The sequence below is a fragment of the Nuphar pumila genome, chromosome 4 (assembly GCF_984573655.1).
Source record: "Nuphar pumila chromosome 4, dmNupPumi1.hap1.1, whole genome shotgun sequence".
Classification (NCBI taxonomy): domain Eukaryota; kingdom Viridiplantae; phylum Streptophyta; class Magnoliopsida; order Nymphaeales; family Nymphaeaceae; genus Nuphar; species Nuphar pumila.
The window spans coordinates 130,614,673-130,686,761 of record NC_143252.1 but is presented as its reverse complement, the minus strand read 5'-3'; the positions used below and the strand labels follow the sequence as shown (position 1 = coordinate 130,686,761).

Below are 72,089 nucleotides of genomic sequence, written 5' to 3'. Positions count from 1 at the left end.
TTGGTATCAGCCTATACATCTGAATCCGGTGGCCTAGCGATTCAGGACCGATACCGATACGTTCTACCTTTTTTCCTGAAATTGATTTCATGATTTGCAGCAATTAGAAACACGCTTTATTTGTGAGATGGATATTAACGTGCCACCAATTTTAAAAGCGCGATTAGATAAATTTTTATTGTTTATATTTTAGAATTTACTTGTTTATAGATTTTAACGTGATTATTGATTAATTATGATTTGTGATTTTGACGATTAATCGTGATTTGGTAAGGAGTTTGTCAAAGTTGACTAGTTTTTCTTTGGTGACACAAGCTTAATAGTTTTCATTTCGTTATTCATCAATCAAATAAAATAAAACACAAACAGAGCACTGACTGAAATGTTTATCACAGTTAGTTGAAGAGACACAGCTACAAGTAGGGCTGGTAAACGAATAGAGAAGCTCTTGAGTCGGCTCGTCACGAACTCGTTCATGATTTGGCGAGCCAAGCCACGAGCAGCTCGTTTAGCTTAAACGAGTTCAGCATGAACACAAGGTGTTGAGCTCGGCTCAGCTCGTATGGATAAATATATATTTTTTATGTAATATAAAAAAAGAAGAATGAATAAAATATATATGCTAAAGAAGGATGAATGAAAAATATATACATAAAATTATAGACTATTAAGTATAATTTATAAAAAGTTATATATATTTTCAAGTGTAATATATAAAAATATACATATTATGTATAAATAACATGAAATATTTTTACATGAGCCAGCTCATGTTTGGCTCGTCTTATTCAGGTGTGAGCCGAGCTCAGCTCGGTTAAATACAAACATGAGCCGAGCCACAAGCTCAAACCACTACTAAACAAGTCAAGCCCGAACATGCCCTGTTTGGTTGGTTCTGCTGTTTACCAGCCCTAGCTACAAGTCATGGTAGGCGACGAGTTTGGCTACCGTGAGTATAAGGAATAAACTTTATTTGAGAGATGGGGTCAAATGGACATGGATTTGCAAAAAAAAATCTATTGAATTTTGAAATTTGTAATTACTCCTTTGGGTGGTCGTAGTTGACAATTGAAATTTTGAGCCTTCTTTCTTGTTTCTATAAACCAATGTTGTCAGTACAGGCGCGTATACATATCGTATCCGGCAAAGAATCGAGATGCTTCACCCTTGAATCTGCTATTTTTTAATAAATATAAAAATAAAATTATTTTTTATTATTTTAACATGTGTCACATTTTGATTGACACACAATATTTTTAGCCGATTCGAATGATTCACTTGAGTATCGGTATTGACCTATTCACCTGAATCATTGGCCAAACGATACAGGGCCGATACGGATACCCCGATACAGACAACATTGCCATGAACTACTTTCTCTATGTCATTCTCTCAAACAGCCACCAACATATATAGTAGTTTGAACAAATTTCAATCAGAATAGTAAATCTTCCATGGGTCTGCAATTGCATTTTTGCAATGTTAGAATACCTTGGTTAAGCTGGCTTGTTTCCTTAGTTGGATTGCCAAAGGCGTAATAACTGGAGATTTCCTGCACTGAAAGTTCTAGGAATTTGCACATGAGAAGAGGGTCTTCATTGATCCCTAAGATCCGACCAACCTCCCTCTATGTTTTGCATACTTCATGAAATATCATGCATAATAACGAACATGGTGCTCAATACATATCCCTAATTAAGTGGAAATTAATAGTCTAATTTGCTTCATGTCAGTAGCCGTCAAGAAGAATGCCCTCCCCTCTAGATGATTCATGGTGAATGGCCAAAGGCGTCGCCATTTGATCTATGAAATCGTTGAAAAAAATAATTGGCGATGGATTTAGCCGTAACCAATAGTAACGGTGACGATCAAAGCAGTCACCAAAAGTTTTTAAAACATTTTAAAAAGTGTATTGGCGAGGGCTGAAGCCGTCGTCCTGTTTGTTAACGAGGGACGACCTCATGTTTGTGAAAGATGTCAATGTAGCAAGACCAGAATTGATTGTTTAAAATTGATTAAATTCTTTTTTTTAAATGAAAATTTGATGAAATTCTTAAGCTGCATAGAAAGACTGAGCAATTTACTAATTAACGTCCTTTTGAGTTTAAATATTTGCTAGTTATCTTAATTGTGCATATATCAAAAATTTCCCTAGCACATTAAAATACCTTGAAAAAAAAAAGACAACAATTTTCAACTTATCTAAGCGTCCAATTACTTCAAATAATCATGTTGACAAATAATGTGTTCATACATTCAAAGGGCCTCTTAGAACACTTAGGTTGTATAGTAGGCGTTCAATCTCATACCCATAGACCCATAGCGTTCATCTTATCAGTGATAAACAATCGTTGAACTGTCTAGCCCGAGTCAATCAACTTAGGAAAATTAGTTCATCCATTTATATAGAAACTCTTTTTTGGGGGTAATCCAAGGGAAAAGCTCGACTCCCCACCCCCACCCCCACCCCCAACACAGATTATGCATTGGCTGGCCATAGGTTGGTAAAACCCTTGAAGTCTTCCTACCCATCGGAATGTGCATTCAGCTTTGACCTTGTGACAAGGTTTGCCACATTGTGGTTTTCGAACTTCTGACGTCTGGTGAACTTGGTGACATTATTCACAAGTCACCCCTACCAGATAAGTGTAGCCTTGTGGGCTTACTTAGCTACAAGTCTGGTAAATATGCTGTTAAAATTTACCTTTTATGTAAGTCTTGATCGCTTATATCGTTATTATTTGAGTGATAAGCTCTTCAACCAATAATTGGCAATCCAGGCCAGCATATTTTTCATCTTTCTAAATAAAGTACTGTGAGAGAGTGCATAGAAGTTCCTTCAACTTAAAAAAAGACTTTCTTATGTAATCATCCAGCACCACAATGTGGACTTTGTAAGTTGAGCTTTCAAAGGCTTGAACAAGAGCGCAAAAGAAAGAAGAAAGAACATTACGTATTAGTCATAAGCTTGGCCCGAACCGGACTGACCTGTAGCCCGGCTCGGCCCATATTTGATATATATATATATATATATATATATATATAACATAAAATATATTATATATAATATCATATACAATATACATTATATTATATTATATTATATATATAATAGGCCCTGGCTGAGCCGGCCCATTGCCCACTCCTACCCAGCTTCGACCTTGCAGCAAGGGATGCAACATGTGGGTTTCAAACTTGTGATCTGGTCAATTTGGTGACATTCACAAGTGGAGCCTACCAGGTGATCGGAACCCTTGTGGGGGTATTAGTAATTAGTTCTTGAAAAAGAAAAGCTTCTTGGAAGTCAGCAAATTAAAGATGTTTTTGAGCCAAAATAAACGGGAAAAAAGGGAAAATTTTGAAATAAAAGAAGCCTATAGCCTAACGACAACTAAAACTCGCCACTTTTGCATCAAAATTTTAATTTCTATTGTTTTGTTAGCCACCTTGCATCAATGTCATGTTACATTTATCACTACAGTCATTTATCATGCCTCATTGCATAATCATTTGGAATTGTTAAAAAAATTTGGTGTATGTGCAGCCTCACAAATCTAGCAAGATCAACCAAATTGTCCCATTACCTGGCCAATTAAAAACCTACAAATGAAATAGAATCCTTAAAGATCTTCAAAACATTCTGTTATATAATTCAAGAAAGCAAGGTCAAATGAGATAGCTGGATGGTTGGGTGACTAATTCTAATGACTGTTTTCAATGAGATATCGACAATAGTTCATCGCCGAGCTTTTCATAATCATCGATAGTGTTTTTTTTTTAAGCACATGTTTAGCAGCTAAAACAGTTATTTTTATAAAATGTTGATATGAGTTAATTATTTTATGAAAGAATTGCATGATTTTCAAGTTATCTTTCCATGTTCAATAGCCTATTATATTTTTTTCATTCATGAAATCATTTGTGTGTGAGTGTTCGCTTCTCTAACTAGTTTCTTAACAATTTGTAGGTCTTTATTCTCCAGTTTGGTTATTTATGTATTGTGTATCTTGTATTGTTAACATGATTAGGGAACACAATTTATTTGTTTGTTTGTTTTTGTTTCTTGAATGATTCGAGTTTCAGCATCGTTAATAGACTATTCTGTTTGTTTTTTATAATGCTTTTTAAATAACCTATGTCATATTTTTGTTGCCCACCTCTTTACATATATTCCCTGTTTTATTATTTAGGAAATTCTAATTTTGTTTGTTATAATATGATGATTGAGAAGAGTGTCTCGAAGGAACCCACTTCCACATCACCCTCTAGTGTTGAAATACAATAAAAAATGCCAAAGAAGAAAAATTATGACATAGGTGATGCATCCTATTATGAAGTATGAGGTAGGGTTGACACGTGGGTAGAGCGAGCTTGCACTATGGTCAAAAGCATGGGTGTCTGACATTTTTCATAGAAAATATAGTGTGACTAGTCAAAAACCCAAAAAATTATGCTCAAACAAGAAGGAACAGCTAACGCCTTCAATGTTGGTCAAACAGGAGCTAACACCTGCACAAAAGGTAGAGGAGTTTTCGGCCACAATCATATCTCCTCTCCTGGAAGCTTCTAAGTTGGGGGAGGAACACTTAGTGGTAAAGAAGTTTGATCCATTGGCTCATTATGAGGTTGTTGTTAACCTCAAAGCCTGAATAGAAAATGCTAAAGATGTGGCCACCTACAGTGGTAGTGGCGAGATGAAGATGGACAATGTGTAGAATAGAGGGAAAGGATCTTGTCCAAGGTCAGAGGAGGTACATTAATAAGATGACGATGTGAACACTAAGGTTGAGGTTAATTTAGAGAGTCCTCAGGAGCTGGAGGTGAGTGAGGGTCTTTTGGCTGGATTGGATGCTCAAGCAAAGGTTGAGGATGAGGATGTGGTGGATGTAATGAAGTGGATTGAATCTGATACACATGCAAGAACACACTTTCAATCAAGTAAAAAATACTTGATTGAATCACGAAACCACCCACACAAGGGTCTACAAACTTGTTATTGTATAGAAGCACTCAAGAATGAGTTAGAAATACAAGGCCACAAGAGGCCAATTTATAATACAATGGAGCCAATGGGGTGTAGCTCAATATGGTTGTTGGGGCTGCACTTAACAATCATAAATATAGTTGTTGGGGCAGCTCCAACAGCTATATGGAGTTGTCCCATCATAAATATAGTTGTTAGGGCAGCTCCAACAACTATATGGAGTTGTCCCATCAAATCTGAAAAAGAAAAAAAGGTAAAAAAAGAAAAAGACAAAAATAAATACATGAAATAAAATGCAGAAATGTCAGCCCCTAATGAGCTGACACCTATTACAGAGAAAAGACTGAAATACTTCTAATGGGTATTTCAGTTAACAATAAACACATATATGCATATACATGTACATATATATACACGTATATGTATATCTTAACAGTGGAGAGTGCACAGAAAGATGTTTCTCAAGGGGATGTAGAGGGATTAAAGAAGTATCCTCAGGGGTCCAAGGTTGATGTCCAAGTAGATGAGCGTTTGGACATAGGAGTCCAAGAAAGAGGTCATAGTGAAAAACAAGGTTTGGTGCTCGTGGACAGGTACTTTGCACATGAGTGTTATTTTATATATACATATTTATAAGAGGTTTGCAATCATTGTCAATTTGATATTCAATTATTGATTAAATTATGAAATATATGTGTGTATATGTGTGAATCATGTTTTTAAGATAATTAGTTTGATTGGTGTTAATATTAATTTGATGTATATATTTGCAGTATATTTATAGCATAACTAATTTCAATATATGCATTCATTAATTTGATTTATTCTAGCAAAATGAATTGTGACTACATGATCCACAACAAGAAGATTCAGAGGATCCAACAAGTTGTATGCAACAGTTCTACTTTCAAGCCCACAAGTGGTTTCTAAAACTAACAGAGGAAGCGAAGGATAAGTTGGATCAGATGCATTTTTGAAATTTCTTAGAGGCTACACCATGAAACATTGGTCACAGTCTCCTAAAGGCCATCGTGTAGTTTTAGAATTCGACAACCAACACATTTCAGTTCAGAGATATTGAGATGACCACCACGTTAGACGACATAGCGTAAATCACTAGATTTAAGTATCATGGGGAGACAGTGAGTGCACATCAATGAAAAGATTTTCAGTATACTTTAGGTGTTTATCTTAAAATGAATGATGATGTGTTCGAAGGATAAATGTTCAAGTTATCATGGTTGAGGAAGTACTATTATCTCAATAGGGGGAGGATAATGAAGGAGAAGTTATTGTGTGTTAGAGGGAAGGGCGGTCCTAGGGTGACAAGGAGGTAAAATCATTCTTATTGTACTTCTTTGGCAAATGCTTATTCATTGACATTGGTGAGAAGTCGATCCATAAATCATATATTGAACTGTTACAAGACCTAGATTGTGTCGATGAATACATGGGAATCAGCCTCACTTGTACACCTATATGCAAATTTGAGTGAGATGAAGCTTGAAAGAAAAAACATTGTTGGTAAGGTGGTTGTGTTGGAGGTATTTATTTGTTCATTATACATAAACTTTTTGAGTTATTTAACATTAATATATTTTATTGTTTATTAATACATATTAATCCTTACAGGTGTGAATATGAGAACACATATTCATTGAAAGGCCCCTCAGACATGACTAACTCACTTAATTTTTATGTGCTACAATGTGGAGTCTATCATACAACAAAGATGAGGGGAATGATTGAAGAACGTTAGGTAAGTATTTATTGCATGCACTGACCATGGCACATGTAAGTATTCTTGAAATAATTTCTTATGTTTTTATAAGTAATGTGATATAGGACTAACCATGAATAAAATTTTATTTTATAGGTAAAGTGGTGCCCCTACAAAGATATAGAGGAAGAGGAGAATCAGGACATAGTTGTGCAAGTGAAGGACATCGTCAAAAGTGATATTTGGTTGTACAACATAAATAAAGTTGAACGTCAAATGGCCAGTCGAGTGGTTCAATTTTTCAGCAACCACCTATCACCCTCACATAATTAGCAGACCCATGTCGCTGACAATGAAGGATCAGACGAAAGATTACTCTACAATATTCCTCTTTGAACTGAAAGTCTGGCACAATGAAAATAAAGACATCTACTTGTCATCCATAGTATGTGCCTAGGATGACTAGAAAGTAGCAGTTAACAACCAGTCCCTTTTTAAAGAGGAGCATTGAGGAGGAGGAGGAGGAACTTGGGGCGAAGAATCCAAAGCTCAAAAGGACTCCAAGAGGAGCAGATATAGAGTTGGCTCCTAAATTGACTAAAAACCACATGTTGAAAGAGCTACTTCAAGTAAAGGGGTCCATTATATGGGCTCAAGCTGACCTTATCGCTAATAAGGGTAACGTTATCGAGGAGCTACGAGAGTGCTTGATGCATCCACAATGGTGACTTTCGTTTTTATTATTTTGTAAATCATTGTAATGAAGTAAACAATGTTTTGCAAATATTTGTAAATGAAGTTGTAATTGATTTTGTGTTTAATAGGTGAAATGTATACAAAGTTGAATTATATATACATGTGTGATTATAACAACTTAACATTGAATTGTGAATAAATGTATACAGCTTTGTATTTGAATGCCTATAATAGGTGAATTGTGTATTTGTTATATATACAAAGTTTGCATAAACAAATCTGCAAACTTTCTATAACTGAAACATATCAAAACATTGCAAATATTCTACTAAATTTCATCAAATTTACAGAACGAATATTTAAAGTAAATTTATAAAAGCATTTAATCAAAATTAGATACAATATTTGACAATTCTATCAAATTTATATCTAATGTTTGACAATAATAATCAACATAAACTTCTTAGAATTGTCTACAACTCTGTCTCTAATATCATGTCATATGACACTTCAGCGTCTGATATTACCTCATCCTTTGCCTTTTGTTTGGCCTTTAGACCTTTTGTATTTTGCTGAGGACTTTTTGACTCTTTATCTTCTAATTAACCTTTTGTTTGACACCCTCTAAAGTTTTTTTCTCCCTCATGCATTTATAGAATTTGATTATATGGTTCATATAGTTTGTTGTTTCATTATAAAAAAAATTATTAGCAAATAACTAACTATAGCTTAGTGTTTCAACCATGATATATAAAAACACATTAGATTTTGAATTGGATTCCTCAAATAGGTTGTTTCAAGTTTAAAATTGGGCAAAATTAACTTGCGATGTGATTGTGATCAACAATATAGCATTTTTGACATTTTACCAAAAGGGTCTCACCCCCCTCTTTCTTTGTTTTTTCGCAAAAACAAAAAATCAGTGAAGCGACTGGAGTCTGGGAAAGTCACTTGTGTGATGCACTTGCTAGACCGATCACAGATGGACAGTGTGACTCTACTTTTATTTTCTTTTTGTTTCATTTAGTTGTTATTGCACTCTGAATATTTTATTTATGCAATTGTCTCTAGACTTAATATTCTTCATTTCAATAAAGGTTTGGTTTAGTGTGGATGATATTTGTAAGCTCTGTTGTGGTTGGTTGTTTTATCCAATTAGGAGTAAAACTGTAAAGGTCCCGGGTTTCTGGGAAGGTTTCTGCAATGGTCTTAAAAAAAATCTGCATTTTCAAGGAGTATGAGTTGGGGTCGTTACATGGGGAGAGCTCAAACTCTCAGGCGAAAACTAAATCTCAGTCAGGAGGCTCTTCTATAAAGTGTTTCTTCTGCAAGAAGAAGGGGCATAAGAAGATGAATTATTTGAAGTATAAGAAGTGACTCGAAAACAAAGGTAATGAGTCATTTATTTCTTATGAGTGCAATTTAATTCATGTGCATAGTTGGTGGATTGATTTTGGTGCCACGGTACACATTGCCAACTCTTTGCAGGCATTTATGAATAAGAGGAAACCAACAGAGCTTGAAATAAGCATCTTTTCAAGAAATAAGATACATTCGCATGTCAAGAACGTTGGGACCTGCATAATTGTGTTGGAGTATGGATTCATATTGGATTTGATCGATACATTCTATGTTTCATCCTATAGTCAAAACTTGATTTCAATTTCAAAACTTGATAAGTTTAGCTTTATATTTAAATTTGAAAATTTCAAGCTTATTATTGTGAAAAATTCAATGAATATAGGTTTTACATATATGTGTGATGGTTTGTATCGATTAAGAACCAAATTCCAAATTCGAAAATCTCACTTCATTGAAAACACAATGATTGATAATAAACGTTACCTAAAGGATGATCAATCCTATCTGCTTTGGCATCGAAGGTTAGGACATATCTCGTTAGAAAGATTCCAAAGACTCATGAAAGAGAGCATCCTTGGATCCCTTGATTTAACGAATATAGAGCCATGTGTTGACTGCATAAAGGTTAAGCAGTCTAACACGTATAAAAATAATGTCGAACGTAGTAATGAAAAGTCAGAGATAATGCATACGAATGTTATACGGGCGAAAAGTATTTTGTGACTTTTATAGATGATTACTCACGGTATATGTATCTCTAATTATTATTTGAAAAATCAGAAGTCTTTTAGGTATTAAGGACTTCAAAAAAGTAGAGAAATAAATCGGTGAAGTTATTAAGGTTGTCAGGTCTGATAGAGGTGGTGAATATTATGGCCGTTTCACTGAGATGGGATAAAAGAAAGGGCCATTAGCGCAATTTCTAAGAGAGAAAAGCATTGTACCTTAATATACCATATCTGGTAGTGCTTACCAGAATGGTGTAGCTAAAAAGAGAAACCGTATGCTTAAAGAAATGGTTTGAGCGATGTTGAATCACTCAAACGTTCTTTTGACTTTGTGGGGTGAAGCTCTTAAGACAACAGTACATATTTTTAATAAGGTTTCTACGAAAGTTATTTAGAAGATTCCTTACAAGTTATGGACAGGTAGAAAACCTTTTTTGTCATATATACGCATATGAGAATGTCCGACAGAAGCTAAATTGTATAACCCATATATAAAAGACTTTGATCCTAGGATGACTAGTGGATTTTTCATTGGTTATCCAGAAAGGTTAAAGAGCCTTAGGTTTTATTGTTCATCTCATACACCACAGATAGTGGAAATAGATAAAGTGAGATTTCTTAAAAGTGGTTCTGTTGGAATAGATGCATATCAAAATATTAATTTTGAGAAAATACAGGATTCAGGTTTCACACCTGCTAAGGATAAAGACTTGATTCTTCCTATTATTGTCCCTTTAGATAATGTAAGAGAAAGTCTGGTCAATGAACATCAATCTCAACTAGATTCGGTTGTTGATGAGGATATACAACAATAACAGGATACATAGGCTCATTTTGAAACACATGTAGCAACTGTATGGAGGTCCATGAGAATCAGTTAATCTGTTATCCATCCGGACTATGTGTTATATTTGCAAGAGTCTAATGATTTCATAGACATTGATGAAGATCTCTTCACATTTGCAGAAGTCATTGAAAGTGAAAGATCAACACATTGAATCAATGTCATGAAAGAAGAACTTGACTCTATGGCAAAGAACAGTATGTGAGATCTTATACCTTGACCTGATGGAGTCAGACTTGTTAGTTGTGAATGGGTTTATAAGACCAAAACAGACTCTAAAAGTCATATGGAGAGGTACAAGGCTAGGCTTGTTGCAAAAGGTTTCACACAGATAGAGGGCATTGATTATAATGAGACTTTTTCTCCTATCTCAACTAAAGAATCGTTGAGAATAATCATGTCTCTTGTAGCTCATTTTGATTTAGAGCTATATCAGATGGATGTGAAAACTTTCTTTCTAAATGAGGATCTGGATGAGGAAGTATACATGCAACAACCTCCTAGTTTCAGTATAGATAACTCAAATAATTTAGTTTGTAAATTGAAGAAGTCAATTTATGGACTTAAACAGGCCTCTCGACAGTGGTATAAAAAGTTTAATCAGGTAATTATGAGCTTTGGATTCACTGAAAACATTGTTGATCAGTGCATTTACATAAAAATTAGTGGAAGTTCATAATTTTAGTTTTATATGTTGATGATATTCTTCTTGCGACTAATTATTTGAGTCTATTATATGAAACAAAAGATTTTTTCTCCTCTCATTTCGATATAAAGGACATGGGTGAGGCCACATATGTTCTTGGAATTGAAATTCATCATGACAGAACTAAGAGTATCATTGGCCTCTCTCAGAAATCCTATATCCTTAAGGTTCTTAAAAGATATGGGATGGAGAATTGTTCTCCTAATTCGGCACCTATAGTGAAAGGGGATAAATTGACCCTAAAGGATTATCCTCAAGATGATATTGTGAAGGCTCAGATGGCAACTGTCCCATATGCTTTGGCAATTGAGATTGTGTTGTATGCACAGACCTACACTCGACCTGATATAACATTTATTTTGGGAATGCTTGGTAGATATCAGTCGAATCCAGGCATTAGGCACAGGAAGGCAACGAAGAAGGTCATACACTATTTATAAGGAATGAAATACTATATATTGACCTACATAAAAGCTGACCACCTAGAGGTCGTTGGATATTCTGATACGAACTTAGGAGGGTGTATTGACAGTAGAAAATCCACTACTAGATACATTTTTCTACTAGCGGGTGTTGTTCTCTTATGAAGAAGTGGAAAGCAGTCTACCACTGCTACTTATACCATGAAGGCAAAATTTATTGCTTTATACGAGACTTCGTCACAGGTTATTTGGATAAGACATTTTATTATAGGTCTTGATATTGTGAACTATATTGAGAGACCACTAAAGATCTTTTGTGATAATGAAGCAGATGTGTCCTTTTCAAATAATAACAAGAGCTCAACCTTGTGTCGACATATAGAGTTAAAATACTTTGTTGTTAAAAAAATGACTGAGAATCATCTGGTATGTATTGATACAATTGGAACGAAGAAAATGACTGTGGATCTCCTTACTAAAGGGTTATCATCGGGATTGTATTATCAACATGTAAAAGGGATGGGTTTTTTTTTATTTCTTCTGATGTATGACAATACATTATGTGATCATATTTGTGTATATAAATTTGATTCTCGATAGCTTTGTATATTATTGATTTTGTATAAAAGATCTCTCATATGGGTTAGAGAGAATAACAGAATAACAATATTTAAAAGATCAATAGAATAGATAAGAGACCAACCTATTCAAAAATGTAAATTCAACATGCTAAAGCACTGAAGGTGAATTATAGTGTAGTACATGAAAATATGATATTTCATAAAGGAGTGTTCATCTTCATGACTCATGATTCATTCTTGTGATAAAGGGTAGCATGTGAACCCATATAAAGAATTAAATCGAGAAAATGTTATAAACTTCAATTTAGTACACTTTTGGTGTCAATTGGTCAAGTGAAAAAATGTTGAACATAACGGATTTAGGTCCAACCCATTGGGTAACCCGTTTTGACACCATTAGTGGGCCACTTAGTGGGCCACATAATGAGGAGTTACATAAATGTGAAAAACCCACACTCACGTAAATGCTTCTTTCCCCCATTATATAAGGGAGATAGGCTGTCATGAAAATGATGAAATTCATAGCTATTAGCCTACCCCCATATACCACATATGGTTTACATGGTACAGGGTTATGCTCACCGTCGACCTTAGGCTTGGGCTCATTGTGGGTTCATAACCCAATGTTGCACTCGCACGCCATGACGTCTTCAGGTATGCTTCTGTGTTTATTTATGCAGATACGCCAACAGATTTATGAAAACAGCCCTTGTTGTGTACCTCACAGCTTTCTTACACATGTATGGGCACCTGGGCAATACTACTTTCTATTGGTGTTGCCATATCCCTAAACCTGTACCTATATGTGCATGCAGCTTGTTTTGGGCCCCCATTGATCGTGAGTGAATGACATGATTATCGAATTTGGAAGCCAGCATGGGATTCCAATACATAAAACAGGATCCACTCCCACACTTCACCATTCCTACCTTGAGGACAAGGTTCGCGGAATCATGGTGGAACTATTGTACCCCGTAAGGATTCACCCACGTGTCTCTTAGGCGCGCCCACACTTAGCTTGTCTCAACGCTCATATCGTCAAATTTGAAGAGAAATGAAGGAAGTTATTGCATAGGTTGGGCTAGGTTATAAATTTCACGTTTTGGGTTGTAGGCGATTAGAAGAAAAATATCTAAATTATACGGGACATGGTGGAGAATAAAGGTAGGGAAAGGGGTTGACTTATGGTATTTAAGGATATTATGGAAAACAGAGGGTATCATGGAAACGTCACTTAGGTGGAAAAGAAGGTGTTTTAAAGTGAAATAGGAACAAGCCAATTTAGTATTTTATTTCTTACCTTTTGAGATTCACCAACAGGGCAACTCTCTTCCTATATAAGGATTTATGAGAGCCCATGGAGATCATGTTATGAAATTAAGGAAGTCCTTTAAAATAGGTCTCTCTCTCTCTCTCTCTCTCTCTCTCTCTCTCTCTGGGAGCAAACCTCCCATTGGGCATTACAAGGGGTGTCGTAAGGGTTGCAAGGCTGCCCTAAGTCTACCGGATCCTTGTCTTGCACATAGAGTGTGTCGTAGTCAGCCCTTGGCCTACTGCAGCTCGTATTCGTATTGGGCATTCTGATCTGCACTATTGTCACGTAGGAAGCCATCACCCTGCGTATTAGACCACCCAAGCATTGATTCGAGGGTGCAACAACCCCTTGCAGGGGTGCCTTTGCTCCTGCGTGTTCTCATTCGCTGTGTTCAGCTATACTGTCTTTGCACACATCACGCATCCTACGAATCTTTAAGGTTGCGAGCTGATATGGGCCCCTACAGTCATATATTACCAGGTTCTTCATCTCCATCAGCTTTGCGCTTGCTGGGTTCAAGTGCTGGCATTGGTGGTCCAGACGACACTGCAGTCAGCATCCAGCAGCGCGAGGTCGTCACTTGTAGGTGGGTGGCCTTGCCATTCACTGGCTGGTCCTTGTTCACCATCCACACCACTGCCCAGTCGATCAACCCCATTAACCAGATGGCAAACTCAAAGCTGGTCTCACCCACATGGTAGAACCCGATCGCGAACGTCCTGTTCTCCAAGACGAGGAAATTGTCGGAATACCTCTCCACAGAGAGGGAGTCACCTTGGTTCAACACTTGTGTCCGCTGAGACGAGGACCACCAAGATCAACAAGCGAGCCACCTTCTTCCCATGAGGACTCAGGAGGGAGGTAGATTCTCACCCTCTATATGCGCACAGACCAAGTTGAGTCCTCCAAGCTTGGGCACGACAAACCTGTAGCTCTTGGGTGTGATTGACCCACCTGTCTCTCTCTCATACACACTCAGGAAGACATTATTTTCACTCTTATTCTCATACTACACAAATAAGCAAAAAAAAAATTGAAAAAATCGTCATATCAAACCTTCTTCTAAGCAAACTTTTTTTTCCTATAGCAATTTTATTACTTTCAAATGTGCCCTTAAAGAGTATTTAAATGGAGATTATAAGGCTTTGTGATTGTTGGGCGGTTTTAATGACATTGACCAAAGGTAGGTGACCGTTCAAAGCCATTTTCGTTCAACTTTTAAGACGTTCCATTTTTTGCCATTTCGCATAAAATGTTGTTAGCCTTCTCAAGTTTATAAAAACCCTTCATTTTTTTCTTCTGTTTGGATACCCAGATTTTCTGATTCTCCGACAGTTTTATTTTCTATTCTTTTGCTCTAGTTTGGCTTGTAACTTTGTGTGTGTGAGGTCACCTGTTCTTGCAAAGCAGCCACTCATGGGGGCTATTGAAGTTCTAAAAATACGAACGTGCCTCTAGACTTGAGATCTCAGTTTTTTCAAAATCTTGATTTTGCTACTATGTATTTGAACAAGAGGAAGATAGTTTATTCAATGAAGCATGAACATGCACCACAAATGAACAATACGCTGGCGTAGTAGACGAGACGGGCTGGTTGAGCAAGAATAGTAAAGGCTAAGAAGTCAGAAGCAATAGTTGGTCGGATAATGCCGAATGAATGAAAATCTTACAGTCGCCAAGATTGTAGGCACTCATCAATTTCAACTGTGGGGACTACATACTCTTTAACATATATGCTTCCAGGGGGGAGGTGGGAAAGAATGTCCGAGCAAAGTCGCTGGTTTGAGTTCAATAAAGCATGGAAATTTCATGAAACTTCATGACAGGTCTTCACACCCAAGCAAGCTATTGGATAGGATCCGTTTATCCTTTCAAATCCATAGATCCCTAAGAAGAAGAATGGCATGAAATATTACATCAAAACTACAAATCTTCTAAACTATTTAACACATGAAAAATCACAGTGAATATTCGCATCCTGAGTGCAGTCCATGCTAAGATCTGGCCGAGCATCAATCACAGTCTAATCAACAAGAGCTGCTGTTGTAAGACAACATTCTTATACAGATTTATGGAAGCTCTACACGTTCAACTCATTGCCTGACTTTTAGTGTCTATTATGCGTACAGATATGTTTAAAATGAGATGCAGTGAATTAAGGATACAAGTAACAAGGTCATGGTCACAAATCAACGAAAGAACATAATGTAAAACATATATAAATGGTTAACAAAGTGACAAATAGGCTAGGCTTTTTTCTTTAAGTTTCTTTGATTAAGGCTTTGAATCAAATATCTTTAATTAAGGCTATTGATATTTAATTTAATTAGGAGTTTTCTTTGATTTGATTATAATTTTTTTCTTTGATCATGCCTCTGAATCAAATTTCTTTAATTAAGACTTCTTATAGTTAATTTGATTAAGGCCTTTCTTGAATTTAATTGGCGTTGTTTTTTTATTAGGGTTAGAATTAGAGTTTTTTATATTTAAGTTTAAGATTTATTTATGATTTATTTTCTCATAGTTCAGGGTTTTTAGTTTATTTATAATTTATTTTCTTGTATTTTAAGGTTTTATGATTTACTTATGATTTTTGTATTTGTATATAAACAAATATAAATTCTTATTTTTCTCAAATTACCTAAAATTTAAACATTTTGTTGTACTTGGATTCAGTTTGAGATCCATATTCATGGCCAAAATCCACAAATTTTAATAAACTTTCATAATAAAATCCAATATGACATCGATTAAAGCATTTAAATAACAAAAAAATATCAATTCTTATTTTCTTCTCAAATTACTCAAATTTTAGACATTTTTTATTTTTAGATCCAATCTGAGATTCATATCCGGAGCTAAAATCCATAATAAACATGTTAAAACACTCATATGGTGAGGCGGATCAAGTCGTACAATCCAAATTTACCCTTGTGTTCAAGCTGTCAGCACAGCGTAAAAATCAAACGCCGGACGCAAAGAATATAACTGTTTGTCCAGTCAAAACAGACACGGGACCTAGTATTGTTACAAAATGCAATCTTGCACAAGCAATCAAACACCCTAAAAGAAAACCTAACCTGATACACCCTCCATGCAAATTGAATTTAGCAAAATCAAGGTTTCGAAAGAAGACAAACATCAAATCGTTTTGAACCACTCAGCACAGAATGGTGGAGCTCCTAATCGGTCTCTCCACTTAGTTGCTCCTAGCATACTCGGCAAATAGCTAGAATAAAATGCAAATAAATCAATAGTGTGAATTCTTCCTTTCTCATCTCCACGATTCTTGATGCAGCTATATCAGTAAAAGGCTTGTCAACAATTTTGAGATGCCAAACAGGAAGCTGGTTAAACAAAAGTTGGACAAAAGGAGGGAGTGTCCTAATATTCCTATTCTATATGGAAGGGGGGTATGTCCTTTTCCTTCCATCCTTGTGCTAGTTACCTTCCCAACTTCAATTGTCAGAAAGTTCCAGTATCCTAAGAATGTGATTTTTCATAGAAAATAACTAATGTGAATTTTTTTATTTCATTAAAAAGATGTACACAATAGAATATAAAATATTACTCTTCATAAACACTGATCAGAACATCCTACCATGGATGACCCCTTTATTCTCGCTTGAGACAGCCAAAAAAGAGAGCAGTGATACAGATCTATAACTGCTCCGCAGCAATTCACTTACAATCACCATGTATGTTGACACAGAGTGCAGCACATCATAGTTGAGCTCAATCAACAGATCATGTGCCAACATACATAAGCAGACGTGACAGATCATGTTGCCATGTAACCTATCAACAGATTCTGGACTCTGTACATTAATTAGACGGCCTTAAATATCCTAACATGAGGGAACAGACAACGTGGAGGATACCTTTAGGAGGTTGAAGCTGGATGACACTCGAACAGTAGTATCTTGGTTGATCCACCCATCTATACAAGGCTTCTGGAGCACCTTCAAGACAAGGCCGAAAGCTCTTCAAGCAGCATTTATGCGGGTGACAGCTCGAAACATGGTTCTACAACCTGCAATCCATGATCCACATAGGGATGATATTCACAAAATTATAACAAAGGCTGCAGAAAAATGTCTCAATAAAATATAAAAATTACCATGATCAAGGTGATTTGACACCATTTTCCACTTTTGGCTTCCTTCTGCACCTGTTAACTACTTATGAGTTTCCCCGAGTTACACAACAGAACACAAGCCTTCAGGAAACATTAGCTGATGACCCTGTAATCCTCTTGAAATGCCTCTTTCCCCCACATTTTCAGATGAAGAAACTACTCATGTTGCTGGAATCTTCATAAGTGAACACTGGATGCTCTGAGTAGTTGAGATCTTGGATTCCAGAATGGCATGTCACAATCTCACTGTAAATCTCTCTGCCAGGTCAAAGCAGGACACCGCCCTAAAATACCATGTTGCCAGGCCTCATGAGATCTATTTGATGATTGATCCAGACCTCCAAATAAATCTCACCCAGGTTGCTTTGGATTTAGGGAACCACCATTTCTGGAGATTGATGTGTTAGGTCCTTCATCATCATTCGACTGTGTTCCAGTTTTCGCCTCAGAAAACATGTCCATGTGCCTCTGCCTTAATCCTGCTGTTCTCAGAACCCTTGTATTAGTGGATGTTCTACCCGATAGAGGAGCATAATTAGAAGCCTTTGGATTCAAGAACTCCTTTGGTAAGGAGTCCATGTCCATAAAACATTTTCGCTCCTTGGCATTAGCAATTAGTGCAGCCCAGTCATCAGATTGTATTAGAGCATTGGCATTGCCCATAACCTGTTCAATGAGCATGACAGTGAGAGGTTGTTTATATGCAAACCGAATATAAATGCTCCAAAAGTACAAAAGGATATAAAATGTGCAAGTCAAAACCAAACATACCCAAAGTGCTCTTCGTGCACGGGTAAGAGCAACGTTCATGCGCCTAATATTAGAAACAAAACCTACTCCATGGTTTGAAGCACGTACACAAGACATAATAATGACATCTCGCTCCTGTCCTTGAAATGCATCAACTGTGTTGATATACAGATCCTTCCCTTCTTCCGATTTCAAGACCTCTTCAAACTCACGCTGAAGACACTTCAGCTGCAGCTTGTACGGTGTTATTATGCCAACAGATACCTTGCCACAACCTAGGGATTTCAATGTCTTCAGAAGATGCTCATACAATTTGAAGGCAAATTGTGCTTCATGAATATTCTGGTATGAAACAGATCCGCCCCGGTGGGATTCTCTTCCATGGGTGATGTCATAGAACACATAAGGCTTGAGTAAAGGATCCTTGTAGTACATCTCATCAGCCATATTTATAACACTATCACTGTCAGTCAAACGGCCCTGGTAAAAATAACTGGATGGGAAGTCACGTATTTGAGGATGCATCCTGTACTGCACAGACAACAACATTGTCGGGCAACCTGCTTGCTGGAATCTTTCGAAGAGACTTCTGCTGTACAACAAAGTCCCTGCAGCCTTGCTAATGACAGTAGCAGGAAGTTGTTGGGGATCTCCAACAAGAACACATCTAGCAGCGCCAAGAGAAAGAGGTGGAAGGACAGCTACTTCACTTGCCTGTGCTGCCTCATCAATAACAACCATATCAAATCCATGAGTAAGGCGAGAGAATAACTTGCGTCCACTACTAGAAACTGTTGTGAAGACAATCTCAGCTTCATTTGCAAAACTTGCTTCAAGACTCGAACGAGCATCCTCCAAATTAAAGCCACTGCCAGCACGAAACCTTTCTTCTAGAATAAGAAGGCGAGACATCTCAACCAATACCTTGTCCCTTCCCTCCACAACTGCCGCAAGATTTTGTAATAATGTATCACGATTATGATCACGTGCAACAAGAACATCAGGATCAACACCTACAGATCCTTGAGAACGACCAGCTGCAGCAGCAACATTAAGTTCCCTTTGGAGACAAGATATCTGCTGTGAGAATTGTGCTTCACGAACTTTTAATTGATGCATCCAACCAATAATTTCCTCACGTCCCTTAACCAAAAGTTGTTCAGTTCTTCGCTCCACAGATACAGCCTGTGCAGCACGTGTCTGTGAATCAACACCTACTCGAGCAACATCTGGTCGATAGACTTTCATTTCACCATCAATGAATCCACGATCCAGCACACGTGCCAGCAACTCATCTGTTGCAGCATTTGAAGGAGCACAAACAAGCATGCGAGGCTTTGGACAAAGCTTGGGCAAGGTACGGATAAGGTTCTGATCCATATTCCGCAACACTTCATCAATGGATCCTGAAGAAACACTCGCAGAACTGCTTTCATTAGCTTGCTTGTAGCTTTCAGGTGCAAGTTTCTTAAGTAAAGCAGTGTAATAGTGCTGATATTGAACAAGATGGATAACATTTAGCATTCCCCATACAGTGTGTGTCTTTCCTGTTCCTGGAGGCCCTTGGACCAAAGTAAAAGGCCAAGGTTCCTGCTTTTTGTTCATTCCACCACTGCTCGTACCAGCAGCTGTATGCATTGCAGCCCACTGAATAGCCGCCAATTGTGGCACATTAAAGGTCCGGTGTAAATAGTCCACAAAATTTGGTGTAAAGCATTCAGGCATTGCTGGTGTTTGCTCCTCATATTTTGGAAAATATTCTGGACTAGGCTTGAGAATTGCATTTTGCATCTGCATGGAAAAACATATATATGTGATCTCAATGTGTTCCTTGTGAAGACCAATCAAGTTTATATATCATGTTTAATGTCATCTCAGTACATACCTGAGAATTGAGACGGCGAAATGCATGAAGTGCCACATATTCCCGTTGAGTTGTCGCAAGAGAACCCAACACTGTCAGATACCAAGTACTCTTTGTTACAAATCTCCTTACGACCTGATCATCGTCCACCTTGCTGAAAATGCCAGCAAAATATTGTTAAGAACTCGAGAGTGGTCAGAATCTTTTAGAAGGTAATATATTTACAAGTCAAATTGAGACTTCACTGTGAGTCACAATCCAATTTGACCCTGGCAACTCGTTGAGTTGAGGTGTTGGACTTGCACCAACTCAGAAATATGGCAACTGAAGGCCAAGTCAAAGCAAGTCATTGTGTCAAGCCCCGTGCAATGTTACAAAGTAAGATAACTTAAACAAACCAAAGCACGGCAAAAGTACACAGCCAATTGCCATCTCACATCTCAGGCCAACTTGCAAGGTTCATACAATGCCACAAATCTTGTAATCAGGATTTTTTCATCAAGGAAATATCTCATGATTAAGTAAAATTATACGTTTCAGGAAAATCTTGGAAAAAAATTTAGCCCATATAAGATTTACAAAATTTATTCTTTAATATAAAAATGTCAATATCGCAATACATTGATGTCATTCTTAAAATAGATAACATTTTGGAATATTATGAAAGATGATGATAAATCGTGACATTTTCAAGATATTGCAGATATTTGTAAATATGGACTCATCATAAGATAAACCCCAATGTTGTAAGTATTGTAGCATATCGTCCGATACACCACGACACATATCATATCTATGGGGTATCAACATTGTAAGTATCGTATTGTAACCCGTATCAGTTGGGCCCAAAATAAGATAGGTATTGTATAGTATAGTATCGTAAAAAAATCATAAATTTAAAAAAAAATAAAAAAAGATCATAAAAATAGCAAAAATTCTAAATAATCATAACGCAGGAAACAATAATGAAATGCACAAAATGCAACCATAAAATCTCACAAGAAAAATGCAAAATATTAAATATCTTGCAATTAAGAACATGTCACAAGACTCATACTTGCATATTACATAAACAAAAATATTATGGCAATAGTTGCACTCGTTACTTGAGTGCCCCATTGTCATGGTGAATCATCTGATGCCATCTTTGTTAGAGTGTGGAGCCTGATTTCTACCCTGATATAAATTTTTTGAGAGTAGCTTTGTAATTTTACTTATAATAAAGATTTTTAACTTAACCCATTCTTTTATTGGAAAAATGATGGAAATGCAGTTTTTTTTACCTTAACCCACTTCTTTGGGTGAAAAAACAGTGAAAATGCACTCTTACTTGACGAACTCATGAAAGCTCTCTCCCCGGCGCAAAGATCGGCCCCCAAAATGATCTCACGACTCCTAGGATGTGTGGGAAGCTCTCCAGTAAGTCCTATACAAACGAAGGTTTCGACCCTCAAAAGCTCTTTAACCCAAAAACATAAAAAGCACGGTTATGCTCATTTTTAAATCTTGCATGTACTATATCGTACGATACGGGCCGTATTGTACAATACGGTATGATACGATGTTGTATCATATGATACATGTGATACATCTATGATACACACCCATATCGAAATACGAGAGTGCATCGTATCCATCTCTTGCATCGATATGTACCGTATCGTACGATACAGACAACATTGGGGCTATGTAACACAAACTCTTCTAACAAGACACCGCACCCATGTCACACTCGCACCCATGCGGGTGAGACACTTAGACACAGCGTCCTTTGTGTCAGGTGAAGACAACCACACTAAGGTCAATTTCTGTCCAAAAGTAGATTCGGTTAACCCTAACTAAGTCCAATTTTATCTACATAAATGCACACACATACACATAGTGTTAACTTAAAACTGTAAAAATTTATATGTATACCCTCCCCGCCCCCCTACACACAAGTTTTTTTCAAGTGCCATATCACAACATCCACACCCGCACCTATGTGACATAGCTATGGGGTGTTCCATTACGAATCACACTCGTATCGGTGTGTATGTTACAATGCACCCCTACATCTTAAGATACGGTATAAATGCGTCTTTTAGAGACGAATAGAGGTAATCAACTTTCTTTCTATTCTTCACTTTTGTTTAATCGTCTATTCTTTCATCTGTTCCTTTTCCTGATTTCATCACTTTTTCCTTCTTTCGAACTGATTCTTTTCATCTATTTCATTCTTTTCCTTTTCATGATCACCAAAATCACTTTGTTTTTAGACTCTTTGAAAAATTCTTTCCAACTTCCTTATTCAATAGGAAATATTATTTTTCCTTACCCTAAGTTTCTCTTCATGCTTTTCCTTCACCAAACAACCCTTTCATGATCCCATATTCAGAACCAGTCATTGCTGGGTGACCTTGGTATCATGTTATCATCGACAACAGAATCTTTCTCAATAATTGCACCGATATAGATTGGGGTTTCAGTATCGGCTGATTTATTGACCCTTAACACCATGGCCTAGAAAAGAAAAAACATGTGATTATTTTTTCTTTATTGACTATCAGTTGATTATTTTCTTTTGTTTTAGGGATGGTTTCTTCCTCTACCATCTTTTCCCTTTCATAAAGTCAATCTCAAAATGACCTCCTTCAATTACATCACATGAAAGAGAGTGCTTTTTACCTTATATAAGGCATATGAAATTAGCATATCACAGAGACAGTACTATGAGTGCACCTTCTGAACATATCACGACTCAAGAGACAGATCCAGACAACAATAAATACAAAGTCATTATTCAGAATCCTGCCTATGATGATTGGTTGTCTAAGGACAAGGTCCTCTTGGTTGGCATCTATGTCACATGGGTGCGGGTGCGGAGGTGCGGCACTTTCAAAAATCTTGGGTGCGGGGGTGCGGCAAAAAAAAAAAAAAAAATATATATATATATATATATATATAAAGACCAAAAGTTGGACATAAATGACCCTGGGTGTGGTCAACACACTCAGGGTCAGGTTGACTGCACCTAGTTGGCCGAGTCCCTGTGACATAGGTTGGCATAATTCTACACTTTCAGAGGATATATTAGTCCGAGCCTTTGATCTTTCCACTGTGCAAGAACTCTGGTGAATTGAAGAATTCTTATGCTCAGCACACGTAGTCTGATGCAGTTTACACATCATTTGTGACTTCAGTTTATGCTAAGCCTCTTTATCCTTCTTCCTCTGACTTACATTCTATGTTATTGCAAATCATGAATCATTGTTTCCAAGAATTATCTGACTTACATCCTCTGTCATTGGTTAGCATGAATCATTGTTTCCAAGTACGAGCAGTGGCAGCAATAGATGTAGTGTGTTCGTCATACTGTCTTACTTGCAGCCAATAACAATAGCATTCAAGGAGTAGCATGGAAAACGCCAAGCTGGTCATTTTAATAACTTTCAACAATCAAGGACACAGCCATTGTAAATTTGAAGGCTATGGTGGCTACATGTATAGTGTGGTTGTACACTTGTTTGATGAAATATTTCAAACACAAGTAATAAAAGAAACAGGCATTTAAAGGGAAGTGCTAAAATTGTCGGTTTCAGGACTTAACTAGAGTTAGGTGAACAAAAAAGTAACACAGGCGGTTGTATGACAAATACTAGAAAAGGAGGCACTTATCTTAAATACTTAAAAGCCTGAGGCGGCTAAACACAAATTCATAGATTAGGTGCTTAAGAGAAAACATACTTTGCATCAAAGATAGTTGGTAACACCAATGAATCTGAAATTTCTAAAATCTGATGGTAAGTAGAAACAAATTATGGTATATCAATAGATGGCAAAATCATGTATGCACACATAGGCAACTACTTGCAGGTTGCCTTACAGGTATCACCACTTTACCTATTAGAATCATAAATGTCTCCAACATAAAAATGAAGAATAGCTCCCATAGGATCGCGGGTATCAATTGGTGAATATCGCCTAACAGTACCAGCTACTCGTCCAGTTACTTCAGATTTCAAGTCATCTTCACATGCACCATTATTGTTATTTTTCTTGGATCTAACTGTTCAGATGCAACACAAAAGAAAATCAGGAAACACTCATAGATTGAAGTGTGGCATCACAGAAAAGGATGATAATCCAATACCTGTCCCAGGCCTGGGAGAAGAAAGAACAGCTACATCACCCTCTTTAAAAGTCCATTTGCATTCATGTGCTGGAAGAACTGTTACATCGTACCATCCTGTACCCCACAATTAGAAAATGTTATTTAAACCTTTTATGAAGAAGAAATGAATTGAATGTCTTTGACAATATGCAGCAACTCGGTTCCAGAAAACCTGATCTACAAGCAACTCTGCAGTTAGATTCTCAGCTGCAAGTTATTTCCCTCACCATGTTTCAAATAAATATAGTATAGTGGATGCAAATGTCATCTCAGAAAATGCATTAGCTAGCAAAAACAGCTAAAAGATCCAAAAAAAGCAATCTTCAATTTGTTGATACATCAACCAGAGTGTCTCCTAACAACAAACACACAACAATCAGGTTGACACATCATTTGTTCATAGACAAATAACTGAAAACCATGCATAACTATAAAGTTCATGAACTTGATAAAACTATACAATAAATTGTGTAATATATGTCAGATTTGTATATTGACATCAATTTGTTAGTAATCATTGTGTGCAGCTACTGAGACCAATTTCACAAGCCATACAAAATCACTGTCCCTGAAAAGCAATCTTCAAAAAGAGCAATTACCTTTCATGGATAACTAGTTCTTGTTTTATTTTCACATATCAACCTAAATGAATAAGCAAGATACATGAAGTAGGAAAATGAAATTAATTTCAATTTTTGCAAAATAACTACATCCACCACAGGTCTGAGACATAATGACGTATCATATGCTTCATGAAGACGTGCCAAAGATCTGTAAGGCATCAAGTCTTGGGAGACAGCAACTCACACTGTTCCAACAAGCTCATACCAAAAAAACTGGTTTTGAGGAACAATCTCAAACACTGTTATTTACCAAGTAGATCTGTAAGGCATCAAGTCTTGGGAGACAGCAACTCACACTGTTCCAACAAGCTCATATAAAAAAAAAACTGGTTTTGAGGAATAATCTCAAACACTGTTATTTACCAAGTGTTTCTCATGCGTGAGAATATACTCCTGATGCACCTTCAGACTGTGTATGTGCATGTCTAACAGCAACGTTTACAGAAAGCAATTCACAAAAGAATATAAGCAACAAGCCTTCACTAAGAATAAGAAGAAGAAGAAGAAACTGAATTTAGATTTTGTCAGTTACTAAATTATAGATAATTCATGATAACAGCTACATATAGGTTTTTCAATTTTTACTTCTTCTATGCAAGCATAGCTCTGGACCACGATCCCCTGCTCAAGAGGCTACAACTCAGGCCATTTACGGCAATAACATTTAACTCATACAAAAGAAGAGCTTAGGCGATCTAAGATATGCATTTAATATAATAACAAAACCCAAGTCACACGGACTCGGCTAAAAGGTCGACGCACCCGAGTCGCCCGTACCAGACACGGGTGCAGCTTCGAACATGGGGCGGACACGGTCAACGAAGTGTCAGACTCGGTCAATGCACTGGGGACGAGTCCGTCCACATTTTGGACTCTGTCAACTTTGACCAAGTCTATTTTTGTCCATTTATTAAAATTAATTTTGGACTCGGTCAACTTTGACCGAGCCTATTTTTGTCCATTTATGATTGTTATATATATATATATATATTTATTGTTATTATTGTTATATATATTTTGTCAACTTTGACAGGTCAACTTATTGCTTTAAAATTTACAATCTTATTATTGTTATATATATATATATATATATATATATATATTTAAATATATATATATAGCCATGTCCCCGTGTCCAAAAATTTTGAAATTGCTCCGTACCCGCACCATGTGACATAGAACAAAACTAATCCAAAATGATCCAATAAAAAATCTAGTGCAATTAAAGTAAATACTACTAAATAACACTTCATTCACAAATTACAGACATAACACAGGTGATAAAACAACGGCTATGGAACACCAAACGGATGTGATTTAAGCTGCTAATTTAGGAAAGCACAGCAGTAACTTCAAAGTAAATAGTTGAGGCAAGATATGCCATCATAAGCTGTCAAAGTTAAATTACAAATATAATGCCTACATTGGTAACACCTAGGTGAATGAAGAACAAGCTTCGTATAATTAAGCCAACAAAAACACGGGGAATAAAAAAAATGGACAATCTAGGAAACATGAGTAATTGAACACCCAAAGATTCTTAATTTTTTCACATCAAACAAACAGATTTTGAGCAAGATAATTTCAAATCCAATAATAGCCGCCTTTTGTATAAACATAAACCTATTTTGATATATATTGAAGATGCTAACTTACAAGGTCCTCTCTTAGAAAAATCATTAATTGTGTTACAGATCTATTCAACCATCAATTTAATTTATTTCAATCAACTAATAAATCAAAAGCATGTTTAATCATGGTATTAAATGTGCAGATCTATTATTGAATTCATATATCAATCAAACAATAGGCTAATGTTCACTTGAGCCAGCCGATGGAAACATTTATATATGTTAGAATTTCTGCATTATCAGCCTTACCCCGATAAAATAGATCTAAGGACGAAATAAAAAGTTCAAGTGATATGTTTGATCGCATACAATGTCCATGTTTTATAGTAGATGTTCACAAAGTTCACCAACTTTTAATACTGACAAGGTCTTAACACAATCCGACAACAGTATTAATACTGAATAGCATCAATGTGGCATTGCTGTTAAATTTATGAAATATGCAAGGACAAATAAAGAAGGTTCCAACTATTGGAAAAATACAACTGTTAATAGTTGTAGCTACAATTTTTCTACGTTTGCAAAAATGCCTTTCATGGTGCTGATAGCAATGCATTCAAAACAAACCACTATCACGCACTTTGTAGCTACAATTTTTCTACGTTTGCAAAAATGCCTTTCATGGTGCGGATAGCAATGCATTCAAAACAAACCACTATCATGCAATCACAGAAGTTCTAAAGGGCAGTTGAAGTTGATGAACTTATTAACGCACGCTATAAACCATGACCACTAACATCCACTTATTACCCAAAAAATCCATTGCTGGGGGTTAACAAGGTCATTAAAGAAGCCTACTAGTATATTCATAACTGCGATCACAGCCCACTTATTCAATTTTTCATACCTTCAAATATATAAAGTTTGATGTAACGTGAAATCAATACACCTGATCTTGAAACAAGAATAACATGCTATTTCTTGATGTTTATAAAAAAATGCTAGTTGGATCTCTATGGTATTGGCAATCATTTTAAACATTTTAATAAGTCAACACAAAATTCAGGGACATTAGATTCAGTTTAAGTTATGACTAATGAGAGATACCTCTTTCTCGCCTATCCACAACTTTTACACGAACCATTATGTGTGCATCTCTTGAAACTGTTTCAGTTAACTCCTCCCAAGTACTGTAAAGTTGAGCACGACACTCCTCGAAAAGTAAAGGCTCAAATACTCTGACATACTCCTCCACGGATTCAAACTGTCCTGGAACACACTGGAGCTCTGTCTCCGCTGGTATATAAAATATTGATCACATCAGTATAAATCCAGTCTTTTCCAAACAAATCACAAGATAAAACAAAAGAAGACTTGTAGTTCAATATGTTGCAACCTAATTCAAAGAACTGCATTCACTTGCTGAAGGTCTTCTTCGTGAAGCGTGTCAAAGACATGTTTCAAATATAGCAGGTATGTATCAAGTGAATATGCTATGTTAGTGAAGCACATAAGCAAGAGATACTTGCACATAAGACTCACATCAGAGTGGCGTAGCCAAGACAACATCATTTATAGAAAAGCAATCTCTCAAGTTGCAAATATGCATTCTGATCCGCATAGAATATATTGTGAACATATCAAGGTTGTCAAACTAGGAAGCGGAAGCGGGAAACGACACGGGAAGCGGAAGTGAGAAGTGAGACATTTTATTATAGGAAGGGGGAAGCCAAGTATCAATTTGAAAGCGAAATACGAATAAAAAATTAAGCAATATGGTAACTGAATAGGAATCGAACACTAAACAAATAAAAACTAAAATAAAATTGATCATTCTTATGTTACATGATTTTTAAGTAAAAGAGTTAAATTTTTGTTAAAATCTAACAATGATGGTTACCAATTTAGAGAAAGTACATGGGAAGTGAGTGGAAGCATGAGAGAAAATACATGAAAAACATGAAAAGAAATGTGAGAAAAGTATACAGGAAGCATAGACCATGTGTGTGGGAAGCATAGAAGAAGCGTGGGGTAATCGAGATTCCCATGAGGTTTCGGAAGCGAGGAGTATCGCACTTTCGAAGCGAGAGTTTTCGGGAAGCACGCTTCCCACCTACCTAAGAAGCTTCCGGTAACTTTGGTACATATTCATCCTTGGTAGAAAATGAACAGTTTTAAATACACAACTAACTGGCGATGTGCTCCACAAATATCCATGGGTGACAGGTGGGTCTATGAACACCATGTTGTTAAGTTGTAACATATATATATAGTATTTATGATGTAATAGGAAACACCCATTAGGGGTATTTCAGTCTTTTCATAGTATTGTAATAGGCTGTACCCAATAGGGGCACAATGGTCATCTTGTAATTTTTCCTTTCATTTTTATAATTTAGTAAATAGGTTTTGGGTTGAGGGCATTTAAGTCAAAGATCCATAGAAGCGTCGGAACCTCCCCAACGGCTCTATTTATGGCCGTTGAGGAGGTCCCAATGTCCCTATGTGTGGCTTATTTTGTGTATAAATAGGGGTGTTCCCCCTCTTGTATTGTTAATGTTTTCCTAAGAATTCTAATTCCTTTGTGAGTTTTATTATGAATGAAATATTATTATTTTAATATTGTTGTTCTTCCTCTTGTGCCTTAATGCATGGTATTGCCCATAGTGGCTGTATTGCCTATGTTGGCACTTTGTATTGTTCCTTAGTGGACTTGTGCATGTGTAATTTTTGTTTGTCATTGAAAGCTCTTTGAGGCTCTTGTTTTGTTTTTCTGCATATTTCATTACATGGTATCAGAGCCAAGAAAATTTTCTTGGTATTTTGCCTTTTCAGATCTTGAGATTTTTGGGTGAGAGTCCGTGCTTCGTGAAGGAATAGTGATTGATGTATGGCTCGAATTCAAGGGATATCTTGACCGGTATGTATCTTAAAGCTTTATATATATAATTATCTTTTGAAGTTGTCTATCTCATGCTTTATGCATGAGAAAAACACTTGTTTTTCTTATATGTGAAAAATTATTTGTTATTTCTTAAAACCCTTCTTGTGAAATTTCTGTTGTTTTTGTTTATTAGTAAATGATTGGTTTTTTCTTGAAATCCCTTGGGTATATGGGGTTATGTGTTAAAATTTGTGTCTCTTTTAAACTTGTTAGATTAAAATTGCATTTGTATTTGTGTTAATTTATTAAAATGCTTTCATAAGGATTTTGTGAAATAATATTTACGCATGTGAATGCTTTTATAAATCCTTTTAATGTGTAAGTATGTGGTCTAATTTTTTTTGAAGTTTGTGTGTTCTTGACACTTAGATACTTTATTTGAACATTTTGAGGTTATAAGTATCAAAACATGTTATGTATGATTTCAAATTTATTAAGTTTTTTTTATCCTTATATTCGACATTGATGACCTCATATTAGTGTTATTTCTTTATTACTAAATATCTTAAAATGGTTTGAAATATTTATTTTAATAATGGTTTCGTGTGATTTTCACAAGTATCATTATATGAGATTTTGTTTAACTCGTGTACTCTTACATGCTATCCTATATCACATAGGTGTGGGTGCAGGTATGGGTGCGAGTGCAAAACTATTAAAAAAAGAAATCTGAGGTAACAGCTGTTATTGATTTAAATTTCAAAAGGAAAAACATTAAAGGCAGGCAGGCTATAGCTGGTTGAGGACGACAAGTGTCAAAATTGATGTGACATTACAAGGGCCATGTATCTTCCTTCCCTTGATAACTTTTTTTTAGATAACTCTCTCTCTCTCTCTCTCTCTCTCTCTCTCTCTCTCTCTCTCTCTCTCTCTCTCTCTCTCTCGTGACGTGTTTGTCACACCAGGTGTTGCACTCTCGACGCAGGTGCGAGGGGCCTTTTGTCGAGTCTGTGTGATTTAGATGGTATCATATGTGGTTGGTGTTAAAATGTATACTCAAAAACCCTATTGTAAGTATAAATATATATACTTATATACATAGAGATACGTATACATATGTTATATGTATACATATCTCTATATATAAGTATATATATTTATACATTTTCCCCTTTTTTACCCGAAAAGGGTATTTTAGTCCTTTTACTGTTTTGCGCATATTCCAATTGGAATATGTTGTAACTTTTTTCTTTATTTTTTAATTTCTTTATTTTTTATTTTTTTCCTTTTTGTAATTTCAAAAAGGTGCCTTGGGGGTCTCCCCAATAGAGTCGTTGGGGAGCCCCCAACGGTCACAATTGTGACCGTTGGGAGCTCCCCAACGACTCCTTTGGGGAGCCCCCTTGCACCTCCCATTTCTTGTATAAATAGGGGTGTTCCCCCTTGTAAATTCTTAAGCTTGAGAGTCTCAAGCATTTCCTCTTTTTTATGAAACACATGCATTATTGCATGTTTATTATTTTTACGCTTTTCGCGTATTGTGTTCAAGTGTTGTGAGAGTGCTTTTGTGCACTTCTTTTATAAAGTTTTTATGCTTGTTTATGTATTGTCTCTTCGTAGACAATTTTACATGGTATCAGAGCTCGGTTGGTGATTAAGGATCGTGGGATTCTTCTTTTTTCGAGTGCCTCGAAAACCGTGCCTTCGGATTCTTGGAAGTTGAAGTGGTGGATCTTGCTTCTCAAATATTTTAGAAGGAGCTTGTGCAAGCTAGAAGTTGAAACATTGTGTTGGTACGCCTCCTTCTCTTTTTCTTTACTCCTTAATGGGTGAAAAAGAGTCTCACTTCGCCCTTGGCTTCAAGTTGAATGGGTCCAACTACCATATTTGGGCCGGGAACATGGAGGCTCACATAAAAGGTAAAGGATTATGGGGTTATGTGCAAGGCTCTATTCCGGAACCGGAACCCAAAATAACCGTGATGGACGGAAATGAAATCAAGGTTCTTGAGGGAGAGGAAAGGGTCAAAGCTCTTGAAGAATACTCCAAGAAGCACGACGAATGGGAAATGAAGAACTTCAAGATTCTTTCTTGGTTCTTCGCATCCGTCGAAACAAAGATTAATGCCAACATTATCAAGTTCAAGAAAGCATCCGAAGCTTGGCATTATCTCGAGAAAATGTATACATCAAGAGATCTATCCCATAAGTATTACCTTCAAAAGAAGGCCCTCTCCCTTACTCAAGGTGAAATGTCCATTAGGGAATATTATGCCGACCTCTCCTCCATTTGGGATGAGCTCTCCATGCTTGAACCAAAATGGAGTGGAGAGGCAATTGAACTCCGCCACAAGCAACTTGAAGAAGATCGGTTCTTCAATTTTTTGAATGGGTTAAGACCGGAATTTGAGCAAATAAGGTCATCTCTTCTTTCCTCATTTTCTCCTCCATCTCTTGAAGATGTTCTCACCAAATTAAGTGGTGAGGAAACTCGTATGAGCTTATGTAAACAAGGATCAAATGTTCTTGTGGTTCCTTGTAATCATGAAGAAAACAATGAGGTCAATGTCGTATCAAGACTCGGAAATAATGTAAAGACCTATCGTCCTCCTCATTTCAAATTCCAAAATCAAGGAGGAGATGGTGGACAAAGAGGAAAAAGAGACTATAACAAGACTATTTGTCACTTTTGTAAGGAACCGGGGCATATCAAGCTCGTATGTCCCAAATGGAAGAGGCTTCTCGCTATGGCCACCACCGGTGTACCACAAAAGCAAGAGGCATCATCAAGTGGGTCACTCTCGTTGAATCAAATAGTGGAAGCACTTCAACCTCTTCTCAAGGGAGCTACATCCGGTGCCGCCGTGTCTACCTCTTCCATTCCAGGTAAAGTCTCTTGGCTTTTGGACTCAGGTGCATCTTTTCATATGTCCCCAAACATGTTTTCACTTTCCGATTTTTCAAAAAATGTTTCTCCATCCTTTGTTTCCACTGCGGATGGAACCTCTCTTGAAATTAAAGGAATAGGTAATTTTGAAAATCAAAGTTTTTCCATTCCAAAAATTAGATTTATACCTAAACTTAACTTAAACCTTCTCTCTGTTTCTCAACTCTCAGACCATGGATGCGATATTAAATTTTCATGTGACAAATGTTTAATACAGGATCGCCGGTCCGGGAAATTGATTGGGGAAGGCTTTAGAAAAGGAGACTTATACTATATGGAATCTCTCCAAGTTCCAAAATCATTTTGTAATGTTGCCCGGAACAAAGATATAAACATATGGCACAAAAGACTTGGTCATCCTAATGCCACCAAGTTATCTTATTTACATTTTGCGAAGGATTTATGTAAAAGTTCATTTTCCTGTAATGATTGTATTCTCGGAAAAATGCAAAGTTTACCGTTTAAGCAAAGAACTATGTTCTCATCTAAGACCTTCGAAATTGTTCATTCCGATGTTTGGGGACCCGCACCTGTTGTTTCAAAAGGAGGTTTTTCTTACTATGTTATTTTTGTGGATGATTTCTCCCGATATTCATGGATCTATTTCCTAAAGTACAAACATGAAGTTTTTACATGTTTTAAAACCTTCCATTTAATGATCAAGAATCAATTCAATAGTAATATAAAAATTTTTAGAAGTGACTCTGGAGGAGAATATCTCTCCAACCAATTTAAAACATATCTTGAGGATCACGGAATTATTCATCAAAGGTCTTGTCCTAAAACCCCTCAACAGAATGGATTGGCCGAAAGAAAACATAGGCATATCATTGAGACCACTAGGACCCTGCTTATTTCTCAAAATATTCCTAAGAACTTTTGGGTTGAAGCAGCCCACGCTTCTGTTTATCTGATAAACCGCTTACCATCTAGGATATTAGGAAAAATATCCCCTTTTGAGATCTTATATAAACTTGAACCTGATTATAATAGGTTACGTGTTTTTTGGTGTAAATGTTTTATTCTTACGGATAAAAATGACAAGCTCTCTCCCAAAGCTATCCCCTGCGCCTTTCTTGGGTATTCCGAAACTCAAAAAGGATTTCGTTGCTATGATCTTCGAGGAGATAAGTTATATGTTTCTAGAAATATAACGTTCTTAGAAAATGAGAGTGGATTTGAAAAAAATGTTTCTCAACAAGAAAATTTTGATTACTCATTCCTTTTTGATTTATTGGCTAGTAATGATGATATATCTAGTGATGATGATGTATCATCAAATCACGATGAGGAAATTGATGGTGATGTCGAAGAACATAACCCTCTCAATGATCAAGAAAACAGGTTTTTAAGTGATCCGATAACCTACTCCCGTAGGAACCAAGACACCTTTAGAAGTGCCATTGACCAATATAGTGAGCTTGTACCTACTCTCGATCACAGGAGATCTGAGAGGAATAGGAGACCGCCAACTCGTTTTGTCTCTTTTGATTCTTTTTCACCCCGGTATAGGGCTTGTCTTAGTGCCATTCACTCTTATTTTGAGCCAAAAAATTTTGAAGAAGCTAAAAAATGTATAGAATGGCAAGAAGCCATGCAAAAAGAACTTAGTGCTGTCAAAAGTGCTGAAACTTGGGATTTCCAAACCCTACCCATAGGAAAGAAAACTATAGGTTGCCGATGGGTTTTTAAAGTTAAAACTAAAAGCGACGGATCCCTGGAAAGGTATAAAGCGCGCTTAGTTGCAAAAGGATATGGGCAAGAGTATAGAATTGATTATGAAGAAACTTTTGCTCCTGTAGCCCGAATGGTTACAGTTAGATGTCTCATTACCATTGCATCTATTAAAAATTGGAATATTTTTCAAATGGATGTGAAAAATGCTTTTTTAAATGGAGAACTTAACGAAGAAGTGTATATGGAAGCCCCACCAGGCATGACGATTCCTAAAGATAAAGTTCTTCGTCTTCGAAAGGCTCTTTATGGTTTGAAACAGGCCCCCAAAGCCTGGTATGACAGATTTACCAGTGTAATGCTAGAAAATGGTTTCTCCTCATGTTATACTGACACTGCTTTATTTACTAGGAAATCTAAAGCAGGGATTGTAATATTGTTACTATATGTTGATGACATGTTAATTACAGGTGATGATGTTCAAGGAGTCAAGGGTATTAAGTCCGTCTTGACTTCAAAATTTGAGATGTCAGACTTAGGTTTTCTGACATATTTTCTTGGAATTGAGGTTGCTTATTCGCAACGTGGTTATTTTCTATCTCAGTCTAAACTTGCTTGTGAGATTATTGACAGATCAGGAATCTCTGATGACAAAGTATGCGAAACTCCTGAAGTTGTGGGAGCCAAAATGAAGATTGACGATGGTGTCCCTCTAACCGATCCTACTCCCTACAGGCAGTTGGTAGGTTCTTTAATGTATCTTAGCATTACTCGACCTGATTTGTCACATGCTATACACATCGCCAGTCAGTTCCAGCATGCTCCCACAACCGTTCATATGAGTGCTGTGCTTCGCATTATCAGATACTTGAAGGGAACGGTGAATAAGGGAGTATTCCTATCCTCTTCTTCTGAATTAAAATTGCTTGCTTATACTGACTCAGATTGGGGAGGTGACCCTAGTAACCGTCACTCCACCACTGGCTTTTGTATTTTCTTAGGAGAATCTTTGATCTCATGGCGATGTAAAAAGCAACAGAAGGTCTCATTATCATCCACTGAAGCCGAATACAGAGCCATGGCATCTACCACCATGGAAATAGTATAGATTAGACGCATTTTGGAAGATATGGGAGTAGTTGTCAAAGAACCAACAAAGCTTTGCTGTGACAATAAAAGTGCAATTTACATTGCCAAGAACCACACCTTTCACGAGCGAACAAAGCATATAGAGATGGACTGCCATTATGTCAGAGAAGAATACTTGAAGAAGGTCATTGATCTACCATACGTGACGTCTGAGTATCAACTTGCGGACTTCTTCACAAAAGCACTTTGTTCGCCTAGATTTCATTTCCTCCTTGACAAACTTGCGGTTATCACACCGTAAGTTTGAGGGGGGTGTTAAAATGTATACTCAAAAACCCTATTGTAAGTATAAATATATATACTTATATACATAGAGATACGTATACATATGTTATATGTATACATATCTCTATATATAAGTATATATATTTATACATTTTCCCCTTTTTTACCCAAAAAGGGTATTTTAGTCCTTTTACTGTTTTGCGCATATTCCAATTGGAATATGTTGTAACTTTTTTCTTTATTTTTTAATTTCTTTATTTTTTATTTTTTTCCTTTTTGTAATTTCAAAAAGGTGCCTTGGGGGTCTCCCCAATAGAGTCGTTGGGGAGCCCCCAACGGTCACAATTGTGACCGTTGGGAGCTCCCCAACGACTCCTTTGGGGAGCCCCCTTGCACCTCCCATTTCTTGTATAAATAGGGGTGTTCCCCCTTGTAAATTCTTAAGCTTGAGAGTCTCAAGCATTTCCTCTTTTTTATGAAACACATGCATTATTGCATGTTTATTATTTTTACGCTTTTCGCGTATTGTGTTCAAGTGTTGTGAGAGTGCTTTTGTGCACTTCTTTTATAAAGTTTTTATGCTTGTTTATGTATTGTCTCTTCGTAGACAATTTTACAGTTGGGTATTAGTGATCATGGATACCTTGTTATAAATTTGAATACTTGATCTTTGTGCACTTATGATAGTCATTCCTTGTTATAAATTTGAATACTTGATCTTTATGCACTTATGATAGTCTTTCCATACCCATTGATGAATGAGTTTGTTTATTTGTGCATAAGGTTTTGAGAATGATTTCTTTATGCATAACTTGTTTTTTATGGCTAGTATGCACTCATTCTTGTGAATTTTACATCATGTTACCTCACATGAGTTCCAAGTATTATGCTTATTTCATGCTTGTGATATTCAATAAACTATTTTTTTATATTGTAAGCCCGCTTGTATGTACCCCTTTGTGGGTTCTTGTGAGTGTGTTCATTAGGGTATGTTTGATGGCTCGGCCCGTGCATCACACGGGACGAAAAAGACGTCGAGAACAACATTTTTAACAAACATTGGACGCAGCGTGTTCAACACGTCTGCCGCGTTCACAGCGTTCATTAACATATGTTACTTTCGATCCACTTCCCCCCATGTTACAAAAAGAACAAAAACTAAGGGAACCAAGTTAAAAAAAAAATTTACCTCGACCGGTCGATGAACAATCGGGTTTACCCAACGTCCCGACTGGCCAAAGCCACTCCGGCAGGCAGAGTGGCCAGTGCCGCCGAAGGCACCGACGGCACCACCAACACGAAGTCTCAGCTCTACAACTCTTTGTATCGGCCCTCCAGATCTCCACCCTCAACAATGATCTCGGCCGACGAGTGCTTTCTCAACGGCAAGATCCGGTCGATGCACCCCCAGAGGCTTGAGCCATTGCTCGATGTTGACACCCCAGCCCATGACGACCCTTCTGATCCAGGGTTTCTGGCTGGCGAGGACGCCCTACGCGACCGAGATTTCCGAACCAAGAACTGGTCGATCCACTGGCAGACGCGATCTCTCTCGTTGCTCCGAAGTTCCAAGCCCATATGGCCGAATTTCCTACCAAAGGCGGAGGAAGAGCTGAAACCAGATCTGTCGCCAGTGGTAGTTGTGGCGAAGTGGAACTCGAGGTGGTGGATGATCCTCAAGTATTTCCTCTATCACAGCAAGAGTGAAGGCAGAGGGTATATGAAGGAAAAGCTCTCTTGGTCAACCCCTTCCAACAAGGAGAAGGAGAAGGAGAAAGAAAAGGAGAAGAAGGTATCATCGACAATCGCAGCCGAAACAGATAAGAAGAAGGGTTTCGAAGGGAATGGCACCGGGAAGCGATGGATTACAATGTCGTCGACGCACAGGCTGCACTATACGGCGAAGAGGGCGCAGATGGAGGAAATGAGAAAGAAGACGTTCCTGCGGTACCGGTAGGGGCTGCTAGGGTGCTTGGGGTTTAGCTCCAGTAGCTACTCAATGGTGAACAGCTTCACCAAGGACCTCCACCACCACCATCCTGTTGTGTCCAGGTGAGCGGCGGGGAGCCCCTCCTCCTTCGGTCAGACTTCTCCGTATCGGCCCTCCATATCTCCACCCTCAACGTCACGAGCGATTGTCTGCACATTGTTATCAAATGAACATTTGGAACATAGCATCTGAGTACGGTCCAAACAAACGTTGGACTTGGAACAGTTGTTACGGAACGAACAGAACCAATGTTTTGTTCCGTCTTTTTTGTTCGACAAGCCATCAAACATACCTTTAAAGAACACCTTTGTGTTTGTTCACTTGATATTGGTGGACATTTGGGTTCGTGATTAAAGGCTTGTCATTGCGATTTTTCCTAGCCCTTTGTGGGTGTTGTAAGTGTAGCTTTGTGGTTCACTCTTGTCCTTGTTCATTTTGTATCTATTGATAGACATTCATGTTAAAGACTATTGGTGGACATATTATCTTATCATATGATTACATTTATTGCATATTTTTTCTAAATTTATTTGAGAGTCTCACTTAATTTGAATTTTTTGAATCGGTTCTTGTTCCTTGGAATGTGTCTTTCAAGGTCACTCTTCTTTTTATACATCCATTATTATTTATTTGGCCTTATAGAGGTGGGTTGCTTGCACTTCTATGTTGTGGACCCAGAGTTAGTTGTTGAGGTGAGTTACGTGTGCATCTTTGTCTTCTTGTTAGAATAAAGTGCCCTGACTAATAGTTGATTGACCTCCGGTTCTATGAGTATGTTGTATCGCTCATTTATTTTTTGTGTACCTCGATATTGTAGAGCTAGAGTTAGTTGTTTAGGTGAGTTATGTGAAAATGGTGGTCTTCTAGAAAGAACACGAATCTCTCAAAAGAATGTTTATTAAAGACACTTCAAACAAAACCCATAAAAGGGTATAAATCTAAGTAACAGGGACTCGGCAAAGCAAGTGTCGCACCTGCGTCGATGCGACGCGACACGGGTGCGGGTGCGGCACCGGGTGCGGTCAACACGACCCTGGGTGCGATCAACGCACCCAGGGTCGTTTTCATCCACATTTCGGACGTTAAAAAAAATGATGAAAAGGAGTGATTAGGGCAAAAAAAATTGCCCAAATCACTCCTCTCCCACGCAACTAAGCTCGAGCCCTCTCCTCCTGACGCCACCTCCTAAGCTCCTCCTCTCCCTCATCGCAAGTACGTCCCTCTCGCTCTCTGCTTGTGTCGGCAGGGGAGGGGCTGAGCCCCCCTGTGCCCACTCTTTCTCTTGTTGGGTCGGCACGGGAGGGGCCGAGCCCCCCTCTCGCTCTCTTGTTGGATTGGCAGGGGAGGGGTTGAGCCCCCCTGCTCCCTTTGTTTTCAGCAGAAGAAGGGCGACCCCCCCCCTCTCGCTCTCTTGTTGGGTCGGTGCAGGGGAGGGGCCGAGCCCCTCCCCCCTCTCGCTCTCTTGTTGGGTCGGCAGGGGAGGGGCTGAGCCCCCCCCCCTGCTCCCTCTGTTTTCGGCAGGGGAGGGGTTGAGCCCCTCCCCCCTCTCTCGTTCTCTTGTTGGGTCGGCAGGGGAGGGGCTGAGCCCCCCGTGCTCCCTCTGTTTTTGGCAGGGGAGGGGCAGATCCCCCCTCCTTGGTGATTTTATATCAAGATAATGTCAGTCTGTATAATTGATTTAAAAATTTGAATGTAGTTTTTTTTGTGTTTTCAGGATAAAAATGACGGATAAAAGGAAAGGACTTGTGTCATCCTCATCCCAACATGTGAGTTATGTTGCTAGTTTTGCTGGTAGTTGTAGTGGGATTGATTATGTGGGGCCATTATGGGTACATGTAGATAAACTTGCAAAAACTAGGGAAGGAGCTGCGAAAGAGATTTTGTTGGGTCTTACACAAGAGTGAAGGCTCATTTGTTGAAGATACCAGGACATGACATTTCAGCTTGCAAAAAAGTTGATGAGGCAATGCGAAGACAATACAAGAAAATACAAGAAGAATATGAGAAGAGAAAGGCAATGACCGATTCTTGTGCAGTTAGTGTGCCATTTGCAAGCCACCAAGAAGATGCCGAAAAAGAAAAGAAAAGTCAATATAGGAGGTAGAGAAACGATACAAGCATCATTCAATACATATGGAAGAGAATAATTGGATAGAAAAGTTGGAAGGTATTTTTATTCTGGTTCACTCGAATTTAATACGGCTAGAAATCCTTATTGGAAGGATTTAGTAACATCCTTCACAAATTGTAATTTGAGTGGTTATGTGCCTCCAAGTTTAGAAAAACTACGAACCACACTTCTTGCAGAAGAGAGGGCAAACGTGGAGAGGTTGCTGGAGATTAAAAAATATTCATGGGAGCAAAATGAAGTTTTTATTGTGTCTAATGCATGAACAGATATTCAAAGGCGTCCATTAATCAATTTCATTGCTTGTTCGCTTAGTGGCCCAATATTCTTGAAAGCAGTTGATGCATCTAGAGAATATAAAAATGCAGAGTATTTGAAGGGATTGTTTATAGAAGTGATAAAAGAAGTAGGTGATCAGAAAGTGGTACAAATCCTTACAGACAACGCTCCAGTTTGTAAAAGTGCAGCGTTGAGTTTGGAGAGTGAGTACTAGCCCTGAAGAGCATCTGCAACCCCAAAGAAGAAGAAAATTCACAAGCATATGTTTTATGTTCATGGATTGAAGATTTAGAAAGAAATGTCAAAAGCATTAGGAATTTTGTTGTTAATCACCATCGTGCTAATGCTATATTTAATAGGCATTCTCACTTGAAATTGTTAAAGGTCGCTAAAACATGTTTTGCGTCCATCATTGTGATAGTGAAGAGGATTAAAAGAGTGAAGAATGCTTTGATTAATATGGTGACTGATGAAAATTGGACATTCTAGCGTACTGATGATGATATCAAGGCTCAAGAAATTAAAAAAATCATTCGCGATGATGAGTTTTACGACAAAGTTGTATACTTCCTTCAATTTACGCAACCTATTTGAAAAATGTTAAGAGAAGTTGATAAGGATGAGCTCATACTTCACAGAGTTTATGAAATGTAGGATAATATGATTGAAAAAATACAAGCTATAGTTTTCAAGCATTAGGTCAGCCACTTGGAACATAGGGTTTTTAACTGGTAAGTTGGTAGAGTTAGTAGATGTTATGTGTAGGAGAAAGATTGATATTTTATGTCTACAAGAGACCAAATGGGTAGGTGAGAAAGCAAAAGTGGTAGAACCTTGGGGATATAAGATTTGGTATAAGGGAATAAATAGGAATAGGAATGGAGTAGGGATTGTTATGAGTCGTGAGTTTATAGATAATGTAGTTGAGGTCCATAGGAAGGGTTGATAAGATTTTACTTATTAAATTAGTATTAATTACGGATATTATTAATATTATTAGTGTTTATACACCTCAAGTAGGTTTAGATGATTCCATTAAGCGTCAATTTTGGAGAAGATTTAGATGGAGTAGTACAAGGGATATCATATGGAGAAAGGCTTTTCATCGGTGGTGACCTTAATGGGCATGATAGCATTAATAGGAATGGATTTGAGAGTATCCATGGAGGCTATGGTATATGAGAAAGTGGAGAAAGGATTTTAGATTTTGGTTTGTCCTATGATATGATCTTAGCAAACACTTGGTTTAGGAAAAGGGAGTCATACCTAGTAACATTTAAAAGTGGGGTTAATACGAGTCAGATAGATTTTTTCCCACTTAGAAAAAGAGATAGGGGTTGTTGCATCGATTGTAAGGTTATACTGGGAGAAAGTGTAGCTACACAATGTAGAGTCTTAATTTTAGATCTTAGAATTAGACAATGTCGCAAAAGGGATAGACATAAGATAGATCCTAAAATTAAGTGGTGGGCACTGAAAGGAGCTAAACAAGGAATGTTTGTAGAACAGGTAGTTAAGGAAGCTGATTGGTGTCTCGAGGAGGATTTAGAATCAATGTGGAATAAGATAGCGGGTGGCATGAGAAAAGTGGCTAAGGAAGTATTGGGTGAGTCTAAAGGCGGTGCACCGCTAGGTAAGGATACATCATGGTGGAACGAGGATGTCAAATTAGCTATTAACATTAAAAGAGAGTGTTATAGAAATTTAAGTAAGAGGCGTGATAATGAGAATTTGGAGATGTATATGATAGCAAAGAAGGAAACTAAAAAAGTAGTTCGAAACGCGAGGGATAAGGTATATAAGGAGGTTTATGACAAGTTGGATACCAAAGAGGGCGAGAAGGATATTTATAGGCTTGCAAAGATGAGAGATAGGAAATCGAGGGATCTGGGTATGGTTAGATGTATCAAAAATGAGGAAATTAAGAAGAGATGGAAAGATTATTTTGATAAGCTATTTAATGAAAGTCATGCTCAGGATCTTGGAGACTTCTTCATTCCTTTTCATGAAATGAATCATGACTTCATGTGCAAGATTCAAAAGAAAGAAATTGCAGAGTCTTTGAAGAAAATGAAATCAAGAAGGGCCGTTGGCCCAGATGATATACCTATCGAGGCTTGAAAATGCTTGGGAGAGAAAGGTTTAGAATGGTTGACAAATCTTTTTAACAAGATTTGGCGGACAAATAAGATACCTAATGAGTGGAGAAAGAGTACTTTGGTGCCTCTATATAAGAATAAGGGTAATATACAAGATTGCACAAACTATCGTGGTATAAAACTCATGAGCCATACTATGAAACTTTGGGAGAGGGTGATTGAGTCTAGGTTGAGGAAGTTGCCATGATATCGGAGAATCAATTTGGTTTTATGCCTGGAAGATCAACTATGGAAGCTATACATCTTCTTAGACAACTTATTGAGAGAAATAGAGAGAGGAACAAATATTTGCATATGGTTTTTATTGATTTAGAGAAGGCATACGATAGAGTACCTAGGAACGTTCTCTGGTGGACAATGATGAAGAAAGGTGTTTCTCTCAAGTACATTAGTATAATTAAAGATATATATGAAGGAGTAGTAACCAATGTCCGCACTTGTGAAGGGGTGACAACCAATTTTCCTATAACGGTTGGGTTACATCAAGGATCTGCTTTAAGCCCTTTCCTATTTGCCATAGCGATGGATGAACTTACGAGATCAATTCAAGAAAATGTGTCGTGGTGTACGTTGTTTGTTGATGATATTGTTTTGATTAATGAGCATAGAGTTGGGGTTAATGCTAAGTTAGAATTATGGAGACAGACATTGAAAGCAAGAGGTTTTAAGTTGAGTAAGAGTAAGACAGAATACATGGAATGTCGGTTTAGTAAGCAACGAAGTAGTGATGGGAGTGTAGTGAAGCTTGGTGAGCAAGAAATATCGGTGGATGATTGTTTCAAATATTTGGGATCTATCATTTAAAAGTATGGAGAAATTGATGGAGATGTAAATCATAGGATAAAGGTTGGGTGGATGAAATGGAAAAGTGCAACTGGAGTGTTGTGCGATCGTAGAATGCCATTGCGGTTGAAGGGAAAGTTTTATAGGACGACTATTAGGCTCGCTTTACTATATGGTACAGAATGTTGGGCTGCCAAGAAACATCATATTCAAAAAATGAGTGTAGCTGAGATGCGTATGCTGAGATGGATGTGTGGAAATACAATAAAAGACAAGATTCGGAACGAGGAGATACGTAAGAAGGTAGGCGTTGTACCCATTGAAAATAAGATGAGAGAGAATCGTTTACGGTGGTTTGGACATATTCGGCGAAGGCCTAATGGTGCTCCAGTTAAAAGGATGGAGAAATGGAAAAATATATTAGTTAAAAGAGGTCGGGGTAGGCCTAGGAAGACATGGATGGAGGTGATAGGAAAGGATATGAATGCTTTGAACCTCACCGATGACATGGCATTGGATAGAAATGATTGGAGGAGAAGGATTCATGTGAAAGACCCAGAATGATTTTCTTTTTTGGTTCATATAGCCGACCCCAATTGTTTTGGGATGAAGGCGTAGTAGTTGTTGTTGTTGTTGTTGTTGTCGTCGTTGTTGTTATATAGTTTTCAAGCATGAAGAAAAAAATCCTGCATTGGATGATTCAGATTTTTTTAATCATATTCATTCAATTTTAGTCAGAAGATGAGATAAAAGCAACACTCCTTTGCATTGCATGACACATTCTCTTAATCCAAAATATTATGCAAATAAGTGACGGGTTGGTGGTATTGGTTATGTCCCTCCAAATTTAGACCCAGAGCTATCAAGACATAAAAATATGTGTATGACAAGACTTTTTCCAGAAGCATATCTTCTACATCAAGTCACACAAGAGTTTGGAAAAATTTCATCTTCGAGATTATATGGACCGACATTATTCGCAAGAGAAGAAGATAATATAGATCCTATCACATAGTGGTCAACATTTGGATCAGAAACGCCTCTTCTCCACCGTCTTGCATTAAGATTGTTATCGCAGCCTGCTAGTTCATTTTGTTGTGAAAGAAATTGGAGCACATATTCTTAAATTCACAACATGAAGAGAAACAAACTCACCAGCAAGCGTGCAGAGGATTTAGTATATGTTCTTTCAAATCTTCAATTATTTTCGCGAACCAATAATGAATACAGGTACTAATTTGCTCTCTTAGTTATTTGATTATTTCTTAGTTTTTCATTTAAATATACTTGTATTGTATTTAATATTTTCAAATTGGGTTTGTAACGCAGACAAGGAACATCCAAATTTTGGGATGTAAACCCAGAAGATTGTGACTTCGAGAAAGAGCATGATTTCAACATAACAAACATTGATTTAGCTGAGCCCAGTATTCCTTCTAATGATGCATTTGATGATGAAGAAGAAAATTATTAACATTCACTACTTCATCAGGATATACTTTGGTATGTAATTTAGTTCTTTTATGCTTTACTTATTTGATTGATATTTAGGTTGATTTATGTAATTGCTTTACTTATTTGATTGATAATTTGATATTTAGGTTGATATACTGCATGCATGATGAATGATATTATGACAATGTTAAATATTAAATGTTAAATGTTAAATGTTAAACTATTAAAACTTTAAAATTATATATATATATATTATTTATTTATTTATTTTTTATATTTTTGCCCCTACCGCAACCCCGCACCTGGGTTTTTTTGGAAGTGTCGCATCCCCGCACCCGCACCCATGTGACATAGGTATAAATGAAAGAACACAAATAAAATAAATAAATCTTTATTTATCACAAAAATGCTTAAGAAGAATTGAATACTAATGTTGAAGGGGATTACCCCTATTTATACAAAATGGGAGAGAAAGAGTAGAGCTAACTTTAAGCTCCTTCAAAAGAGTCGTTCGACCTTAGTCCAACAACTCTAATTATAGTTGTTGGACTAGAGTCCAACGCAAGGTTGCCAAACTAGGAAGTTGAAGCAGGAAGCGGAAGCGAGAAGCGAAGCATTTTAAAATTTATAGGAAGCGGGAAGCAAAGTATCAATTTAAAAGCAAATATTTAAAAAAAAAAATGAAGCAATATGGTAATTGGATAGGAATCGAACAAGAAACAAATAAAAACTAAAATAAAATTGATCATTCTTATATTTCGTGATTTTTCAGTAAAAAAGTTAATTTTTTGTTAAAATCTAACAATGATGGTTACTAATTTAAAGAAAGTATATGGAAAGTGAGGGAAAGCGTGAGAGAAAATATATGGAAAACATGAAAAGAAACATGAGAAAAGCATATAGGAAGCATAGACCATGTATGTGGGAAGCATAGAAGAAGCATGGGAGAATCGAGATTCCCATGAAGTTTCGGAGGCGAGGAGTATCGCGCTTCCGAAGCGAGCTTCCCACCTACCTAAGAAGCTTCCGGTAACTCTGGTCCAACGTCTATAATGTAGTCAAGTTCCTAGTTGAAACTTAACTATATTATAGTTCTAGTACAATCCGAACTACATTATTAAAACCAAAAATAAAGAAAAGAAAATTAATAAAAATAAATTATATATAATAATAATATATTATACTATATTTTTATTACATATTTATATGGCATATTTTACATTTTAACACTCCCCCTCAAACTTACGGTACAATGAGCAAAAGTTTGTCTAAGAGGAAGTGAAATCTGGGAGCAGCGAGAAGCTTGATGAAGAAGTCTACTAATTGATACTCTGATGTTACATATGGCAAATCAATGGTTTCATGTAAATATTCTTCTCTGACGTAATGACAGGCCATCTCAATATGTTTGGTGCGCTCATGAAACGTCTGACTGCTTGCAATATAGATCGCACTTTTGTTGTCACAGCACATTATTGAAGCTTGTGTCGCTTTAGCTCTTATGTCAGCTATCAGTCGTCTGAGCCACACAACTTTCATAGTGGTGGTTGCCATGTCTCTATATTCAACTGCGGTGGAGAAAAAAGAGACATGTTGCTGCTTTTTGCACCTCCACGAAATTAAGGAATCAATTAAGAAAACACAAAAAACAGTGATTGAGTGCCTATTATTGGGATCACCTCCTCAGTCAGCATCAGTATAAGCAATTAAATTTAGACACGATGAAGCAGACAAGAAGAGTCTTCGTGAAAGAGAGGACTTTAAGTATCTAATAATATGCAAAACCGCTCTCATATGCACAGAGGTGGGAGCATGCTAAAACTGACTAGATGTGTGAACAGCGTGTGCTATATCTCACCTAGTAATAGAAAGATAGAAAAGTGTTCTGGTAAGCTGTCTGTAAGGAGTAGGATCATTAAAAAGTTCTCCATCATCAATTCTTATTTTAGCGTTGACAACTTCTGGAGTGTCGACTTTCTTATCATCTATAATTTCATACCTAAAAACAATATCAAAAGCAAATTTAAATTGAGATATCAAATACCCACAAGGGGAATAAGCAACTTCAATTCTTAGAAAATATCTTAATAGGCCTAAGTCAGTCATTTCAAAATGAGTTTTAAGAAGAGTTTAGATATTTGCAACTCCCTATTTGTCGCCTCCGATGATGATCATATCATCCACATAGAAAAGAAGGACAATGATGTCTGGATCAGATTTCTTAATAAACAAAACAGTGTCAGTCAAACAAGATTGAAAATCAATATCAAGGATAACATGACTAAATTTGTCGTATCAGGCTTTTGGTGAATGTTTAAGACCATCAAGAGCCTTTTCTAGACGAAGAGCTTTACCCTTAGGGACACTAATACCAGGCGGGGCTTCCATGTATATTTCTTCAATTAGATTCTCATTTAAAAAGGCATTTTTGACATCCATTTGAAATATAGGCCATTTTATAATGGAGGCCAAAGTTATTAAAGTTCTGACAGTGGTCATACGAGCCACAAGAGCAAAAGTCTTTTCATAATAGATGTCATACTCTTGGGCATACCCTTTTGCCACTAGACAGACCTTATACCTTTCTAGAGTTTCATCACTTTTGGTTTTTACTTTGTAAACCCATCGATAGCCTATAGGCTTCTTACCTGGAGGAACAACTTGGATAGTCCAAGTGTTAGCATTTTCCAATACATCCAGTACTGTTTTCATGGCTTCTATCCATTCTACATGATTTTTGGCTTGAGAATACGATGATGGTTCAAAATATGATTGTATTAATGCAATGGGTGGCCTATATGTGGGTAAAAAAGATTCGTAAGACACAAATTTACCAAAATGTCTAAAAATTCTAGACGTCCTTCTGGGTGAAACTTCGGAATAATTTTCTAATGCACATGAGAAATTTTGCTCTCTACGTCTTGAATATTGTAGACTAACATCCCTATGAGTTTGCTCTTCATTATCGACATCTTGTTCAATATCAATAGGACTTTGATCATTGTCAAAGTCATATCCAAGATCTCATTCATTAAATTTTAAGGTTAGATCAATTAGAAAGGAATATTCAGTGACTTCCTTGGGTTTTTCGAATTCAAAGAAGTTTTCTTTTTCTAAAAAAGATACATTTCTTGACACATACAATTTTTCATTTTTAAAATCAAAACACCTATAGCTTTTTTTATTATCGGCATATCCTAAAAAGGCACATGGAATTGCACGAGGAGAGAGTTTGTCATTTTTGTTGGTGAAAACAAAACATTTGCATCCAAAAACTCTTAGTCTAGAATAATCAAGAGATAAGTTGACAATTTTTCAATTGGAGTTATTCTTTAATAAGGAAGATGACATTCGATTAATGAGATAGGTAGCAGTTAGGGCAGCTTCAACCCAAAAACCTTTTAAAACTTAATTTGCAATTAGCAAAGTCCTAGTAGTTTTCATAATATGTCGATGTTTACGTTAGGTCAGGCCATTTTATTGTGGAGTGTGTGGACACGATCTTTGATGTGTAATGCCATGTAAATTTGGATAGTCTTTGAATTCTTTGGATATAAACTATCCCTGAATCAGTGCGAAAAATAGAAATATCATTTTGAAATTTATTTTTAACCATTTTATGAAATATTTGAAAGTAAACAAAGACTTCAGATTTATGTTTAAGAAAATAAATCCAAGTATATCTAGAAAAGTCATCAACGAAAATAACATAATATGCATAACCTCCTTTCGAAATGACTGGTGTAGGAATCAAAGCATCCGAATGTATTAACTCAAGTGGTCTAGAAGAAACAAAAGTTCTACTATGAAACAATAATCTTTTCATTTTGCCAAGAATGCAGTCTTTACAAGTAAAACTTTCATAATTACAAAATTTTCCTAAACTTGAAAAATGTTGCATTTTAGACATATGAGGATGGCAAGTCTTTTGTGCCATAAATCTAATTCTAATTTTTGAACATTATAGAAAAATGCATTCTTGAGCAATTTCAAAAAATCCATGTCATAGAGTCCTCCTTCTCTATGGCCTTCCCCAATCAGCTTCCCTGACTGGCGATCCTATACCCAACATTCATGAGAATAGAAGGAGATATTACACTCATAGTCAGATATTTGAGAAACAGATAAAAAATTCAAATTTAGTTTAGGGATATATCTAACTTCTGATATAAAAAAATTTGTATTTATGAAAATTTTCAAAACATCCTACTACTTTTATTTCAAGAGATGTACATCAATTGTAAAAACCTTCAACACACTTAACTTATTTTTAAGACATTCAAATAGGCTATTGACATTCGGGGTCATATAATATAAGAAGCACCAGAGTCTAGAAGCCAAGGAAAGTTACCTGGATAAAAAAAATATGCAACAGCCGCTCCAGTTGAGGCTTCATTTGAGGCGAATGCCCCTTTGAGAAGAGGTTGAAGAATCTTCATCAATTGAGCTATGGATACAAGTGCATCTTGTTCTTTTGATTTTGTTTCAATGGATGCAACTCTCTTTTTTTCTCTTCACTTCTTTCTCTTTAACTTTGGACATTGAGGCCTAGAGTGCCCCAATTCATGACAATGGTAACAAATGACTTTTTTTTGTCAAAGTCACCATTCTGTCTACCAAAATGAGGCTTGTAAGTGCGAACATAATTTTTTGGTCTAGAGACAGCTAAAACGGTCATTAGTTTTTTGAGTATTTTTTCTAAGTCTATTTTTCTCCATGGTCAGTTCTTCTATAGTATCAACAATAGAAGGAACCTTTTCACGATGTAAAATGGCTAATTTGGTGAACTCAAATTCCGGCCTTAAACCATTTATGAATTGATAGAAATGTTCCATATCGAGTTTCTTTTGGCAAAACTCGATATCTTCGGAACAATACCATTTGGGCTTAAGAAAAGTCAATTCTTCTCAAAGTTCGAACAACTCATTGTAATACTCTCTAATAGTTGTTTTTCTTTTTGAGTCATTGTCCAAACTTAGTCTTTTAAATTGCATATATGTGCAATATATTTAAGGAAAAAATATTTTTAAGGTATTCCCAAGCTTTATCGGCATGCTCAAACTTAGCAAGACTAGAGCATTTCTTAATGATCATGCTATTCATTAGCCACGACATAAATTTTTTCATGCCCTATCCTTCACTCTTTCCACTTTTTCTCATAAGTGGCCAAAGTCTTGCTCCTTTCTCCTTTTGTTAGAGGAACTTCTTTATTACCCTCAATTTTTGTGAGAGCTAGTTTAGGTTCCGAATCGGAACCATCCACTATAACCCACAACCCTTTTCCCCAAATGTGGTGCTTCATAATCGAAACTCATATTACATAAATAGTATCATTTAATTTCATGGGCATGATGGTGATCTTATCATTGTCATCCATCTTTTACAAGGGTGAGAAAAGAAAAAAATAGATAAGAGGAGAAAAGAGAGAGAAAGAAAAGAGGGAATGAATGAGAAACACCACAAAAAATTCTTCAATTGCCTCCTTCAAAAGAATCTTCTTGAGTCACGAATAAGGTTAAAAAACACCTTTTGCAAAAGAGGCACGAAAAACGAAGCAAAAGTTCTTCAAGATCTAAGATCTCCACGACTTTGATACCATGTAATGAAATGGTGGTCTTCCACAAAGCACACAAATCTCTCAAAAGAATGTCTATTAAAGACACTTCAAACAAAACCCATAAAAGGGTATAAATTAAAGAACACAAATAAAATAAATAAATCTTTATTTATCACAAAAAATGCTTAAGCATTGAATACTAATGTGGGATTACCCCTATTTATACAAAATGGGAGAAAAAGAGGAGAGCTCACCTTAAGCTCCTTCTAGAGAGTCGTTGGACCCTAGTCCAACGGCTCTAATTATAGTCGTTGGACTAGAGTCCGTGTATAATTATAGTCGTTGGAACTTGACTATACTATAGTTCTAGTTCAACCCGAACTAGATTATTAAAACCGAAAATAAAGAAAATAAAATTAATAAAAATAAAATATATATAATAATAATATAATATATTATATTATATTATTATTATATATTTATATGGTACATTTTACATTTTAACACCCTTATCTTCTTATCAGAATAGATTGCTAAGTTTATGGATGTCGTATTGACATTTGTCTTGGCTCTGACTAACAGTTGATTGACATGTGGTTCTATGAGTGAGTTGTATCACTCAATTGTTTATCGGATGCTAGTATCAATTTTTGTTAGTGATGGCTCCATTGTTATTTGCTTATGATTATTTTGTGGCCCTTATGAATTAAATCTCATATTATTGCAAAATTTATTGCTTTGAACATTGTTTTCAAAACTTCTTGCTCATTGACATCAATTTGTTTTCATTGCAGTATATTTAACTATCTTTCTTTCTTCATTGATTCCTCTTATTTGAGTGACCTTTTTTGTTGGATAAAAAATTTTTGTTTATCAATTTTACAACCATGGTTGTGGTGAGTTATGTGCACTCGCTGTAGTTGATATTATTGTTTGCAGTTTTACGATCATTTGTGAGGTAAGGGATGCGAACATCTCATGGTTGTAGCTGGTTTGAGATAGCCAGTATTGTTGGTGCATGAACACTGGTATGGTTATTTCTGACATTTATGTTTGATCTCTTGTCATATGCTATGATACACTTGAATTGTGAGGTTTTTTGGGTTGGACGTCAAAGAGGTGGTTGTGAGCAAATTGGTGTTGAGATTTGCAAATATCATTCCTTTTGTTATGTGGGATTTTTTAAATCTCTCCATAAAATTTCTAAACTTTTACTACTCGTTTGCCCTTATATGAGAAATGTTTATTCATTTAAATATTTTTCATGTATTGTTATAATGTTATGTGCATTGAATATGCTTTAATTGCATGTTGGATATATATGTTGAGAATATTTAGATTTGTTCCTTGTCTTGTGTGTTTTGCATGAATTTAATTAATTCCTCGATTATTGTAAACTCTTTTGAGTGATTATATTTGATATACATGTCATGTTTTGCTTAGCATAATGAATGAACAGAATCTTATTCGAAATGTTTAATCAAGTGATTGACACATTATTGCAAAATTATTTGTCTTATAGATATTTTATGTCTAAAATGTGATTTTCTAAGCATTTTATTAATGAGAACATTTATATTTTTGCCTATGATTCTTAGTGAAGGGACCACTTTGCTTTGTATCTCATTGTAGCCTTTAAGACACTCTCTTGAGTTCCCAATTTATGCTTGTTTTTTGAATTTTAGTGATCAAAATTCTACTAAGTTCAGAATTTATGAAAGATATGTTGTTTTTTTATGGTTATAATTGCCTAAACAAGAAATTCTTAGAAACAGATTTTGAAGTATATTCCTTGTGTTTTTTTAAATGGCTATTGTATCTTGCATGAATTGTTACTAATATTTCTAAAATCTTAAAATTATTGATACTTTGAAAATTCTTAAAAAATGTCATTTTGCAAATCGGTCCACACCTTTCTCACTGTTATTACAAACTAGTCCTTTTTCAAGGTCTGTTAGTTTAACCATGGTTAACAGATCACAAAAATACCCCTCGTCTTATCATCATGATTTTCCCTCTTTCCCCAACAACCGATCTCTTCCTCCCCATTGATGATGGCTGAACCCACGACTCTCTTTTCTTCTCTCCCAACAACTCTCTCTTCCTCTTTCCTTTCCACTTCCTAATTGAAGGTGAAAGATTAAATTAGCCTCTAATTCTTAGTGATTTTTTCTTTGCATATTGAAATTTTAAGGTTTTGCTTGGCAGAAATGTTGAGGAATTAGGGTGATTTTGGTGTTTGATTTGATTGTAGATGCAAAGTACAAAAAACCCAAGAAAGAACATGTATATGATGACCCAAAACTCTTACAGCAGAAGAAGAGGCCCTAGTTTGCAGAACCAATACACTTACAGCAGCAGCAACATCAACCGATCAAGACCAGCAGCAACAGCCAAAAAAAAAATCCAGAACTGATGGCATAGACCACCCAACATCAGTTACAATATCAAAGAGTTTGAACAGAAGAATCCTAACCAAAATAGATGCTACTCACAAAAAAGCCTAAATACACATGCACCACCAGGAACTACTGAAAAATTGAATGCAGTGAGTGTCACCCAATTACAACCACGAGGACAACAACAAAATACAAGGGGCAAAGAGAATTCAAACGAAAGCCTCATCAGATTTTGTAAGGCAACTATTAGTGATAAAACCCAAATAAAACAGAGGATAATTTGCAAAAAAACCCAAATCAGAAAGAGGTTCCTCAATCAAACAAGAATAAACACTAAAAAGGTATGGGCACGCACAATAAGACCTAAACAAATGATCCTCACTAAGGGTAGAATGGTTATTTTTACTCAGTTTTTGAAAATCAATCCCTACATATTTTGATTTTTGCAAAATGGTCGCAGAACAATCTTTTTACCCACCTTTTGCAATTAGTCCTTGTCTTGTTTTCATTTTTGCAAATTAGTTCTCTCATAAGGGCAAAAATGTTAATTTGCTTGCTCTTAACGGTTACCATCAAGGAAACTAACTGCAGTTAACTTCAGGGACTAATTTGCAGAGGTCAATAAAAAGGCAGGGACTGATTTGTAAAATGGTATAAGGCAGGGACTATTTTGCAAATCGCCAAAAAGGCGGGCACCAATTTGCAAAAAAAGCCTAAATTTATTAATGCTCTTAATCATAATGATTTAGAGTTGTTCAAGGATTTGCACTTAAGATTCGCAGTGCTAGAAAACACCAAAGCATATGACATCAGTGATGCATTCAAGTGCATAAGACATTTTTTTAATAACAATAATAGATATAGATGTGTGTATGTATTATGTACACATTCATATATTTGCAAGAAAAAGTGTGTACCACAGTAAGGCATTATGGGTTGATATGCCCCCACCCCCAACCACGCACACACACACACACACACACATAAAGTCCATGAACTTGAAACCAGGAATAGATTGGGAAAAAAATCATAAAAGGTCATAAACATAATAAGCAGCAACCTAGGATCTTCAAAATTTATTTGAGGAAGAGACAGGTCAGAAAAAGCAACAGATAATTGAAAGCAAATATTTGATAAAGTCATATTTTGAGCAAAAAATAAGGAAACAGAAATAGTAACAATAGGATGATATAGAAAAAGAAACCAAATAACCTGGATGATGCCAGAATTTTTCATTGGTCACACACACAACACAAAGCACACAAACTTATAACCAGGGAATAGATTGGGCAAAGACCATAAAAGTCATCAAAAATATAATCAGCAACATAGAATTTTCAAAATTTATTTGCGGAAGAGACAGATGGAATCAGATAAAAGAAAGAAAATATTTGACAGTTATATTTTGAGCGAAAAACATTGAAAAAAAATAGTAACAATAGGATGACATGGGAAGAAACCAAATAACCTGGATGATGCCAGAATTTTTCATTGGTCACCTCCCGCAGAAGACGTTCCACAGATGTATCTTGATATGGTGTACTGCTTTGAACTTGTTTCTTGGATGAAGGCAGCTTTCTGTTCCCCGACTTTGTGTCCAAGTATTCCCTGTTCTGATTAACTTCAGATAGTTTCCTGTTTGAAATATGTGAAGCTTTACCTTGTTTAGATTCCATGGGCTGCTTCCATGAACTTCGCCTTGGGTTGGGAGGTGGGTATGCTTCCACAGAAAAATCATTGTTGTCTGGCTTTTTAGACCAAGATTGACCTCCAATGTCACCATTGTAGTCAGCCTTTCTATGGTAAGGAAACTCCAAAGCAGCACTTGCTTCAATGACAGGTGGATCAGCACATTTTTGATCCATTATTTCTGGTTGACTTTGCTTTTCTCCAAACCTATCAGTTGGAACATGAGGAACACGAGATGACTCTTTTGTTGCACGAGTAGACATTGTGGATGACAAAGAAGTTAGCCTCCTTGGAGTTACAGTTTTCATAGATGTGGCCTGCTTAACATCCTCCAAGTTGAGAAACATAGTTTGTCTAGCCCGCTTCTTTCCAAGCATTGCTTCTTTATGCTGGTCAATTTTATGTTTCTTCCCTATTGGACTTGCAAGTTTTGAGGCAGTACCAGAATCAACCACTTTTGCATCCCTTTGGCTAACAGTTCCATAATCCTCCAACCCATCATGAGGTGTGTCTGTAACATTGTCTTCATTGCTTTTGTTACTGCTACGTTCACCTTGATCAGACTCTGGCACTACAGGAGTGCAACTATCTACTTTCTTAAAGTCAGTAATAACTGTACCCTGACTAACACTACCATCACAGTCAACAACCCCAGGTTCTCTGTCATTCCCCGAGCGTCCCATTACCTGATCAGCATCTTTGACATGGTTTGAATGAACAGTTCGATCATCAGAACTCTGGAAGCAGTTCACATAATCACTGATTACATCTAGCTTCTTAAGATCTCCAAAATCATTATTTCCCATACCATTTGATTCCAGGTTCATCTTTTGATTGATGTTCGCGTTGTCAGAAGTGTTCTCCATGTCCGACCATTCCCCTTCTTCTCTTTCAACTTGTTCATTTCTTGTATCAACAACTACACAAACTTTAGGTTTAGTTTCTAGTCCATGATAAGCAGCCACAGATGACACATGACAATTCTGATCTTCAGAATTACAACTGTCAAACCCACGTTTTTCAACAGCAATAACATGACCACTGGCATCAGAAATGGTGACAACTATTGCATGATCAGTAGACACCTCTCTGTTCTTCCGAGTAGTTTGATCTTTCAAGTTATTACTTTCTTTGGGCCTCACAAATGGTTGAAATCCAGAAGCTGAAGATGCATGACAGAAAGCATTGGTGTTTATTAGCCGTGAACCCCCTTCAGGCAAGACAAACGCAAAATTGTTGGTATGTGGATTGGGAAAAGGCACTGGATTTTTTGACAGACAGCTGAACAACCTATCGCCCTCTTCCACTTCTTCAGCAGGGGGTTCATTAAGATCAAAGAGAGGCCTTCCTCGACTACCCATTTCACATATATGAAACACATAAAACACCAGAGATTGTTGATGTGAAATTCAGAGAACTGGTCCCTTTAAATGGTAAAATTGCAAGTTGCAGCAGCAACAGAGATGAGAAACTAAGTCTGTACTAAATCTAATGCTTCGGACAGCTTATCAGCCTCAGGTGATAGCAGCTTCTGCAGATGCATTAGAAAAAGAAAACTGCATTGTAAGATATAAGAAGGGTTCTGTGAATAAGGAGAATTGGAGAAAAAGGGGGACAAAGAGACTGGAATATGAAAATAAGCAAATGGAAAGCTAAGTGAAGAATAAGGCGCACCTGAACAAAATGTAGAAACTGCCTAACACTCTTGGACTGTAATTGAAAAAAATAATTACCATGCTCCTTCCCCTTTTCCACACAAATGCTTTTTCTCATATGATTCTTCGAGATGTATGTTATTTACACTGTCCACAGAAAAACAAAAATAAGATAAAGATACTGAATCACTATATGTATGCAGGCATGACAAACTCATCAACCATGAATTCAACTCCTCATTCATTTAAAAATAAATAAAAAATTGCAGTCAAAAGATTAGGAATGCTAACTACAATGGCTTTTTTTCAATTACTAACATACACAAAATATTGATAAAGAACTAATCATGCTGAATAGTTCTGAAGCCACAGTAACACATTAATTGCACAATAATCAAGAGGATCCAAGGACTTCAAATATATGTGTAAGTGTACCAAGTACATGCTTGTGTGTATGTGTGTGTGCACGTGCATGTATGAGATTGATAATATCCTAAAAAATCTCACCCTCCTCCCCCTTTGCTTTTAAATGGTAGTTCAGCGCTGGCAGTTTCTCTCTGGTGATGCAATGGGTTGTTTCTTGAATTTGAAGGATTGGAAGGATAGAAAGTGCAGAGCAGAGGGATAGAGCTTTTAGGGAGGTTGGATGTGATTTTATTGGTTTTCCCTAGAAAAGATAGATCTTTTGGATAAGATTTGAAGCTTTGGTGTTTGCTTGCCTTGTGTGTGGATCAGGAGATGTGCTGCCATTGTGGAGCGACCGTAAATTGATTGCTCTGCAGATTGCTTATAGGTTGTCTTTCCTGATCGGTAATTTGAGATGATTTTGATGTGTTGATTTGTTTGGTTTTTACTTTGATCTTTCATGAGATTGAACAAACCATGTGGAGGGAGAACATTAGGTTATACAAGTTGGTGCACTCGCAAAGTGTATTTTAAAGCTTGTGGTGCAAATAATTAGGGATGTAGGTGGTTCAGCTTGAGTTAGATATCCATCCAAGTCTGAGTTCTTTTAGTCAGGTTAGGCAAGTAAAACCAGGTACAAATGATAGATTGGGTGCCGGTTCAGTCGTAGCAATTTTACTTCAAGTTGGAATCTGAATCCAGTCCAAGCAACCTATTTGGAAATGTACATATGATTTGGTACATGCCCAAATCATATTCAGCATCCGTAGATGCTCCACTCATATCCGAGTTTGAATCTGATTAGACAGAATCTAATTATGTCCAACATGAGTCCAACTCATTTACATCCTATGTCACATGGGTGCGGGTGCGGGGATTCGGCACTTTCAAAAAACCTGGGTGCGGGGGTGCGGCAAAAATATAAAAAAATTTATATATATATATATAGTTCTTCAATTTGAACAACCTAAGTAGAACTCGGACCTTCTTAGAAAAGTATTCCAGCAACGAGGGTGGGTGTTGGAATCCATGAGTATAAACCAAGGAATTTTCTTTTCCAAATTTACACATGAACAGCTTAATCACTCACATATATCCAATTGCAACTAGTTTTACCAACAGCACGAGTTCTAGTACACCATGGTCTTTATCATTTTAGTATATAGTTATTTACACCATATCCATGTAAAATTGCATAAGTAGAGCTGGAATATGAAATGCAGCAACTAACAAACTGAAAAGAATGCACATATACAGGCAGCAGTTTGTCACATTTTCTCCCCCACATTTTTTGGTTTTGGTCATTTCTCTAAATGCAAACAGGGTAATCATCACCACATTAGAATACCTAATCGGCTAATCCTCAATAAGGAGACCATTCCCTTACTAAAAAGATTATGACTACCACAAATTAGAATTTACCAAGTTATCCAGGTAAATGTTTCATTCATCTATATTTGTATAGGACTGAATCGTAAACAATTGTGAGTTGGCTTTCCACAGAAAAAGGTTCAAGAATTGATACATTGCATGCCTCCATCATATTTCTCATTTTTGGAAACTTTTTAAGCATGTTGTTACTAATGATCAATTGCTCGAGTGATATAAAACTTATCTTTTTGCTTATTGTCATGTTTTAGCTTTTTTACCGCTCTATTTTTATTCTATTATCCATTCTTTTGTTATTTCCTAAAATAATTAAACTATTTACAGTTTTGCCTCCTCTTTCATTATGTGTAAAACCTGGTTAAAAAAAGTTCGGATCCGGGCCCGAATCACCTCCCCCCCCCCCCCCCCCCCGTGTTTCTATTTAAACACACGAGGGTGGAGATTCCCCTTTTACGCAAAAGGGAACCCCAACCCTCTCTCTATCCTCCCGCTTGTTCCCCCACCCCCCACCCTTTGCGCACCTCGCCTGCCGAAGACCCACCTTCGACGACAATCACGTGCCGGAGACCACCCCCACCCATAGTCGGCAAACCCGGACCGGAGAATCCTCTCCCTCTCTCCCGCTCGTGTTCCGACCACCCGACACTGGCAACCACGCTCGACGCCCTCTCTCTCCCCGAACCCTTTCTCGGGCTCCATCAGTCGCCGGAGCCCCGTCTCACCGACGAGCCTCCCCTTCTTCGAGCCCTCTCTCCAGCTCGACGTGCTCCAGCCACCGACGTTGGAACCCTCGTCGCACCGGTGACCCCGTGCACCGTCTCTCGCCGGTGAAACCTTCCCCCATTTTTCGGTCACCTCTCAGGTAACCCCTAACCATCTCTCTCTCTCTTAGTCTCCCGCTCTCTGTGTCCTCACTCAGAGGACGAGGAGGGGCGCAGCCCCTCCCCTTGCGTTTTGATCGGAGGAGGGGTGTTGTCCCCTCCCCGCTCCTTGTTTCCTCTCTCAGAGGATGGGGAGGGGCACAACCCCTCCCCTTGTGCGTTGAGGGGAGGGGGAGTGTTGTTTTCCCCCCTCCTCATTTTCTTCATCTCCTTTTTGTTTTCTTCTTTTCTCCCTCTGATTGCGGCAAAGGGGAGGGCGCCTTTGCCCTCCCCCTCTCTCGCTCTAGGTTGAGTTCGCAGTAGAGGGGCTTGGCCCCTCTCTGCACCCTCAGTTCGTAGAAGAACCTTTTGAGGATTTTTTTTTGAAGTCCTAGAATTGGACCAAAATGACCTTGGGTGCGGTCAACGCACCCAGGGTCAGGTTGACCGCACCCAGGGTCAGGTTGACCGCACCCGGTGCCGCACCCGCACTCGCGTCGACGCAGGTGCGGCACCCTGCTAACCGAATCCATGTGACATAGTTTACATCCTTAGGTGCAATGGAAGAAGATGGTGTTGACCCTTCTTCTCAGGTTCGACATCCACCAGGTATGCGGGTGCCTTTAACTGGTGGGCTCCGTAAGGGATTGGGTGCTGGTGAGCCCACTCAGGGTTTTCCTCGCTTGCAAGGGTTCCTCTTTATCAAAAAAAAAAAAGATCAACCATCATATTTGTAGATCTAGTAAATCTGGTTGGCATTTTTGCCCCCATCTTCCTTCCTCATTATGTCCTTGAACCAAGTAGTTGGTCAAGCAGCTTTTCTCATTGTCAGTTTTCAACCTAGTCAATCTGTGAGGATGCAAATAGGTCGGATTTGGTTTGGATGTATTGCTAAATTCAATCTAACCGAATATATGTTTGATTTCGAATAGAAAAAGTGGCTACTTTAAATAGATAATTGGATTTGGTTGGAGCACTTAAGGCAGGGTGGTCATGTCCCCACCCGGGGTTTTACTGGCCAGGGAAGCAGGCCCATTAAGTGACTGGCTCCTCAGCGAGTGTTTTCAAGTTGCAAAAAAAAAACTAATTGGATATGCTTTTTACATGTAACTAAATTCGAATATCCATTGGATTCGAATTTGGATGTAAAACCCTATACAGATTCTACATCTCATTGTTAATCAGATGCTCTTTACTCTACTGAATCTGACTAAACGTACTCTGATTCAGTCAATAATTTGGCAAACATGTTATTATACATTGAAAAGACCGTCTGATTGATCTAGACTGCCCCCTTGCAGGTTTGACAGTCTCAGATAATGCCTTACAATATAAATATGTGAAACGTGCCCACGTTATCATGCCTCTACCCATGCATGGGTACATTTGTGAAGAGGAGGTACTAGGATATCCTACTATCATACGTTAGCGATTGAGGCCCATCACAAATAAGACGATCCTGATCGTCAGCTATGCGATGGACAGTTGAGATTCGCATCGAGGGGGCATGGAGTTGTGCCCTAGAGGGGCATATTAAGATGCCTTCTCGGCATAAAAGCGATTGCAAGGGTAAATTAAATATGTATAGAAAAGATAATTACATGAGGTAATAAATGAGTGATGGCAAAAGTGTAAATATCTGCGGATGGTCAGAAGTTGGCTGGCAGACGACCAGATGGCGAATCATCCCTAGGATTTTTCCTATATAAAGGACCCCAACCCCATCTTTCTTTCCCCTGCTCTTCTTCTTACAACACACACACAACAAACTCCTCTCTCGCTCTGCCATTGTGTTTTCTTCTTCCCCTCTTCTCCTCTCCTTCTCTTCTTCACTTTCCTTTAGGGTTGATTCAAAGTAAGTCTTCAATCATTGCTCTTCTCCCTTCCTTTTCTTTATATTTCATAGTTTTTGTATTTTAATATAAGTTTCTTCAATGTATTTCAGATTTCATGGTGAATGTTGCGAGATTTGGGATTTTTATGAAGAATTATTTTGTTGTGGAATTTAGCATAAATCGTGGTCCCGACTTCGATGATAAAATCATCTTGCCAGGGTTTGTTGTTTTGTTTGTTTTTTTATAATAAAGTTATGAAATCCTTTCAGATTGATAAAATACTAGAAAATCTCACTTGCCTCACCTTTTGCTTTTAATTGGTAGTTCAACGCTCGTAGTTTTTCTCAAGGTTACCGAAAACACTATAAGACTCGGGGAAGCGCGCTTCCCCGAAAACGCAATGATTTCGAAAAATGCAGGGAAGCGACCCTTTTAAATGGGAAGCTTGTTTTCTTTTATGGGGGCTTGCTTCCCATTATTGGGAAGCGAGTTTCCTTTTTTGGGTGGCTTGGACATTTTTAACCCTTAGTAAACAAAATTTACCCAAAAAATAAAAGAAACCATTTTTTTAAAGGGTAAAAATTAGTCATTTTTAAAATTTTGTGAAATATTGAAAACCAAAATGAGTAGGGTTTGGGGTTTTCGATTACTAAACCCTACCCTCTCTCTGCCTCTCGTTCTAGAGTCCTAGACCTCTGGTGACCTCCATGGGTGTCCGCAGGTATGCTCTCTCTCTCTCTCTCTCTCTCTCTCTCTCTCTCTCTCTCTAGGCTACTCTTTGTTGTTTACACAACAAATTAACAAAAAAATATAAGTTTTTCACACATGCTAACATAGGACGAAATGTGATAGTGACACTATGCTAGGAAACATTAGATAAAGGAACTGCACCATTTGATTGTCATTTTGTTTTAGCTTGTGCTTTGTTGAACTTGTCGGAGCCCGGAGATTATTAGCATTTTGATTTTCAATGAAGCCTAAAGCAATGAGATTTGAATTTTAGGTTAAATTATCTGGATCGAAGCAGTGAGATTTGAATTTTAGTAGTTATAAAAGTGTAGTGTGATCATGATTTTATTATTTTAGTAGTTCTTAAAATCTTGTTGCATGGATTAGGGAATATGAATTATGAATTTTTCTTAATGTATTAATTATTAAATACCTGCAGGCAATTGTTAAATTATTGCACTTGCATATATGATTCAATTTTGAGATTAATAGATCAACTTTAATGTTATCTACTTATGTTTTATTTTGTCAATGATAACATAAATTTTATGTTTTGATAAATTAGGAAAAATATAATTATATTTTCACTTCTTGTTTGATTCCTATTCGCTTTCCTTTCGCTTCCCACTCAAATCCTAAGTCGCTTCACTCTTCGTTTCACCATTGATTCAGGTTTGATTTCTGTTGTCGGTTCGCTTTTCTTCTCACTTTCAAGGTGATTCCCGGTTCACTTCCAACTCGTTTCGTGCTTCCCACTTCCTAAAATTTTAGAAGCGCCTCACTTCCCATTCCCGCTTACTCGACTGGCAACACTGGCTTTTCTCGGTATTGAGACGTGAACCTCAAGATTCAAATCTGAATCTAGTTGAGAGTCCAGATCTGTTTCGCATCATAGAGAGTCATTTGTGTTGTAAACTTCTTATGTTGTGTTACTCTTTTGCCCTTTTATTTGTATTGTATTAGAGATAGGCATTGGGGCAATATTGTAAAGTGTAAAGTCCGTTATTAAAAAAGAATACCAGCTCACACGTCTCCCTCTATTGAGGAACATTTTTTACAAAAAACAAACATGTCCAATCCCTTCTTTTCCTTCTTATTCTAAGGTAAATCTGGTTCAAAGATAGTGAGCCATATTTTATTATTACAACAGTTGCTTTTGAATCCGCTTTCAGTACCGGAGGTCGAGTACTTGATGTAGAAAAGTAATCATGGTTATCCAATGTGCAATAGCCTATATGCAACAATCACAACTAGGACAATTGCAATATCTATATTTCATAAAATCCGTAAAAGAGAATAAAAGAAGAAAAACTCTGATAAACACCGATTTCTAAATATTAAAACAGCTCCACGATCACATGCCAACCAAATCCCGGATTGAAACCATTACCTTTACCGCATGATTTGTTCAATTACGTGAAGGATCCAAGTAAAAACCAAACAACTTAACAAATCAAAACCATCTCAAATTACTGATCAGGAAAGACAACCTATAAGCAATCCGCAGAGCAATCAATTTGTGGTTGCTCTACAATGGCAGGCTCTTCTGATCAACACAAAAGTCAGGCAAACACCAAAGCTTCAAATCATATACTATAGATCTATTCTGTCTAGGGCAAACCTATAAAATCACATCCAACCTCCCTAAAAACTCCACCCCTCTGCTCCGCACGTTCTATCCCTACTTCCAATCATTCAAAATCATGAAACAATCCATTGCATCACCAAAGTATTGAGACGCGAACCTGAAGATCCAGATCTGAATCTAGTTGAGAGTCCAAATCTGTAGGGGTGATGCCCCACCTCCGGCTCACGAAATAAGTAAAATAACATTAAAAGTAGTGGTATTTCATTTGTGCCGCCGAAACGACTCCCACTTATCCTACACCTCTCAAGTCATTTCATAAAGTCAGACTATGGTTTCGCTGGATAGTAGACAGGGGAGAGTGGGAATCTCGCTAATCCATTCATGCGCATCACTAATTAGATGACGAGGCATTTGGCTACCTTAAGAGAGTCATAGTTACTCCCGCTGTTTACCTACGTTTGCTTGAATTTCTTCACTTTGACATTCAGAGCACTGGGCAGAAAAGATCTGATATCAAGAACAGAACAGCAGTTTTGTTGACAAACAAGATAAGAAAAAAAATCAAGAACTGATTTAACGTCGGATCTGATAATCAGATGCAAAAGATCCAAGGAAAGATGACTTATCACAGCAACCTGACAAGATTTAATCAAGAAGGACGACAGAAAAGCTAGATATATACCAGATTGGTTAGATCTGATATAAAGACAGGAAAATAAAAGGGAAGGAACACAAAAACAAGAGAAGGATCCAAAGGGGAGAGAGAAAATTTAGAAAAGGCCACCCAAAAGGCAGATCAAGATCTATAAGAACATACCTGGAAGAAATCCGATCAATCGGCCTTGCTTTGAAGTTTGATATGCCCATGATTTTATGGACAGAGGCTTTTTATTCTTTTGTTTTTGTGATAAACAGGCTGCCAATGAAAAGAATGGGAAATAAATCACCCTTTTATAAGTTGTACGGGAAGAATCCAGATTATGATGAATTGAAAGCATGGGGCTGCACATGTTATGTGAACATAGATAAGTCATTGAGGACCAAAATGTGAGCGCAACATCGCACATGAAAAAATTTGCTACCATAATGCAAGTCCAAACCACTTTTCTCCAAGATATCCTTTAATGTTCTAACAATAACATCATTGTTAGAAGCATTATCAATTGTAACTGCTAAAACCTTTTTCTTAAGTAAGGCATTTAGCAATGAGCTAATGTTTTCCTTATGGGGCGTGGACCTATCTCACAAAAATTGATGATGTGCTTAAGTAGCTTCCATTCCTTATCAATGAAGTGAGTTCTCAAACACAGGTAAACAACAGATTGATTAGATGTCCAAAGATCGGTGGCCAGACTTATTTTATTAACACTAATGAGAACTTCTTTCATCTTCTTTTCTTCATCATACAACTTCATGCAGTCCCTCTTAATATTTGTGATATTAGTTGAAACTTTGGGTTCAAAGTTCTGCTATACATATTGAACCATTGATATTCTACCATTCCAAATGGGTACTCATGGGTAATAATCATCTTTGTCATTACCCTTCTCACTATATCCATGCCAAACTTTCCACTCAAAAGAACCATGTTATCTGGATGATCTAATCCTTGGATACCACTGAAACTCAAAATCTGTTGTTTTGCTTTTTCAGCTCTCCCTTTACATCTTTTTAAATGCCTAATCATGGTAGTTGTGCAACTATCCTTAGAAGGCTCTAAAGTAAGAGGGCAATGTCTACATTTCACCTTTTTCACACCTTTGATTGTAACTTCATCGAAATCATCCCATACAAAAGATGTTTTTATCCTTTTTCTCTTAACATCATCTTCTTGCTCTTCAAGTTCGGTGTTTGCCTTCTGATGACCATCATTTCAAACATTTGTAGTAGAACCAGGTACTATTGCACTAAGAACAATCACAGTCTGTTCTTCTGGCATCTCCATTTTTTTTCAAATTTCTGCAACATAGCAAATATAGAAAAGAATTGCAAACAGTTGCAAAAAGCAATATCAAATTATAAGTCATATATAAGGGTATGCATATCATAAACAGTTTATAAAGAGCCTAAAATTTTTAAAGTCATGCTTTAAAACAGTTCCCCTAAAACCTTTTCAAGCAGCACATTCACAAAAACCAATAATACAAAAGAAAAAAATCAATCGTAGAATACATACTGCAATGAGAGTATCGATACCATGAGTCAATGACTGTAGGAAACCATGATAGACATCCGAATCAAGGTCATATATATATATATATATATATATATATATGTGTGTGTGTGTGTGTGTGTGTGTGCTCAATGCGCTCCTTTTGCCCACCTTCTCGTTCTGGCCCCTCAAAAATCATCGTTTTGGCATTTTTTCTCACATCAACGCCATAGATGTGATCTATAGGTTTTTTTTAGTGGGAACAGGCTTTTGGATCACTGGAATCTGACCTGTATACAGGTTTTTCCGGTAATCCAAAATCAATGGCTATGAAGGTACCAGTTTTTCCCGGCTCATAAAAACATGTTTTTTGCCAAGAAAACATGATCAAAGAGTTGATTCCCACTAAATTGAGCATGCTAAACACATCTAACAGTTCAGATCTATCATAAAACATTTCAAAACTATGAGGCAGAACGAGAAATGGGACCTAATATATATATATATATATATATATATATATATATATATATATATATATATATATATATATATATATGTGTGTGTGTGTGTGTGTGTGTGTGTGTGTGTGTGTGTGTGTGCGCGCTCAATTGGCAATAGGGTAGCACAACTAGTCGAGCCGCTATAAACCTAATTGCTCACAAAATAAACAGAATTCTTTATTTTCTGAGCAATAAATCCCTAATTGACAATGCATCAGTATATTCAAAATAAAGAAAATGATGATAATGAAAAATATAACATAATACCAATCAACATGAAACCATGAACCATAAACCTAACACGGTAACATCAAAGGAAAGCCTTAGCACCAATTGTGCAACACCGTGATTCCATGAAGCATAAACAAGATACAGTGAGAATAGAGGAAACCCTAACACCAATCACTAGATCAGGAAATCAGCATGATTCCATGAAGCATAAAACATTAAACAGCAACACAAGATGACAAGTGGCAAAAAACAAGTTGTGAGAGAGAGAAAGAGAGAGAGATTCGAGGGGGGCGCTCACCGTCCGCCGACGCAACGTTGCCCCCAAATCAGCATCGCCGTCTCAGGCGCTCAGATCACGTTAATTTTGGAGTTTTAGGAATGGGTATGGACAAGAAACCTGCAAGGCAATGTTTGTTAGCACAGGGAGAGAGAGAGAGAGATTAGGGGGAAGGTCGCCTCACCGTCAGCCGACGCAGCGTCGCGGCCTTACCGTCCGTCGGACCGTTACCGGCTGAGTCACTGTCTCGGCCTCACCCCCAGACGTCGCACTCGCAGGCTCGCAGTCGCAGTCACGCACTCAGAGATTTAGGGAGAGGGAAAGCCCCAGAACCAGAAGGCCTGAGGAGGCAGAGAGGCGTAAGAGAGGAAACGCTCGAGGGAGGGAGTTGGGAAACTAAAGTGGGCTAAAACTCTAGTTCGCCTTTCGTGTTTTTATACGAGTCAGTTTTAATACTATATATTTATTTATTTATTTATATTATAATAACAATATGATTAAGCCGAGCTTAATCGATCTTAAATGGGGTAAACGACCACAGTCAGCTGGATCAAACTTGGCTCGTTTGCTCGGCCGAGCCTATGCTCGTTGTACGGACTCAGCTCATTTAAAGTTACGGGCAATCTTGGGCCGGGTATAACTGAGTCGACCTCGGGCTGGCTCGATTCGTTGTGCAGCCCTAACCCCGTGGGGTTACCAGCCAATAACATGTTTGTATAAAATGCCTGAAAGGCATTAATCCAGGAGCTGAGCGGTGTTCGTTCATGATAGATGGAGATATTTGGACAAACATTTAAAATGGTAAAAAAAAAAAGCCATCCATTTTTTTCGCGAGAAATTGAACATTTTTACTTTCTCGTGTTCTTTTGCAAAATATGGAAAAAAACAATTTAAAAATAAAAAAATTAGAAATTTTAGCAAAATGTTTACTTTAGTATCAGCTTTTCTTTCTTTTTTTCGCATTAGAGAAACAGATATACTTGTGACTATGGATGATGATATCCCTCCAATCAAGAAAGTTGGCCGGGAGACCTCCTCGGATGAGTGCACACGTGAAGGGCTGAGGGTGAAGGGGTCAGCTCTAATGTTGCCAATTTTAGGGGTGGATTTGGTCATTGTTGGGCAATAACGCTTAGAATTGTAGATGGGGTGTAATTGAACTAACCATATTTGGTTTGGTGGCCTAGGCTTGGTTGGTTGGTAAAGCATTATAACTACATTACTTCAAGAACAACCCTTGGTCATGGAGTAGTTCAACTTTATGATAGTCTCTGATCCACCTTAGATCTAGTCCACCCGTTGTATGGAATCAAAGGTCAGATCCATCCAACTTATGTGTTCAACTGAAATTAGTTGTATTTCAGTTCAAAAAACTGTTAATAGGATCACTCATCTCCACTAGGTAGAATAAATTACTCGTTTTTGGCTAAAAACTATAGCTTATTCCTTGTTTTTAACATGCACTTCTACAAGCCTAGAAGGGCTCCGTACACTTAGCTAGGCCCGTTGGCTTAGAGATTTCAAGTTGAAGGAGGCCAAGAGTTGGACACCTCCGGGAGAGTGTGGTAAATTGTTGGTTTCTCTAAATTAAATTTAAAAAAAAAAATTAATTACTTAGATAGCACTGGCTTTTATTGGAAATATCATTGCTAACCGCAAGTTAAAAAAAAAATATCACAAACATAACCAATTTACTGTTTACTTTATACTTTTGCCCTTGTCACTTACAAATTTAGGCGTTTGATTTTTTAGGAGATATGTGCCAATTTTTTTTTTTAAAGTGATAACTTACATGCCGCCTGGTTTTTTTGGGTGACAACTTAGATACCAAGGCATCTAATTTTTTAGGCCATAAATGAGTAAAACCGTTAAAACATCAAGTGATCATGTTTGACATATTTTGAGTACTGAATTGGCCATGTTTGTCATATTTCTCAGCCAAAAACAAGGAATTATTTCAAAATTGAGTGTCATTTACGTCATTGGTGGAAAAAAAACAATTCCAGAAATTCATGGACAATAATATCAACGATGGCGTGACGTTTGAAGGAGACCTTGAATCTTGATTGTTATTAGTATTTTTTTTTATAAAGATTGCTATTAGTATTAGCATTATTGTGTTGTTACATTTTAAACTTTGTTAAGGTGTCCACAAGCAACCGATCGATTTTTAGCATTGATGGGGTCGGATCTGGATTTTCTTGATCTGCATTAAAAATCGCAATGGTAAGATTTACGAAAGCCTTAGGATCAAGTTCTCTATTTTCCTGCCTCCAAGTATGGGGCATGACGGGTTAGGGTTTAAATGCCAAGATCATACTTACCATCTTTCAATCCCTTCATAAATGTACCGATTATACACTTGATTCATACATATCTACCCTCTAAAAGCAAAAGCTAACCCTTGCATCATGTTTAGCATCTTCTATTTTACTATTTATATTGTCAGAGTTGACTCCAAGATGTGTCATTTCTCTACCATTCTTATATTATTGAATTGTGAGCTATTGATTTTTCACCATCTTAGAAATCAAATTTACTGGGTAATTTGACATGATAAAATTTTCTTATATAGTAAATAAACCTTGTAAGATATATCTGTGTGGCTAGATCTACGTAAAAAAAGGGTGCATACCACCGTATAGTATCATTGTAACAATGTTCATAACCAACAAGATGGTTTCATTCCTTTTTGAGACTTTTTTTGTTTTGTTTTTTCAAAAAAAAAACTGGATAGCCACAAGAGATTCAAACACGAGACCATTTGGTTAGGATAGTGTGACATTACCATCCAGCTATGTCATTTGAAACCCTTTTGTTGATTATATCCATACCCAATGTTGTCAGTATCGGTATTCGCCCTGAATCGTTTGGCCAACTATTCAAGTGAATCGTTCTGAATTGGCTAAAAAATTATTAAAAAATATTTCGTGTCAATGAAAACGTGACACATGGTAAAACCATTAAAATTTAAATTTTAAGTATTTTTTGCGTTTATTAAAAAATAGGCAATTCAGGTTAGTATTGTATCGATTTTATAGGTCGATACGATAAGTATAGGATAACATTGTTCATACCTAATGTCATCTAATAATTAACAATGAGTCATGATTGGAAAAAAATGGAACCTATCCTTGTCTCTTAATCTTATTAAGAGCGTAAACCTCTTCAAAGAAGATACTGCTAAACTACAAAGACTAGTGGATAGACATGCTATGCTAGGGCTGGTAAACGAGCTGAACAAACCGAGCTTAAAGTGTTCAAGTTTGGCTTGTTCTTATGGCAAGCCAAGCAGAGTTTGAGCTCATAACGAACCCCAGTTAAATTAGTTGAGTTGTTTATAGAAAAAAATATTATTGTTTTAGAGATGGGAGAAATAGGATTACAAAAAAAAAAATACATGCAAAATATCTGTAAAATATATTTTTCACTACCTAACGAGCTTCTATGAGTTGAGCATAGCTGAGAACTTGTTGTTCATATTCAGCTTGTCGAGCTTATTTTACGAGTTTGAACAAACAATTTACGAGTAGAACATGAGTAGAGCCACGAACGACTCAGCTTGTTTCCCAACCCTAGCTATGCAGATAATGTTGCTATCCAAGACAAATTAGTGAGTTTTTTTGTAGGGAGTATTGTCCAAGGAATACAAGGGTGTGGACAAGTTGTTTCCCATGCCAACTGTACCAAAGGCGAGTTGGGGATGCAAACCGTTCAAATCTGAAACAGCTAAATACATGAGGGAGTCTGATCCAGAATATCCAAAATTTGCAAAACCCCCCATCTTGGATCTGCCCCATTTGCATCCCTGAAGCGAATGATTCCTTGCTTATTCTCGAGCCTTATGAAGAGATTACAAGAGCTATGTTCTAAGTGAATCCAAACAAGGTTTCCACTTCTCTATTGATTTCTAGCATTATCTAATTGGACTTTTAGGGATGTAGCAAATGAAGTTATAAAGACATTGAGGGTGTGTTTGACACGAAGGACACATCCACCCAGGGATCAACCGGTTCCTGCTTGAGTGTTGTCAAATTGTCATGAGCTTAATACGCGCGGGGGACAACACAACACTCATGACAACACAACACTTAATACGCGCGATGTTGTCCCCCTGCGCGATGTGTTATTTTTCATCAGCGTGGGACGCACTAGTCACACCCTAGTGGTGTGTTTGACGTACGTACAGAGACAAGGACACCCTGTCCATGCGCTTCATTTTTTTTTTTTAAAGCAGTGAACAGTGTCCATACATCATTGTTCCTTGGGGTGGGGTGGAACAGTGGCAAACACTGTTTTGGTGTCTGCGGGGTACTCCATTTTTGTGTCTCACGTTTGCATGGGCACATTGAGGCAGCTGGTGATCACACAAAGTGCATCCCATAGACACCGTTTGTAACACGTGTCAAATGCACCCTAGGGGTATGACTGGTCAGTACTAGACAAAAGCCACACGTTATGCCCATGCGGCGTTTGTCCGGTATGTGAAACATGGCCTGAGGTATGGTTTGACAAAGTAAAAAACAAATTCGGATCTAGCAGGGAGTTGGAGAGAGAGATGTTGAGATGTTGCACATGTTTTTTACTTTGTTTTAAGCACCTCCCCAATTTTTATGGTTTTCTCTAGCCAAAGGAATAATTTGAAAACACAGGAGAAAGTGTTATGCATATTAATCTTGTAGCCAAAGGAAGAATATGAAAATGGGCAGGGATGCGTAGACACCCAATTTTTTTATGATGCCCAAAGTACTAACATTGTTGGAAAGTATTTTCTCATGTCCCAATGTAAAAATCCCAAAATCGTAAGAAAGCCTTAGGATTTCAAGAAAAACCCAAGAATCCACATTTTTCCGAAGGCAAAAGCACTTTGACATATGCACTTAGTACGACAAAAGCTCTTTGTTATCTGGTTTCGAGATGACAAAAGCTCTTTGTCGTCTGATGTCAGGACGACAAAAGCTCTTTGTCATCCGGTGTGACGACGATAACACTTTTTTTTCCCTTTTGTTGGTCAGGACAACACAAATGCGTGTCATCCATTGTCGAGACGGCAAAGCCTTTTGCCGTCTAGTTCATGGATGGCAAAACTTTTGTTGCCCCCGTTCTATTTTTCTTCTTTATTAGGTACCGTTTGTTGCCGAATGTCCAACAAACTTTGCTACTCATTCCATGGGGATAAGCCTCAAGTGGTGTATGCCTATCCTATCCAAACTCCTCATGGGAGTTTCCCAAGCAAAACTTTTCATGGATGAGCTTTATCCCTTATTTGGAATAAGCATGGATCAATTTGAGTTGAATTCAAATTAAAAAAACTTTGTATTTGTATCTTATTTGTGATCTCTATAAATAAGGGTTGACCCCTAAAACCTGATTATCTAAAAATCTCTTGTTTGAGTGGTGGCCTTAGAGAGAACGAACCCCTGACCTTGCCCTCACTTTGTCCCTCTCTCGCCTTGATCCCTAAATTTTCATACTCACATGGAGGTGTTGTTGGACCAAGGAGAGGTCATTCTTGAATCACCCTACACGCCCTAGGAGGGGCCCCTAACCGAGAAATGTCAATCGTTTGGAGCCTAAAAGACAAGCAGACCTAGAGTCTGAAAAAGGTGATTTTCAGATCAATTTGTTTGTCTATTCTTTTATTTTAGTTTCTATGTTCATTGTCTTTTATTATTTGTTTCTTAAGTGCCTATATGTTCTCTTAATCTGATTTGCATATTTCATTTTGCAGGGAGTCAAGTTACTCAATCTAAATTTTCTTGATAGTCGTCTTTCAACTGCGAATATTGAACCTGCCTCTGCCTTACCCTCTTGTAGAAAAGGATGCCCAAGGCTTGAAATAGGTGTCACATATCTTTTAATTGATTTTGGAAAAGGTTTTGCAAAGTCAAGGTGAGTAAATTTATTATAAAAATTTTGTTAACAGTTTTTAGCGATCACGGTGGGGCGTCATACTTTTCCATACTTCATAGATTAGAAGTGCATTGCCAAGAGGTTTTGGATTCTAACAAGCCCAACACCCCTGAGATTCAGGTGATTTCGGTTTGAACGACACTTTTTTTTACTAACTGACCTTTATCGTTCATAGATTTTGCTATCTATGAACTTTTTCGTTCACAAAGTTTGAAGTCCGCAGAATTAGTTATCCGCAAAGTTTGTCATTCATTGACTTTGTCGTCTATAGAGGTTGTCGTCCATAGATTTTGTTGTCCACAAACTCTGTTGTTCGTAGGTTTTGCCATCTATAAACCCACGTTTATAGACTTTGCCATCCTAAAGACCATTTTGTCTACAAACCCCTTGCATGTAGACTTTGTCGTTCATAGGATTTTTCATATGCAGACTTTGTCATTTGTAACGTTTGACATTTGTCCACAAGGTTTGTTGTCTGCAGGCTTTGCAGTCTGAAGGTTTTCTCGTTTGCAAACTTCGTTGCCTCAGACTTTGCTTTTTGCATACCCTTCGTCTATTGGCTCTACCATCTACAAACACTTATGCTATTTATAGACTTTGTCGTCCACGTGCTTTGTCGTTCAATAGGTTTTGTTGTTTGTAGGATTCATCCTCTGGTGGCTTTGCCATTCATAGGCTTTGTTGTTTGTAAGCTTTGTCGTCAGCAGTCTTTGTTGTTCGTAGGCTTTGCCATTCATAAGCTTGGCCATCTGGTAGCTGTTTGATTTTTTTCAGTAGA

General features: G+C 37.2%; 1 protein-coding gene across 3 annotated transcripts; it reads right to left on the bottom strand.

Annotated features, from left to right (window-relative positions):
* Positions 1-14,980: 14,980 nt before the first annotated feature.
* On the bottom strand, positions 14,981-65,783 carry LOC149841063 (uncharacterized). 3 transcript variants are annotated; one of them, XM_090003567.1, is made up of 12 exons: positions 65,583-65,783; positions 65,420-65,518; positions 55,449-55,576; positions 53,554-55,305; positions 27,565-27,753; positions 24,243-24,338; positions 23,993-24,158; positions 20,132-20,264; positions 18,268-20,037; positions 17,479-18,162; positions 17,240-17,391; positions 14,981-15,245 (listed from the first exon to the last, which is right to left on the bottom strand). In XM_090003567.1, exons 4-10 carry the CDS (start codon positions 55,133-55,135, stop codon positions 17,848-17,850), a joined length of 4,251 nt encoding a protein of 1,416 aa, XP_089859693.1. In that variant the 5' UTR covers positions 55,136-55,305; positions 55,449-55,576; positions 65,420-65,518; positions 65,583-65,783; the 3' UTR covers positions 14,981-15,245; positions 17,240-17,391; positions 17,479-17,847. The 3 variants fall into 3 exon arrangements, with proteins under 3 accessions (XP_089859693.1, XP_089859692.1, XP_089859691.1); XM_090003566.1 differs by lacking the exon at positions 14,981-15,245 and having other exon boundaries at positions 16,854-17,391; positions 53,554-55,330; XM_090003565.1 differs by lacking the exon at positions 14,981-15,245 and having other exon boundaries at positions 16,854-17,391.
* Positions 65,784-72,089: the final 6,306 nt, after the last annotated feature.

Excerpts from the sequence above, each read along its gene's own strand:
- LOC149841063 (XM_090003567.1), bottom strand. The coding sequence starts at position 55,135 with ATGGGTAGTCGAGGAAGGCCTCTCTTTGATCTTAATGAACCCCCTGCT. Across the intron at positions 27,754-53,553 it reads AAAATTCTGGCATCATCCAG|CGGAGACAGAGCTCCAGTGT; the intron begins GTTATTTGGTTT and ends TTTATATACCAG. Across the intron at positions 20,038-20,131 it reads TTCGCCGTCTCAATTCTCAG|ATGCAAAATGCAATTCTCAA; the intron begins GTATGTACTGAG and ends TTTTCCATGCAG.